General features: G+C 43.7%; 1 protein-coding gene, 1 long non-coding RNA gene and 1 pseudogene across 5 annotated transcripts in view; all 3 read left to right on the forward strand.

The window, feature by feature from the left end:
* The window catches only part of LOC309527330, a 4,284-nt gene extending 977 nt beyond the window's left edge, over window positions 1-3,307 (forward strand). Inside the window, exons 2-3 of the long non-coding RNA XR_014217190.1 lie at window positions 2,540-2,692; window positions 2,896-3,307. This is a non-coding gene — a long non-coding RNA (uncharacterized lncRNA). The remainder of the gene's footprint in view (window positions 1-2,539; window positions 2,693-2,895) is intronic.
* A 2,575-nt stretch (window positions 3,308-5,882) lies between these two features.
* LOC309527230 (phosducin-like protein pseudogene) lies at window positions 5,883-10,129 on the forward strand (annotated as a pseudogene). 2 transcript variants are annotated; one of them, XR_014224725.1, is made up of 2 exons: window positions 5,883-5,899; window positions 7,584-10,129. The product of XR_014224725.1 is annotated as a phosducin-like protein pseudogene (transcript). The 2 variants fall into 2 exon arrangements; XR_014224736.1 differs by lacking the exon at window positions 5,883-5,899 and adding an exon at window positions 5,909-6,313.
* Window positions 10,130-18,531: 8,402 nt separating this feature from the next.
* Window positions 18,532-51,061, forward strand: SEC23A (SEC23 homolog A, COPII coat complex component). Of its 2 annotated transcripts, none has more exons than XM_082213542.1 (20): window positions 18,532-18,690; window positions 25,351-25,587; window positions 27,361-27,418; window positions 27,733-27,819; window positions 28,723-28,959; window positions 29,259-29,338; window positions 30,016-30,160; window positions 30,526-30,684; window positions 31,669-31,784; window positions 32,768-32,891; window positions 34,030-34,110; window positions 35,277-35,366; window positions 36,174-36,280; window positions 42,819-42,972; window positions 43,851-43,928; window positions 45,879-46,040; window positions 46,315-46,401; window positions 47,128-47,283; window positions 48,356-48,421; window positions 49,923-51,061. In XM_082213542.1, the coding sequence occupies exons 2-20, from the start codon at window positions 25,367-25,369 to the stop codon at window positions 50,010-50,012; spliced, it is 2,298 nt and encodes a 765-aa protein (XP_082069668.1). In that variant the 5' UTR covers window positions 18,532-18,690; window positions 25,351-25,366; the 3' UTR covers window positions 50,013-51,061. The 2 variants fall into 2 exon arrangements, with proteins under 2 accessions (XP_082069668.1, XP_082069669.1); XM_082213543.1 differs by lacking the exon at window positions 18,532-18,690 and adding an exon at window positions 18,756-18,929.
* The last annotated feature ends 20,451 nt before the right edge of the window (window positions 51,062-71,512 follow it).

Here is a 71,512-nt window from a genome sequence, read left to right on the forward strand (position 1 = left end):
TACAGACCTTTGTCGGCAAGGTGATGTCTCTACTTCTCAAGATGCTGTCTAGGTTTGCCATCGCCTTTCTCCCAAGAAGCAGGCGTCTTTTAATTTTGTGGCTGCTGTCACCATCTGCAGTGATCATGGATCCCAAGAAAGTAAAATCTCTCACTGCCTCCATTTCTTCCCCTTCTATTTGCCAGGAGGTGATGGGATCAGTGGCCATGATCTTCATTTTTTTGATGTAGAGCTTCAGACCATATTTTGCGCTCTCCTCTTTCACCCTCATTAAAAGGTTCTTTAATTCCTCCTCACTTTCTGCCATCAAAGTTGTGTCGTCTGCATATCTGAGGTTGTTGATATTTCTTCCGGCGATCTTAATTCCGGCTTGGGATTCATCCAGCCCAGCCTTTCGCATGATGAATTCTGCATATAAGTTAAATAAGCAGGGAGACAATATACAGCCTTGCCGTACTCCTTTCCCAATTTTGAACCAATCAGTTGTTCCATATCCAGTTCTAACTGTAGTTTCTTGTCCCACATAGAGATTTCTCAGGAGACAGATGAGGTGATCAGGCACTCCCATTTCTTTAAGAACTTGCCATAGTTTGCCGTGGCCGACACAGTCAAAGGCTTTTGCATAGTCAATGAAGCAGAAGTAGATGTCTTTCTGGAACTCTCTAGCTTTCTCCATAATCCAGCGCATGTTTGCCATTTGGTTTCTGGTTCCTCTGCCTCTTCTAAATCCAGCTTGCACTTCTGGGAGTTCTCGGTCCACATACTGCTTGAGCCTTCCTTGTAGAATTTTAAGTGTAACCTTGCTAGCGTGTGAAATGAGTGCAATTGTGCGGTAGTTGGAGTATTCTTTGGCACTGCCCTTCTTTGGGATTGGGATGTAGACTGATCTTCTCCAATCTTCTGGCCACTGCTGAGTTTTCCAAACGTGCTGGCATATTGAGTGTAGCACCTTAACAGCATCATCTTTTAAAATTTTAAATAGTTCAGCTGGAATACCATCACTTCCACTGGCCTTGTTATTTGCAGTGCTTTCTAAGGCCCATTTGACTTCACTCTCCAGGATGTCTGGCTCAAGGTCAGCAACCACACTACCTGGGGTATACGAGACATCTATATCTTTCTGGTATGATTCCTCTGTGTATTCTTGCCACCTCTTCTTGATGTCTTCTGCTTCTGTTAGGTCCTTTCCACTTTTGTCCTTTATTATGGTAATCTTTGTACAAAATGTTCCTTTCATATCTCCAATTTTCTTGAACAGATCTCTGGTTCTTCCCATTCTATTGCTTTCCTCTATTTCTTTGCATTGCTCGTTTAAGAAGGTCTTCTTGTCTCTCCTTGCTATTCTTTGGAAATCTGCATTCAATTTCCTGTATCTTTCACTATCTCCCTCGCATTTTGCTTGCCTTCTCTCCCTCGCTATTTGTAAGGCCTCATTGGACAGCCACTTTGCTTTCTTGCATTTCCTTTTCATTGGGATGGTTTTCGTTGCTGCCTCCTGTATAATGTTGCAAGCCTCCATCCATAGTTCTTCAGGCACTCTGTCCACCAAATCTAAATCCTTAAACCTGTTCCTCACTTCCACTGTGTATTCATAAGGGATTTGATTTAGATTGTATCTTACCGGCCCAGTGGTTTTTCCTACTTTCTTCAGTTTAAGCTTGAATTTTGCTATAAGAAGCTGATGATCTGAGCCACAGTCAGCTCCAGGTCTTGTTTTTGCTGACTGTATAGAGCTTCTCCATCTTTAGCTGCAGAGAATATAATCAATCTGATTTCGATGCTGCCCATCTGGTGATGTCCACGTGTGGAGTCGTCTCTTGTGTTGTTGGAAAAGCGTGTTTGTGATGACCAGCTTGTTCTCTTGACAGAACTCTGTTAGCCTTTGCCCTGCTTCGTTTTGATCTCCAAGGCCAAACTTGCCAGTTGTTCCTTTTATCTCTTAACTCCCTACTTTAGCATTCCAATCCCCTATAATGAGAAGAACATCCTTCTTTGGTGTCACTTCTATAAGGTGTTGTACATCTTCATAGAATTGGTCAATTTCAGTTTCTTCAGCACCAGTAGTTGGTGCATAAACTTGGATTACTGTGATGTTAAAAGGTCTGCCTTGGATTCGTATCGAGATCATTCTATCATTTTTGAGATTGCATCCTAGTATAGCTTTCGCCACTCTTTTGTTGACTATGAGGGCCACTCCATTTCTTTTATGGGTTTCTTGCCCACAGTAGTAGATATGATGGTCATCCAAACTGAATTCATCCATTCCCGTCCATTTTAGTTCACTGATGCCCAGGATGTCAATATTTATTCTTGCCATCTCATTTTTGACCACCTCCAACTTACCCAGGTTCATGGTTCTTACATTCCAGGTTCCTATGCAATATTTTTCTTTACAGCATTGGACTTTCCTTTCGCTTCCAGGCATATCTGCAACTGAGCGTCCTTTCGGCTTTGGCCCAGCCGCTTCATCAGCTCTGGATCTACTTGTACTTGCCCTCCGCTCTTCCCCAGTAGCATGCTGGACGCCTTCTGACCTGAGGGGTTTCCACTAACTGGTGTTAAAAAAAAACAGAAGGATGCACTGCCTGGAGCTGAGGAGCTTCTGCCTGATTTCTCCACTCCTTGGGAGCCTGCTGTGGAAAATGGGGTGAAGGAGGAATCAGTGTCGGGGGGGGGGCTGCCAGAAAAATTGGTGCAGCAGGAGGAATTGCAGGCATGTAATAACACATAGAAAAAACTCAGGGTGTGTGTGCACACTGCAGAAGAGCAGCAGGTTCCTGCTGATTTTCTTACTCCACTGCAAAGTGCTGCAGACAAGAGCACAATGGTGGTCACACAGAAATACCTAGCATGTTAAAGAGTGGAGCCAGAAAAACAGTGGTGCCAGAAAAACAGGTGCAGCAGGAGGAATGACTAGTGTGCAAAAAACAGAATTAATATGCCTTATTCATACTCTTTTTCTACATTGTATTCCACTTTCAAATTTGTCGCAATTCTGATTAAAATCAAACTTCTCAGGAAATTGGCCGCATTTTGGTCTGTAAAGTTGCCTGACGTTGAGTGCTACTTGCTAGGAATCAGGAGTGCCGAAGGGATCCTGTGCTCATGGCCTCCTTGTGGGATTCGTAAGAGACACGTCTGTCTGGTTGGTCCCTGGGAGAAGAACATTCCACCAAGTACAGTAGGTGTTGAGTCTCATCCCCATTTTCTTACGTTCTAACATGAACAGATAGGATATCCATAAGAAACACTGCAAAGTTGCTCTGGCTTTATAAGCTTTTCCGCAGACAGTGGCTTTGCAGTAGTATTATTAATAATAATAATATTTTATTATTTATACCCTGCCCATCTGGCTGGGTTTCCCCAGCCACTCTGGGCGGCTTCCAACAAAACACTAAAATACAATAACCTATTAAACATTAAAAGCTTCCCTGAACAGGGCTGCCTTCAGATGCCTTCTAAAGGTTTGGTAGTTATTTTTCTCTTTGACATCTGGTGGGAGGGCGTTCCGCAGGGCGGGTGCCACTACCAAGAAGGCCCTCTGCTTGGTTCCCTGTAACTTGGCTTCTCGTAGCGAGTGAACCCGCCAGAAGGCTCCCGGCGCTGGACCTCAGTGTCTGGGCAGAATGATGGCGGTGGAGACGCTCCTTCAGGTATACAGGACCGAGGCTGTTTAGGGCTTTTAAGCTCAGAACCAAGACTTTGAATTGTGCTCGGAAACGTACTGGGAGCCAGTGTAGGTCTTTCAAGACTGGTGTTATATGGTCTTGGCGGCCACTCCCAGTCACCAGTCTGGCTGCTGCATTCTGGATTAGTTGTAGTTTCCGGGTCACCTTCAAAGGTAGCCCCACATAGAGCGCATTGCAGTAGTCCAAGCGAGAAATAACCAGAGCATGCACTACTCTGGTGAAACAGTCTGTGGGCAGGTAGGGTCTCAGCCTGCGTACCAGATGGAGCTGGTAAACAGCTGCCCTGGACACAGAATTGACCTGTGCCTCCATGGACAGCTGTGAATCCAGAATGACTCCCAGGCTGCGCACCTGGTCCTTCAGGGGCACAGTTACCCCATTCAAGACCAGGGAATCCCCCACACCAACCCGCTCCCTGTCCCCCAAAAACAGTACTTCTGTCTTGTCAGGATTCAACCTCAATCTGTTAGCCGCCATCCATCCTCCAACCGCTTCCAGACACTCACACAGGACCTTCACCGCCTTCACTGGTTCTGATTTAAAGGAGAGGTAGAGCTGGGTGTCATCTGCATACTGATGAACACCCAGTCCAAACCCCCTGATGATCTCTCCCAGCGGCTTCATATAGATATTAAAAAGCATGGGAGAGAGGACAGAACCCTGAGGCACCCCACAAGTGAGAGCCTAGGGGTCTGAACACTCATCCCCCACCACCACTTTCTGGACACGGCACAGGAGAAAGGAGCGGAACCACTGTATGACAGTGCCCCCAGCTCCCAGCCCCTCAAGACGGTCCAGAAGGATATTATGGTCGATGGTGTCAAAGGCCGCTGAGAGATCCAGCAGAACTTGGAAACAGCTCTCACCTTTGTCCCTAGCCCGCCGGAGATCATTGACCAGTGCGACCAAGGCAGTTTCAGTCCCATGATGAGGCCTGAATCCTGACTGGAATGGATCCAAATGGTCCGCTTCTTCCAGGCGTGCCTGGAGTTGTTCAGCAACCACTTGCTCAGTCACCTTGCCCAAGAATGGAAGGTTTGAGACTGGGCAATAGTTGGCCATATTGGCAACATCTAAAGATGGTTTTTTAAGAAGCGGTTTAATAACTGCCTCTTTCAGCAGGTCTGGGAAGGCTCACTCACAGAGAAAAGCATTCACCACCCCGCGAAGCCCATCGCCCAGCCCGTCCCGGCTTGCTTTTATAAGCCAGGATGGGCAAGGATCAAGGAGACAGGTGGTTGGTTTCAGTTGTCCAAGCAGCCTGTGCACATCCTCGGAGGTAACAGATTGGAATTGATCCTACACAACTTGACTAGACAGGACTCTAGCACTCTCCCGCCCTGGCCCTGCTCCCACGGTGGAGTCTACCTCTTCTCGAATTTGAGCGACCTTTTCGCCAAAAGAATTTGCAAAATCATTGCAGGAGATCATGTGGCCCGTAGCACCACCCTACGAAGTTTGTGGAAATCTTGTATATATATTGAGTATTCTTCAGGTAATAGCTGAAGGGTTTTTTTCCCCCATCTTGCTTTAATTTCCACACTAGTTCTTCTCATGGCGTTCTCATTGCCCACCGCACCCCACGTTTCTTTTTAATGCTAAGGCATTCGGTCAGGTTCCTGCTTATCCTTTTCGCGGCAACTCTTCTGCCCCCGTTTTGCTCAGTAGCTTTTCCTTGGGAAAGTGCCTCCGATCGCCTTCTCTGTGGTATTTCTGTTAACTACAAGTTAACAGTTACAGTTAGGGACGCGGGTGGCGCTGTGGGCTAAAGCCTCAGCGCCTAGGGCTTGCCGATCGAAAGGTCGGCGGTTCGAATCCCCGCGGCGGGGTGCGCTCCCGCTGCTCGGTCCCAGTGCCTGCCAACCTAGCAGTTCGAAAGCACCCCCGGGGGCAAGTAGATAAATAGGTACCGCTTACCAGCGGGAAGGTAAACGGCGTTCCGTGTGCTGCGCTGGCTCGCCAGATGCAGCGTTGTCACGCTGGCCACGTGACCCGGAAGTGTCTCCGGACAGCGCTGGCCCCCGGCCAATAAATGTGAGATGGGCGCACAAACCCCAGAGTCTGTCAAGACTGGCCCGTTTGGGCAGGGGTACCTTTACCTTTACCTTACAAGTTAGGTTAACAAGTTTGTCCCGAGCTGGACTCCGTAGCTGAGGGGTGGGGAATGAGAGGAGCCCAGCAATAGAGGCGGACCATTTGGGCGGACAAATGTGAGTAATAACGCCTTAGGAATCACTGAAGTCTATTTCTTCAACGTCTGGGGTGGATTACCAGCCCTGGGCCTGACCCTTGGGCTGTAGAGCCAAAGCGTGTCTGGTCCTTGTCCTCATAAGAATTGCAGGCAAGGCGCCGAGGGCTGGACAGTACAAGGACTACAACCGAGGCGGCCGCTGGAACAGAGGCCTTTGGTTGGAGCGGGGCTTGGCTGGGAAGAGCGGGAGGAGGAGGAGGCGGAGCCAGTCCTGCATGCAGATGAGGCGGCGCCGTGGAGCATTATGGGGGAGCACGAAACGGGCTTCGCGGGCCTTCGGAGAGGTCGCGGCTCCATCAGTTTGGGCCGGCAGATGATGCCCGACTGCGAGCGAGGGAAGGAAAGTGAGGACAGGGCCCTCGGCCGGGTCTTGGTATGTTCGCTGTGCTTTGAAGGGGTGCTGGAGGACGGCGGCCCGGGTCCGGGCGAGAAGCAAATCATACTTACCTGGCAGGGGAGACACCTTGATCATGAAGGAGGTTTTCCCAGGGTGAGGCTCATCCATTGCACTGCGGGTGTGCTGACCCCTGCGATTTCCCCAAATGCGGGAAACTCGACTGCATAATTTGTGGTAGTGGGGGACTGCGTTCGCGCTTTCCCCTGATAATTTGTGTGCAAAAAACAGAAATAAAAGTTCTAGAAGTAATGTAGCTTCTTTACTTTCGGCAGCAGGGGCTTTTTGTGTACATTTTCTTTTGCTCTTTGGTTTGTTTTTCAGACTGGGAGAGAGAGTCCTATCTCATCCAGTGTATCTAAAATCGGAAGTGTATCTAAAATCGTTACTGTGTAATCCGATATAGAATAGATTGTGTTCATGCTTTCCACTAACTGGTGTTAAAAAACCCAGAAGGATGCACTGCCTGGAGCTGAGGAGCTTCTGCCTGATTTCTCCACTCCTTGGGAGCCTGCTGTGGAAAAGGGGATGAAGGAGGAATCAGTGGGGGGGGGGGCGGTGCCAGAAAAACGGGTGCAGCAGGAGGAATTGCAGGCATGTAATAACACACAGGAAAAACTCAGGGTGTGTGTGCACACTGCAGAAGAGCAGCAGGTTCCTGCTGATTTTCTTACTCCACTGCAAAGTGCTGCAGACAAGAGCACAATGGTGGTCACACAGCAATACCTAGCAGGTTAAAGAGTGGAGCAAGCCCTAGAAAATGCTCTGTCTCTCTAAATCAGGAACCTTTTTGGCTCCACACACCAGATCTTTATCAGGATCGGCCTTCTGGCACCCAATTTGACGTGTGAGCAGCACAGCCTACCTCAGTTAGCCTGACAGTTAGTTCCTTGCACCTCCAAACCAGACTGCTTGGATCCTAACAATGGCTCATGGCAAACTACTTTTGAAAGCATCATTTTCAAACTGGGGGGTACTAGGCTAGCAACAGCCCTTTGCCCTGGAATATGTAGTGGCTTTGATCCCTGTCTAGATCTGAAGTACTGTTCTCCTCTGTTCCCTAAGGAAATGTTTAGAGGTTTGTTTTGTTTTTTTCAACCCAAGATTTCAGCAATCAGTATTCTCCATGGATGCTCTTTTCTAACCATTTCCTTCCTCACAGATCCTGAGGCCTATGTATTCCCGTCACTCCAACACTTATACTTTGAGACTTTTTCTTCCACTAAACTGCCTCTCTGTTTTCTTCTAGCTTACATTCCTCCTTGTGCGAAACATACTCTAGATCTAGAAGTCTCTTCCAAGCCACATTCTGCAGAAAGAGTTACATAGGAACAACGGGAAAGAGTGGCAGGAGACCTGTCAGGGAATTTGTCTTACCCTCCTCGCCTACAAAGAATTAATTTCAAATCTTTCGAAGACTGTGTGGCACTAGCAATGTGGAAAGGGAACTTAACAGCATGCTGCGACCCTACTAACCAACAGATGGACACGTCAAAGAGGCCGAGCAGCGATGGCAGTTCGGTAAACACAGGCCCCAAAGGGGTGATCAACGACTGGAGGAGATTCAAGCAGCTGGAGACAGAGCAGCGGGAGGAACAGTGCCGGGAGATGAAGCGCCTCATCCAGAGGCTCTCGATGACATGCAGGTCCCACCTGGACGATGAGGAGGACAAGCGGAAGCAGCAGGAGCTCCAGAAAAAGCTGGATGGCAAGCTAACCCTGCAGGAGTACAGCGTGCTGCTTGAGGGCCCAGATGACGAGGAGTTCCTGCAGCAGTACCGCAAGCGGCGCATGGAGGAGATGCGGCTGCAGCTGCGCGGTGGGCAGCACTTCCAGCAGGTTGTCGAGATCCACAGTGGGGAGGCCTTCCTGGACACCGTTGACAAAGCGCCCAAGAATTCCCTGGTGATGGTCCACGTCTACGAGGATGATGTCCCCGGGGCCGACTCCCTCCACGGATGCATGGTCTGCCTGGCCACTGAGTACCCCGTGGTCAAGTTCTGCCGGGTGCGGAGCTCCCTGATCGGCGCCAGCTCCCGCTTCACCACCAGCGCCCTGCCGGCACTCCTGGTCTACAAGGGTGGGGAGCTGGTGGGCAACTTTGTCCGTGTCACTGACCAACTGGGTGAGGACTTCTTCGCCGGGGACCTGGAGGGCTTCCTGCAGGAGTGCGGCCTGCTCCCTGAGAAGGACCCGGTGCTCCTCACTTCTGTCCTCGATGCCTCCTCCTCCTCCTGCCTCAGCGAGGACAGTGACCTGGAGATCAACTGAGGGCATCCTAGGGGGAGCAGAGAGGCACCTGTGAAGGGGCGAGTAGAAAAGCCCACCCTTCACCTATGGAAGCCCAGAAGGCCCAGAAAAAGTTAAATATGGAGAATAAATGGTTGAGATATTCGGATTTATTGTTGGAAGATAATGAAGGATTTAAATTAAGACCATTTGAGCAAGTTAAAGATAAATTGGATTGGCTACATTATTACCAGATCAATGAACTGTTTAAGCTTGATAAGAAAAATGGTTTTGCATCGGGAAAAACCAAATTGGAAATGGAGTTGTTAGATACTAATGTCAAAAACTTATCGAAAATGTATAATTTACTGTTGGAGTGGCATACAAAAGATGAACAAGTCAAATCTGTGATGGTAGATTGGGCAAGAGATGTTGGGCACAATATAATGTTGGAAGATCGGGAAAGGTTGTTGAAGAAAGGGGTTAAGTTTACTGCATGTACTGTACTAAAAGAAAATATAATGAAAATGGTGTATAGATGGTACTTAACCCCAGTTTACTAACAAAGATTTATCATTTGAGTGATAATTTATGTTGGAAATGTAAAGAAAAGGAAGGCACCTTTTATCAAATGTGGTGGATGTGTCCCAAGGTGAAAGACTTCTGGGGAAAGATTTATAATGAGTTGAAAAAGATGTTGAAATATACATTTATAAAAAAACCAGAGGCCTTTCTACTTGGAATAATAGGTTTGGAACTGCCCATGAAAGACATTAGATTGTTTTTGTATGCCACAACTGCAGCAAGAATTCTGTTAGCCAAAAACTGGAAATTACAAGAAATACCAACAGTGGAGGAATGGCAGATAAAGATGATGGACTTTTTGGAGCTGGCTGACCTGACCGGAAGAATCCTCGAACAGAAAGAGGAGGAGTATCAAGAAGAATGGAAGAAATTTAAGGATTATTTAGCCAAATATTCTAAGATTATATAAGTAGAATTATTTGTGAGTACCATATTGGCTTAGGAGTTAAATATTTTAAATAGCATATTATGGATAGAAGTTAATATGATAAGAAAGAAAGAAGTTAATCGACCAAGTTAATCTTATTTGAAAATAGTATTGGAAAACTGCTACAATGATTTACATGGAAACTCAGCTAGGGGGATTCGAGGAAGTCACTCAATAATGGTACAAAAATTGGGATTATAATAGTTAGTATAATTGTTTGTATATTTGTTTGTTTTTTATATTGTAATGCTTTTCTTTTATGTTTGTTGTAAATTTGGAAAACCAATAAAAAACATTTGGAAAAAAAGAAAGAAAAGGCCACCCTTTACTAGCACCTAGAAGGCAATTACCCAGTTGCTACCCCCCCACCCCCCTTCCCAAATGGAGGAGCCACCTCAAGCCTCCTGCTGAAACCTGTCCAGCAGCCTGCCACCCCTTTGCTCTATGAAAAAATGAATGAAAAACAATCAGCGAAGCAAGTATTTAACAGACATCATAAAAAATGAATGTCAAACTTGCTGTATTTTAATAAATAATTATCAAATCAAGTACTATCTGCAGTCTAAATTGTTTTTTTTTTTAACACCAGTTAGTGGAAAGCATGAACATAATCCCCAGTATCACAAATTATGCAGTTGAGTTCTACCTTCTTGTATATCTCCTGTTTTGTATACTGTGGTGTAAACCACTGAGCCTTGGGCTTGCTGATTGGAAGGTTGGTGGTTCGAATCCCCGCAACTGGGTGAGCTCCCATTGTTCAGTCCCAGCTCCTGCCAACCTAGCAGTTCGAAAGCACGTCATAGGGGACTGTTAATTGTTTTTACAGTGGTACCTCGGGTTACAGACACTTCAGGTTACAGATGCTTCAGGTTACAGACTACACTAACCCAGAAATAGTACCTCGGGTTAAGAACTTTGCTTCAGAATGAGAACAGTAATCGCGTGGCGATGTCAAAATAAAAAAATTCCTTCCAGTAGCACCTTAAAGACCAACTAAGTTAGTTCTTGGTATGAGCTTTTGTGTGCACGCACACTTCTTCAGATACACTGAAACAGAAGTTGCCAGATCCTTCTATATAGTGAGAAGGTGGGGAGGGGTATTACTCAGAAGGGTGGTGGGAATGGGAGATTGGCAGATAGCTGAGATGAGCCTGTTGACAACTCTTAATGACTGTAATAGGTCTTACAGGAAAAGGCAAGGGGTGAGAAGGTGAGAAATGGCTCACCTTCGCGTGGCGATGGTTAGCTAAAGTGGTACCTCAGGTTAAGAACAGTTTCAGGTTAAGAACGGACCTCCAGAACAAATTAAGTTCTTAACCTCAGGTACCACTGTATTCTGATTTCATATGGCTAAATTTTGTAAGCTGCCTAAGGGGTCTTCTGTGGAAAGGCAGGATAGAATTCTTATAAACAAACCAATAAGGTTGCAATAAGGCTCCATATATTTATGAGTCCCTATGTGCCATTTTAAGTTTAATTCCTTCAATGTAGATTTGATTAGAGTCTCTATAGGTCACTCTAATATGATGTATGTGTCAACATGCACAGCTTAAATAGCAGCTTTTGTGTTACCACCTGCAGGAATGATGAAAACCCGCAGCAATTCTGAATGAAAAATAAAACATGATCTTAAAACGAAACAGGAAAAAAAATGCAAGTAGATAAATAGGTACCACCCCGGTGGGAAGGTAAATGGTGTTTCCGTGTGCTGCTCTGGTTTTGCCAGGAGTGGCTTAGTCATGCTGGCCACATGACCCGGAAAAACTGTCTGTGGACAAACACTGCAACCCCAGAGTTGTTCATGACTGGACTTAACTGTCAGGGCTCCTTAATCTTTACCTTTACATTGGATTGCACAGTAACGATTTTAAATACACCTCCCATATATTACACTGGAAGTGAGAGCTGGACCATAAAGAAGGTCGAAGAATTGATGCTTTTGTATTATGGTGCTGGAGGAGACTCTTGAGAGTCCCATGGACTGCAAGAAGATCAAACCTCTCCATTCTTAAGGAAATCATCCCTGAGTGCTCACTGGAAGGACAGATCGTGAAGCTGAGGCTCCAATACTTTGGCCACCTCATGAGAAGAGAAGACTCCCTGGAAAAGACCCTGATGTTGGGAAAGATGGAGGGCACAAGGAGAAGGGGGTGACAGAGGACGAGATGGTTGGACAGTGTTCTTTAAGCTTCCAGCATGAGTTTCACCAAACTGCTGGTGGCAGTGGAAGACTGGAGTGCCTGGCGTGCTCTGGTCCATGGGGTCACGAAGAGCCGACTAAATTACAACAATATTACACTAAAAACTTTTGGGTGATATAGGACATCAGTCAAATGCTGCAAATAGTAAATAAGCTACATCATTTCTGTTTTTTGCACATGAATTGTCAGGGGAAAGCGCGAACGCAGTCCCCCACTACCACAAATTATGCAGTCGAGTTTCCCGCATTTGGGGAAATCGCAGGGGTCAGCACACCCGCAGTGCAATGGATGAGCCTCGCCCTGGGAAAACCTCCTTCATGATCAAGGTGTCTCCCCTGCCAGGTAAGTATGCTTTCTCGTCAGACCGGACCCGGGCCGCCGTCCTCCCGCACCCCAACAAAGCACAGCGAGCACACCAAGACCCGCACGAGGGCCCCGTCCCCGCTTCCCTTCGCTCGCTCGCAGTCGGGCATGATCTACCGCGCAGACTGACGGATCTGCGACGTCTCCAAAGGCCCGCGAAGCCCGTTTCGTACTCCCCCACAGTGCTCTGCGGCGCCGCCTTATCTGCATGCAGGAGTGGCTCCGCCTCCTTCTCCTCCCCGCTCTTCCCAGCCAAGCCCCCCTCTGGCCAAAGGCTTCTGTTCCTTTGTACAGTACTTTGTACTGTCGAGCCCTCTGCGCCTTGCCTGCAATTATTATAAGCTGGAAAAATGCAACCTGTGCTGCTGATAGAAGTAGTCTGACTCATGCAACACGTTGGCTATTAATATACACAGAACAATAATTATACATACTTTATCAACCTTCTGAGAAAAATATAAAACATTAAATAAAGCCACATAGACTTGCGAACTGACAAGCCTAAGACGAACTTATAATGTCTGGTTTCAATAGCAAATCAGTTTTTTAAGCTTAAGCCAAGAAAGAGTATTCTCTCTAAGATTGAATATCAATATATGTACAGTGGTACCTTGGGTTACATACGCTTCAGGTTACAGACTCCGCTAACCCAGAAATAGTACCTCAGGTTAAGAACTTTGCTTCAGGATGAGAACAGAAATCATGTGGCAGCAGCAGGAGGCCCCATTAGCTAAAGTGGTGCTTCAGGTTAAGAACAGTTTCAGGTTAAGTACGGACCTCCGGAACGAATTAAGTACTTAACCCGAGGTACCACTGTATCAAGACTTTGAGATTAGACCACTGAAGAAGGCCGGAAAACTATCTTGGGAATGTGCTACCTGCAAGCCCCAGTAAAAGGGCCCCCCCATTGGGGGTGAACAGCGGCCTTTTGATTGCCAGGGTGAAACATGTGCAAAACGCTGGCACCCTGTCTCTACAACTCCACTAGCATCTCTCGGTATTTTGAATAACAACAAACTTACCTTTTGTTGGTATCTTCATGAACTTCTCTAAAAGACTGAGTTCAGCATTTGAAAAATCTATTGAAACCAGTGCATCTTAGGCTTGTCAGTTCACAAGTCTATGTGGCTTTATTTAATGTTTTGTATTTTTCTCAGAAGGTTGATAAAGTATGTATAATTATTGTTCTGTGTATATTAATTGCCAACATGTTGCATGAGCTGCACTACTACAATTATTATAAGGGCAAGGACCAGACATGCTTTGGCTCCAAAGCCTAAGAGACAGGCCAGGGCTGGTTATCCACCCCCAGGTGTTGAAGAAATAGATTTCAGTGATTCCTAAGGCGTTATTGGGATGTAGGTGGCGCTGTGGGTTGAACCACAGAGCCTAGGGCTTGCCGATCAGAAGGTTGGCGGTTCGAATCCCCGCGACAGGGTGAGCTCCCGTTGCTAGCAGTTCGAAAGCACGTCAAAGTGCAAGTAGTTAAATAGGTACCGCTCCGGCATGAAGGCAAATGGCGTTTCCGTATGCTGTTCTGGTTCGCCAGAAGCGGCTTAGTCATGCTGGCCACATGACCTGGAAGCTGTATGCTGGCTCCCTCGGCCAATAAAGCAAGATGAGCACCGCAACCCCAGAGCCGGCCATGACTGGACCTAATGGTAAGGGGTCCCTTTAACTTTCAGGCGTTATTACTTACATTTGTGTGTCCAATTGGTCCGCCTCTATTGCTGTGCTTCTCTCATTCCCCACCCCTTAGCTACGGAGTCCAGCTCGGGACAAACTTTGTTCAGCTAACTTGCAGTTAACAGAAATACCACAGAGAAGGCGATTGGAGGCACTTTCCCAAGGAAAAGCTAGTGAGCAAAATGGAGGCAGAAGAGTTGCCGCGAAAAGGATAAGCAGGAACCTGACTGAGTGCCTTGGCATTAAAAAGAAACCTGGGGTGTGGTTGGCAATGAGAACGCCATGAGAACTAGTGTGGAAATTAAAGGGAGATGGAAAAGAAACGCCCTTCAGCTATTACCTGAAGAATACTCAATATATATACAAGATTTCCACGAAATTGTCTGCGGAAAAGCTTATAAAGCCAGGACAACTTTGCAGTGTTTCTTGTGGACATGCAATCTGTTCATGTTAGAACTGAACGGGGATGAGACCCAATCAATACTTGGTGCAACACTCTTCTCCCGGTGACCAACCAGACAGACGTGTCTCTTCGGTACTTGTGATTCCTAGCAAGTAGCACTCATCATCAGGCAACTTTAGCGACCAAAGTGCGACCAGCTTCCTGAGATGTTCATTTTTTAAAATCAGAATCGCGATGAATTTGAACACAAGGTAGAAAAAGAATATGAATAAGGCACATTAATTCTGTTCTTTGTACACCACATATCAGGGGAAAGCGCGAACGCAGTCCCCCACTACCACAAATTATGCAGTCGAGTTTCCCGCATTTGGGGAAATCGCAGGGGTCAGCACACCCGCAGTGCAATGGATGAGCCTCACCCTGGGAAAACCTCCTTCATGATCAAGGTGTCTCCCCTGCCAGGTAAGTATGCTTTCTCATCAGACCGGACCCGAGCCGCTGTCCTCCCGCACCCCTTCAAAGCACAGTGAACACAACAAGCACCGCCCGGGGGCCCCGTCCTCGCTTTCTTTCCCTCGCTCGTAGTCGGGCATCATCTACCGGCCCAGACTGATGGAGCCGCGACGTCTCCGAAGACCCGCGAAGCCCGTTTCGTGCTCCCCCATAATGCTGCGCGGCGGCGCCTCATCTGCATGCGGGAGTGGCTCCGCCTCCGTCTCCTCCCGCTCTTCCCAGCCAAGCCGCGTACAGCCAGCGGCCGCTTTGGTTTAGTGCACCGCCGGGGAAGTTGTTTCAGACGGTTATTAGTTCCCTTCGTCGTCTTCGTGCTGCTGAGCACTCGGCCCCTTGCTTGCCAGGGTATCACCCAAGTGGTGTTTTCCTCTTTTATATTCTAACCCCGTCCGAATCTATACATTATCTCAAATGTGCTTTCAAAACATATGTGGAATCCAACCCGAAAAAGTCTGTCCTTAAAAGACATTCTTTGCACCCCAACAACAGAAATTTTGAATTCAGAAACACATTTTAAACAGTCACTAATGGTGGGCCATTTTTAGAGTTGTGGTAAATTTAGAGTTTTAAAGGTACCAAGGATGTTTGCCTCTTACCTCTGGGTACTGGAATACTTCTACAGTAATAACACTTCTTCTTGGGTTATTTATAAGGTTCTGGAAAAATAAACATGTTAGACAATGGTTGTGGGCATGGGCGTAGCCAAGGGGCAGCAGCGGGGGCAACTCCCACCCCGCAGATCATGGAAAACTTAATTAACTGACCAATCACATCAGCTCTGCCCCCTAACAAAAGTCCTGCCCTCCCTAATAAAGTCCTGCTCCCCCATAAAATCCTGGGTATGCCTGTGGTTGGGGGCCTGCAAACTCAAGTGAAAAAGTAAAGCACCAGAGGGAGTTAGGTTGGGATTGTACAGTACAGGGGTCAGCAACCTTTTCCAGCCATGGGCCGGTCCACCGTCCCTCAGACCATGTGGTGGGCCGGACTATATTTTTTGGGGGGAAATGAACGAATTCCTATGCCCCACAAATAACCCAGAGGTGCATTTTAAATAAAAGCACACATTCTACTCATGTAAAAACATCAGGCAGACCCCACAAATAACTCAGAGATGCATTTTAAATAAAAGGACGCATTCTACTCATGTAAAAACATGCTGATTCCAGGACCATCCGCGGGCCGGATTGAGAAGGCAATTGGGCCGCATCCGGCCCATGGGCCTTACGTTGCCTACCCCTGGTACAGTATATGGTGCTAGTCCCTTAATACTGGCACTATAGTATCAGTGGTGTCCTCAGATTATGACTTTTGGTCGCAACTTCAGGACCCCACCCAGCAGAATAAGTCGGAGGTCCTCAAAATTATGGAGAGCTGGCTTTCCAAATATACAATGTAATACAATTACCATATAAAGTGCCCCCCATAATACATTCAAATTGAGAGTCTAAATTCCAACTGCATGTGAACATATTGTTGTTGTTTTGTAATTTAGTTAAAGAATAAAAGGAGAATATCCTGGATGCCTAGTTCCAGGTTTGGGGCAAGCATTCTTGGGTGAGAGAACCCCAGTAGAGATTTAAAATCACAAAACATGCAGTTAAGTAAAGTGTGTAAATTTAGGCTGCTAGACTTCTAAAATATCCCGTTCTAAGTTTCTTCCAAAGTTCTGTTCTTCCATTAGGATAGAGGCCACATGTTTCAAATATCAGATTCATGTGCTTTCCCATACAGCAGCAGTAAAAAACAGGCAGTACAACTTAGTTTCAACAATGGTAAGAGTTTCTAAATTATTTGTATAGGAACAAAAATATGGCTTATTAAAGCTAAGCGATCTGGGCTTCGAGTAACAAGCACAGACATCCTTACTGGTCAAGTTCACATTATGGAAAAAGAATGAGAGAGAACAAAGAGTTTCGTAACCCTTCCTCCCAAGGTGAGAGGATGTGACCTAGCTAAGCCTGGCAGGACAGCTTACTCTGTGGTCTTAACACCTTAATGGATTAGAGTTAAGCATATTGGTTATATGAGACTGGATTTACCCCCCCCACACACACATTTGATTATACGTAGTAACAGCCCCACTTGCAGTACACAGCCATTGAATATCTTTGAGCACCCCCATGGTATGGAGATGTAGTGATGGAAAAAGTTACACCAGTTACATTGCAGTCCCTCGGTTCAATGTGCTGCAGTGAGATGTGCTATTTTGCCAGAGGTTGCAATAACAGTGGGCTCCACTTGCAATGGATTCAGCATGCTCCCCTTTAAAAACTCAGTGCCTCTGCATGGAACTATCAATTATAGTGACCAGGATTATAAAATGTTTATTATGACTAGCGTAGTGCTTTGCCATTTATGTGATACTGTGTTTGACAGGAGCTAAAAAGAAATACGCTGCCCATAATGTTTCAGCAAAACGCCTTCCTCAGGGACAAACATTACCAAAGTCTTCTGTTTCAAAAGGTGCTTCTTCCTCAGAGGTTTATTTAGGCTGCCTCTGACAAGCTACTGTTTTCAACAAATTATTTATTTGACTCCAATAAAAATGGTTCTGTATATGAAGTTACCTGGCAGGGGAGATACCATGATAACCAGGAAGGTGGTTTTCACAGGGTGAGGCTCATCCATTGCACTGAAAAGGCAGGGAACTCAAATTACCCCACCATGCAATTTGTGTTTTCCATGGGAAAGTGGCTATATTCATAAAATGTTGCTGTCTCCTTTTCTGACAGAGGCCCAGGTCACCTAAAATGGAATATGTTCTGGGAGAGAAATCAGATCCAGGCGCTGCTTTCCCAGTCATGGCAGTTTCATGACAAGAAATGCTGCACCTGTTGAACATATCAGTACCGTATACGGAACAGCTGTCAGGAAAGGGGGAGGCAGCGCTATGTTCAAGACCCCGGTACAAGTCAGGCACAGGGCTGACTTTTCCTTCTTCTTTTTCTGAGGACCAGTAACAGGCCTGTCCAGTTCTTTTCTGCATTGGGAAATGAAGGAACCTTTCCAATATAGTAAAACGTGCTTATTGTGAAACACTCTCTCTACAGGTGCTCCTTTAACCTAGCAGCAGCAGGAAGGTTTTAAGCGCCGGTCATCTTGGTCGTATTCGCTTTTTATTTACAGAACACTTTGTATGCCACCGTTTCATCGACAGAAAAATCAATGCAGTTCGATATACAGGTATATATATATATATATATATATATATACACACAGTGGTACCTTGGGTTAAGTACTTAATTCGTTCCGAAGGTCCGTTCTTAACCTGAAACTGTTCTTAACCTGAAGCACCACTTTAGCTAATGGGGAGCACAATTTCTGTACTCATCCTGAGGCAAAGTTCTTAACCCGAGGTAATATTCTCGGTTAGCGGAGTCTGTAACCTGAAGTGTCCGTAACCTGAAGCGTATGTAACCCGAGGTACCACTGTATACACACTATATACACACACACACACATATATATATATCCCCACACACCACACATTTTCAGATCGCCAGCAAACTACTGGGGGGGGGCGAGGAGGAAGGTTTTTATTCATTGTCTGTGTGAGCCTGACGGCGCAGAAAAGTTTCCAGCAAACGTTGAAATACAGAAGACCCCTGGCGAGGAATCGGGTCGATGAAAAGGCTCGGACCAAGGCGCCTGGCCAAAGCCTGCTTCCACAGCCGCCGCCCCCTGAGCCGTAGGCGGGGCTCCATGTTCTCCGCCGCGCTTTCATTCGCCGCCCTGCGGTGGAGGCGGGAACAAAAAAAAGCGTCCCGAGACCCCGCCTCTCTCCGGGCTGCGCCTCGCATTGCGCGCTCCTTGCCCCTTTTGACGTGGCACCGGCTTCCCCCCTCAGCCATGTTGGTTGCGTCGGCACCGCTCAGGCTGCTGGGTTCCCGTGTGAGGAGAGGTTGAAGCGAGCGGCGGAGGCGGCTGCTCTACTGGCTGAGCGACGCAGGTGGGTTGAGGCGAAGGGCTGGGCGAAGGGAAGGGCTGCGCCACTTTCCGAGGAGGAGGAGGGGAGGCCGAAGTGGCACAAGAGTCAAGTCCCGGCGGAGAGCCGCTCGCCGACTCGGCGCTGGGAGCGCGCGCAGCGGGAGAGACGCTGCTTCTGACCCCCGGGCGCTTTGGTGCCTGTCGGGGGACACCCCCCAAAAGACCCCCCCCCAAGCCTCTCCCGTTTACTTGTAGGCTGAGGTAAGTCGTAGCGAGGGGTCAGCGACAGGGTGCTTGTTTTCTCCGGTACCTCCCCTCCCCAAAGCTAGAATTGTGATTATAATGTGATTATAAATTTTATAAAGTGATTATAAAATACATATTTTTATATATAACTGCCCCCCTTTCCCTCTTCCGTTCGCTCCCAGCCCAGGACGAGCGTCCCTCATACTCCCTCGCCCTCTTCTATAGGTGAGGGGCTGTACTGTGGACAAAGTGTGTGTGAGACTGGGAGTGGGTAGGCGGTTGTGGCACACACGGTGGCTGGAGCATTTGGGATCCAAAACCTTATTCTGCCCCTTCAACGACCCCGCCTCCCTCCCCGGTTTGGGCAGCGTTGGGTATAAAGGATATTGGGATTTCACAACTGTACTTTACTGAGGAGAGGAGTCAGCGGCCTGAACTAGTACCTGATGCCCAAGAAACGCTGTAAGTAGCCCCTTTCCTGTGGGGTTAGGAGACTGAGAGATAGCGCTGCTCTGCATCATCTGGAAAAGCTGGAAATAAAAGAGGGGATGCGTAAGAAATGTGCACAAAGATGTAAAGATGAAGGGGAAAGTAGGGATCATAAAGAGGGAGCAGGAATTGTGCTACATGACAGTGTATTTCTGTCCCTAAATCCAACTGTTTTAAAGACAAAAATAACCCCCACATCAAACTGATGAAATAGGTAAACATTTGCTAATACATTGTTGCTTTGGTTCTCCGCTCAATGGTTTTTCTTTTAGAATGTCAGGAATGAATGGAGTTCCTCTTCATGCAGCTGACAAATTGCCTCTGGCCCAGAAATGTTAATGCCACAAAACATTTGTTAATGCTTAAGGTGCCATAGGATTCTGTTGTCTGAGCAATGTGTACCCTGTGTTTCCACACTGCAGAACTGGCAGTATTTGGCACAAATAATGCAAATCAACTATTAGTAGTAGAGTGAACTGATCTTAGGAAAAAAGTCACGCAGTTTCTTTCTATAATACAAGAAGCCTCCATTGATAATCCCCCAGGGTTTTCAGAAAAACAAGCTCTCTCTCCCAAGAGCTTTATTTGTAATCATATGTTTTCCTGGATTTAATATATATGTTGCAATAGCATTTGAGATTATCTTCCAAGGGAGGGCTGAATATATGTAGTGCTGTACATTCACTTTTGAAAGTGATTCACTTCACAGGTAATGATATCATCTGCCATATGCCATAAACAGACATGCAACATGATACTAAACATACATCCAGTGCAGCCCATTTCAGCCTTCTGACAGCTTCTATTGGTTTGTTTAGAAACTTTAATTTAAAAGTTTTATAAATGTGGGGTATTTATTCTATATTCCACCTTTCTCCCAGTGAAGATCCCAAGGCAGCTTACAACACAAATTCGAAACACAAATTAAAAATAAATATTAAAGTCAGCCAAGCAAGTAGCCCTATATAAGCAGCACTGAAAATGCTTAAAACCATTTAAAAGGACGTTAATTTTACAAGTTATATTTTAGGGAGCTAATAATCTCAGTTGAACAAAGAGTATTTAAAATCATGTTGGTGCATAAGCGTACTTAGGGCTACAATATTAAGCTCATTTACTAAGGAGTGGGTCCCAATGATCTCACTGGGATCTACTTCTGTTTACACTTGTTTAGGGGTCTTATGCTGGATCTATAACTTGTTTTTAGATATGCTGCATTTACTAGATGTTTGTATAGGTTTGTGGTACTTTTATGATGAGCATCACAGTTCTGGACAAACTTACTTGAAAGTAAATTCCACTTAAATTGGTACAACTTACAAGAAAATAGGTTGTGTTGTGCCTAGTGTTTTAGGCTGTAATTCGTGTTTGGAAGGCAAAAATAAAGGAAGAAGATGGGATAAATTTCTTTGCCCAGATCAGGTTTTATGAGCCAAACTGTATGCATAAGCTTCGTAACGTCAGCTATGATGTGGTATTGAGAGGTAAGCATATTTTCATCCATTGGTCTTTAACTGGTGGATTAGAACCCACAAACGTGTAAAAGGGGTTGTACTGGTGACATTGCTATCATTCCCTCCCCCCATATTTTAAGAAAATAAAATAAAGGAAAATGGAGAAGGGAGAGGGGAAGATACTTAACACCAGTATAATAAACACATTAAGTTTGTGTCTTGTAGACAGGGGTTAAAGGTGAGTTTCAGATCTGAAAAGTCTGAAGATGTCTGTTCTAATCAACACGTTGTGTGTACCTTGGTCTTTGTAGAATGTGTAAGCATGTAATAAAACAATGTACAGTGGCTTTAAAAAAAGTGGAAGCATTTCATCCTAAGGTCTTTATCTCATGGATAGTTAATGGATGGTATTCAGTTAAATAATTGTGTGAGAGGAATGACTTCAGCTTACGCAATGGGACTCCCCCGCCCCTCTCCTCCCTCGCACACCTCCTAAATCTGTCCTGAGAGTCCCCCTAAATCTGTTATTGGGGGCAGCATGGAGCAGAGAAGGGAAGAGTTATTCTGCTCACACAGTTCTTTAGTTTGCTTGTGCTTGACACAAGCTTGTTTACATGGAGCTCAGTGAAGCACCCAACCAAATGCTTATAATTCTGAGTTGCCATTGAGAATATTCTTATAGCTGGCTATATGCATATCTTTGGAAGTGCAGAGTTCAACTGTAAATTTGTATGTAGGGCAGGTATTGCTTTAGTTCCTTCATCATGATATTGATTGCAAATTTTGGTGGCAAAGAGCCAAGTACACATTGTATGCAAATACTCAAAATCACTCTTCTGACACTCTTTTTCATTAAATAAATTTTTGTTTGGAGGAAAGTGTGAAGAGTATACAAGTGGTGAGGAGGGGCACAGAGAATGCCAAACTGTTTTCCTTCTCACTGTTTATCATATTAAAATTCCCCTCCCCTCGAAGAGGTGTTCCCCCTTGGGATTTTTCTTTCTGTAATGGGAAAAGCTACTTTGGGTCTGCTGTGGGTATGAGGCAGACCAGGGAAGACCTAAGCACCACCTCTTGCTTGATTTATTGCTCTCTGATTTTTCCACGTTTTGCTAAGTTATTCAGCTTCTTCCCTCCATGGATCTTTTGATAACACAGTGTTGTGCTTTTTTGCATGGTTGCATGGGCTTCGGCTGGGGTAATTCTGTCAATGAGAGCAATAAAATAAGAGCTATTCGTTAAAAGCAGAGTTTCAGGGAGCTGGCTGCTTATAACTGCAGGTCAGATGGCTGCATTGGTGAGCTCTGCAACTTCAGCAGAGATTCTGCTCTCTCCTTGCTCCCCCCCAACTTGCAGCATCACTTTGTGCTGCTTGGCAAGCTGCTGTTGAAACCTGCAAGTTTCAAAAGTTTATTGATGCAGACTTGTTCAGTACAGCTGGATAATACAGCTGTTAGAAACACCTAAATTGAAGCTTGAGATTCCCCCCCAGTGTACTGAAGCTACAGCTGCTGCAATAAGTGGAAGGTATTTTGTGGGTAATATCATTTTATGATTGTGGAATTCATTCTGGAGTAGGATCCTGAGAACAATCATTATTGACCATGGTTCAAACTTCTTTCAGAAAACCAGAGTTAATACTAATTATGGTTTGTCCAGGTCAAGACATAATGAGCTACTGTGGTTAGTTGAAAGTGGAGACTAAGGTTTCCACTCTTGCGGCTGCACTGGAAGAGGAGAAGGGAGCCCATGGTGCACTGTTGCATGCCAGTGCAGCCAGTATGATACAAATGCATTGTGCAATATAGATGTGCCCAGGGTAGGTTTCTGTGGTATTATCTTCCCATCTATGTCACTCCCTCAATAGTCCACTTGCAACATTGATACTTGCCTATAGTGCTTTTATTTATTTATTGCTTGATCTGTAGAACCTGCACAGCAGCTTACAATAAAGTTAGTAAAAGGTAAAGGTAAAGGTACCCCTGCCCGAACGGGCCAGTCTTGACAGACTCTGGGGTTTGTGCGCCCATCTCACTCAAGAGGCCGGGGGCCAGCGCTGTCCGGAGACACTTCCGGGTCACGTGGCCAGCGTGACAAAGCTGCATCTGGCGAGCCAGCGCAGCACACGGAACACCGTTTACCTTCCCGCTGGTAAGCGGTACCTATTTATCTACTTGCACCCGGGGGTGCTTTCGAACTGATAGGTTGGCAGGCGCTGGGACCGAGCAGCGGGAGTGCACTCCGCCGCGGGGATTCGAACCGCCGACCTTTCGATCGGCAAGCCCTAGGCACTGAGGCTTTTACCCACAGCGCCACCCGCGTCCCTACAATAAAGTTACACACCTACGGTTTTATTGTAGGTGTACAATAAAGTTACACACCTACAATAAAACCATACATGTACAATAGAAAGTATTTTGGCATTCAGCTTTGGAATTCTAACAAATAAAACTTTTGGCTTTACATATACAAAGCCACATCAAACTGTGGACAGGAGTTTGGTATTAAAATAACAAATATAAATCAGGCTGTTTATAAAATTCCTTACTCACTTTTCACTATAAGGTCTCAGGGCAGGTTACAACGATATAATATTTCCCCCCTCAAAAAGTAAAACAATTAAAAGTGGAATAGAAAAATATAAATTCAACAAAAGAGGTGGGTCTCGCAAAACAAAATACCATACCTTAACTGTCAAAGGCCAGGGTAAGGAGTTGTATCTCCAGCATAAAGTGCAAGCTGCACAATGAAGATACTACCTAGGCACACCTCTCTGGGGAGGGGTTTTCACAATTTAGGGGCTGCTGCAGACCCAGGATACATGTGTTTGGCATGGAGTGTTTGGCATGGAGAGTACAGATAAATAGAATAATTCCTAGATTATGAGCGGAAAGGTTGGAGGAATTTTACTGAAGACATGGCTGTTGCTGAGCTTGGTAGCTCTTGGATATGTTCACTATTTTCTCTCCCCCCCCCCCCCGTTCTGTATTGCTCTTCTAGTGTGTAAGTCTGGTTGGTCATATTTAAAACGACCAAAGGTTTGTTGGTGTGATAATACAGAACTGTTGTATTATACTGCATACTTTCATTGCAGTTCAATTTGTCCAATGTGAGTGGTGTGCCATGGTGACTGTACTGCTGAGCTGCTGCCATATCTGATGTGTTTACCAAGCTTTGAATAATACAGCAATCTGTAGCAACCACATATGGTGGTGTGTATTGCATAGTACCAGTCTGAACTTGCTAGTTAAAGAACTTAAGAGGTGAATGAACCCTTCCCCCGTGCACACTGTTTTGAAATGAATGGGAGTGTGGTAATCCTTGTGATATTCTTTTGGATAACACTTCTCAAATCAAAGTTACTGTATTTTTTGCCCCATAAGACGCACCGGCCCATAAGACGCACCTAGTTTTTTTGGGGGGAAATAAAGGAAAAAAAATTTATTCCCCCCCAGGTGCGCTGCGCTACACCAGGAGCTTGGGGCGTGCAGAGCTCAGCGCGCCCCAAGCTTCTAGGTGCACGCAAGCAGTCCGCTAGCCTTGGGAGAGCCACGGGGCTCTCCCAGGGCTAGCGGATCGCTGCGCTACACCAGGAGCTTGGGGCATGCTGAGCTCAGCGCGCCCCAAGCTTCTAGGTGCACGCAAGCAGTCCGCTAGCCTTGGGAGAGCCGCGGGGCTCTCCCAGGGCTAGCGGACCCCTGCGCTACACCAGAAGCTTGGGGCGTGCTGAGCTCAGCGCGCCCCAAGCTTCTGCGTGCGCGCAAGCAGTCCGCTAGCCTTGGGAGAGCCGCGGGGCTCTCCCAGGGCTAGCGGATCGCTGCGCTACACCAGGAGCTTGGGGCGTGCTGAGCTCAGCGCGCCCCAAGCTTCTAGGTGCACGCAAGCAGTCCGCTAGCCTTGGGAGAGCCACGGGGCTCTCCCAGGGCTAGCGGATCGCTGCGCTACACCAGGAGCTTGGGGCATGCTGAGCTCAGCGCGCCCCAAGCTTCTAGGTGCACGCAAGCAGTCCGCTAGCCTTGGGAGAGCCGCGGGGCTCTCCCAGGGCTAGCGGACCCCTGCGCTACACCAGAAGCTTGGGGCGTGCTGAGCTCAGCGCGCCCCAAGCTTCTGCGTGCGCGCAAGCAGTCCGCTAGCCTTGGGAGAGCCGCGGGGCTCTCCCAGGGCTAGCGGATCGCTGCGCTACACCAGAAGCTTGGGGCGTGCTGAGCTCAGCGCGCCCCAAGCTTCTGCGTGCGCGCAAGCAGTCCGCTAGCCTTGGGAGAGCCACGCGGCTGTAGAATGTAGAATGTCCACTATCCAAATGCAACGGAGGCTCCTAGTTGTTTTTTGTTTTCCCGCATGTAGCTCTGTGAAAAATGTATGTGTTTCGAGATGGCTAGTAATGCAGGTAACTTGGAGGTGCTCCGTAATGCCCATTCAGATGAAACAAGGCTTGGTTTCTAATTCATTCTCCAAAGCTTGCATGTATCCATTAATGTGTGCTTCTGTTTCAGAAATAAGAACGCAGTGATGGCAACCTTCCTTGAGTTCATTCAGCAGAATGAAGACAGGGATGGCGTTCGATTCAGCTGGAATGTATGGCCTTCCAGTCGTCTTGAGGCTACAAGGATGGTGGTTCCTGTGGCCTCTCTGTTTACACCATTGAAAGAGCGGCCTGACTTGCCTCCCATTCAGTATGAGCCGGTCCTGTGCAGCAGAACTACCTGCCGAGCTGTTCTAAATCCATTATGGTAATTTCAGATAAAGAGTTTTAAACTTTGCATGGATATTAGTACTTTATTATTGTTACAAAAGCTATTTTATATGTTATTTATGTTCGGGAGTTTGAAAGACAAATTTATTTTCTGACCTTCACTATAAAAAAATGTTACAAATAGTATCTTGGACATTTAAAAAAAAACACCCTCACAAATCAATACAAAATTATGCACAGCACATAAAAGATATTATCTGAAGTGCAGCTCATTATGGGTGATATCCAGCTTCAGTCATGCTTGGAGTAGACCTTCTGAAATCAATTGAGTTAAGTAACTTAATTGATTTCAATGAGTTTGTTTGGAGTATGATTTGGATACTTTCCAAAGTGCATTTCTGAAGTTGACAGTATCTGTGAGCATGCCTTATCTACAGAATTTTTCTTGCTCCATAAAGTTATCCATGACAGCAGTTAGGAAAAAATGGCCAAAAAGTCTAAATAGTAAAAAACAGTTCTTATTTTGTAGTATTTTTTTCAAGGGTCTTAATACCTTATTCCCACTAAATCTTTTTTAAAGCAAGTCCTGTTGATTGTAACAGGACTTTAAAAACATACTTATAATGTATGGTTCTTTACTGAAGCTGTTTTCTTGTGGATAAATTAACTGAAATCATACTGCCTCATGTGCACACAGAGCTTCTATGTGATGCTTCATGCGTGCACTTGCCATGTACAAATTGCAATATTTTTTTTAATGTGCTGTGCTGCATACCATTAACAGAAAAGATATCCCTGAAATTTCCACATTTGGTGACATGCCAAAAACAATACCAAAATAAAGGTAACACTGGTGCCACTTTGCTTCTGCAATATTATCAGCCACTCACTACTTAACTAACTTGCAGTCACACGACTAACCAGATTATTTAATATAATTGTTCTGCCTTTTGTTATGGTGCATGGCAAGACACAACTCTAATTTTATTTATTTCCCTGAATATTTATACTTTCCCCAGCGAGTGTAAAGTAATTTGCAATAATTGTAAGGAAACACACTAAAATGATAAATTTAACAGTAATCGAATAAAAAGCAGTACCAAACACAACTTATGGTATCAGGAAGGAGTTAAGATAAAGCACAAATATTTTAATGGGTTAGAGAAGAAAAGTTTTGATAACTAGCTTTGATCAGAATAAACGATGAGACTAAAGTTTGTGGGTTGACCATTGACCAACGGTCTCAGTGACCTGACAATAAAGCTTCTGTTGGAAGAATGGGGAAAGATGCAGTTTTAAGCTATCCTTCCCCTGCCTCTCCAGCCCCCACTACATCAGGAACAGATTTAAGGTGTGTGTTGGGGGAGGGGAATGGCCAAAAATTGCTTCCCTTCACATTCTTTTCTGCTGCTCCAGACAAGTGTACACGGAGCAATGGATCCAAACTACAAGAAAGAAGATTCCACCTAAACATTAGGAAGAACTTCCTGACAGTAAGAGCTGTTCGACAGTGGAATTTGCTGCCAAGGAGTGTGGTGGAGTCTCCTACTTTGGAGGTCTTTAAGCAGAGGCTTGACAACCATATGTTAGGAGTGCTCTGATGGTGTTTCCTGCTTGGCAGGGGGTTGGACTCGATGGCCCTTGTGGTCTCTTCCAACTCTATGATTCTATGATTCTATGATTCTTGCTGAGCGACAGTGTTAGATACTATGCTGTATTACCTGTGCCCATGTTTAAGCATGAAACTGCAAAGTATCTGACTTGCATTCATAATTTGTCTATTAAAACACTTTAAAATTTATTTTTGTAGCCAAGTGGATTACCGAGCAAAACTATGGGCTTGCAATTTTTGTTACCAGAGAAATCAGGTAAGAGAACTTTCAGGTGAATGCATTTTAAGATTGAGATATGAGTGGTAGTAATATTAACATGTAAAGGGTGGGGGTGGGGTGGAATAGACTAGTATAGGTAAACCCTTTCCAGTTTGTTGCTCAGCAGATATTTTGGACTTCAACTCTGAACAGCCCCACGTATTGTGGCCATATGTCAGGGATGTTGAGAGTTATATTCTAAAGCAATTGGAGGGTGCCAGGTTAGGAAAGGCTGACTGGTATAGAAATTTATGCTTCAAAGTGTTTTTTGTTTGGATTTTTCATTTGATTGGATCCCTTTTCTTCTGCAGTTTCCTCCTACATATGCAGGCATATCTGAGATGAACCAGCCTGCAGAACTCTTACCTCAGTTTTCTAGCATTGAATATGTAGTACAGGTAAATACCTTGATTAAAATCTTTGGGATTCTTGGGTCAGAAAAGTTGCCACTGTGATGGTCTCCAATATGTGGAGTTTGGACAAGGTCTCCGCTATATAGTGGCAAATAAAACGTTTTAGATGTGTTGTAAAGTGCAATAAACAAATGTGACACTAGATGGCATAGTGAGTTGGATGTATTTTTAAAAACATTTTTTTAAAAAAGCGTTTTCACAGCATTTTTAATACGTGTGTAGATTCCACCTCAGAGTCAGCTGTAGTCATACTTTCCTGATCAATTAGTGTAGCCTAAAACCTATGTAACTCAGAAGTAGGAGGAGCATGGGTAGTTCAGGGGTGACATCCTAAATATGTTTCAGCCACCATGGAGCCAGTAGCACAAGTGCTCTTCAGCTTATACATTTGTTTCAACTGAACTGAGTGCTAAGCAATACAGTCGTACCTTGGTTCTGGAACGCCTTGCGACTCAAACGTTTTGGCTCCTGAATGCCGCAAACCCGGAAGTGAGTGTTCCAGTTTGCGACTTCTGCAGGTAGCTCCTATAGCCAATCTGAAACCGTTCCTTGGTTTTCAACCATTTTTGGAAGTCGAACGGACTTCTGGAACGGATTCCATTCGAGAACCAAGGTACGACTGTATAGCAAAACAGATTTAAATAACACTGGAATCTAATACACGTATGTCTGCCCAAGTCAGTGCATGCCACTTTGCATAGTGTTAGAGAGATTCATGTGTTTTTATTTAGGACTGTAAAACGGATACAACCATGTTGAAGCTGGTTTTGCATGAGTATTCCCAAGAAAGCATTTGATCAGGTATAGTTTGGGGATAGTTACAACAAGGCTGTTCCTGACTTTTTGAAGTAATGTTAATGCTGCAATCTTGTTCACTTTTTCTTAAAGCGCGGACCTCAGATGCCTTTGATATTTCTTTATGTTGTTGACACGTGTATGGAAGATGACGACTTGCAAGCTTTGAAGGAATCCATGCAAATGTCGTTAAGTCTCCTACCTCCAACTGCTTTGGTTGGACTTATTACTTTTGGGAGAATGGTGCAAGTTCATGAGCTTGGCTGTGAGGGGATTTACAAAAGTTATGTTTTCAGAGGCACAAAGGATCTGACTGCAAAACAGCTTCAGGTAAATATAAAATTAATATTAAAATGGTATTTCCAGTTTTGGAGCTGCTCTGTCTTTGAAGATGGAAGTAAAAAAATCTGTACCTTACTGAACAGTTAAGGAATTAAGCAAACATTTTCAATGTGTAAAATGAAAAAATCAACATTATAAAGATGTTTCTAAACTTTTTTAAAAAAGAGATTTTTTAATTAAAAAGACTCGGTGTAAACGAATAAGAAATATTCCTTAATTTTCTTTAAAATGTTGTTGCTGTTTATATGCTGAATATGTAACTATATTCAACTTAAATATACTCACAGGAAATGTTAGGACTTACAAAAATGAATGTTGCACAAGTGGGTCGTGGCCCTCAAGCTCAGCAGCCACCACCATCAAACAGGTATTTGTTTTTATTAAGAAGAAAAATGTACCAAATTGTTTTACAGTAAGCCCTGCTTTGTAATTTTGCAGTATGAGTCATTGGAGAAAAGATGGGTTATAAGCATAATAATAAATAGATGAATAAAAAATGTTAAAATGCCAGATATTGAAGTCAATCCCTGTTCCCGACTCTCTTTCTTCCAAGCAAGTGTACTCAAGATGCAAACCTTAGCTTGTGCCAAATCCTATTCATTTATTTATTTACTCATTTATATGCATGCCACCCAGTAACAGGCTTTCTGGGTGACTCACAATGAAAGTAAGTCAGTTGCCAACTTAAGTCATACTTGGGGTAGAAGCACTGAAATCAATGGGCTTAAGTTTGTTATGAATAATAATAATAATAATAATAATAATAATAATAATAATAATGGGTAGCTTCCAACATAATATAAAAACACAGGGAGACATCAAGCATGAACTAACTTGTCTATTGATTTTGGTAGGTCTATTCCAAGTATTACTTAGTTGGATACCACCCATGTAACATTAAATTTATAACAAAATTTAATTTGTATTTTAAACACTATAATTGTAGGTCAATACTTTGCAAATATATAAATGGTCTAGAATCGTTTGAAAGCTTGTGCAATCAAGGGAAACTTCTTTTTAACTTAATGTTTTTCTTGTCTCCAGGTTCTTACAGCCGGTCCAGAAAATTGACATGAATCTCACTGATCTTTTGGATGAACTGCAACGTGATCCTTGGCCTGTTCCCCAAGGGAAAAGACCTTTGCGGTCTTCTGGAGTGGCACTTTCCATAGCTGTAGGACTGCTAGAGGTAACAAGTTCTCATTTATGCGCATCTGAAAGTTTGCTGCCCTTATCTGGGTTACCTGAATGAGTTAAAGCAATGAGAATTTGATTTGAAATTGGGAAAATGCTGAAGGTTGTTCCCTCCAATTGCAAACAGACTTTCCTGAAGTTTTTCCGGTTCAGCTGTTTCTTTTTGCAGTTACAGAAAAGTGAGGTACTATAGTGCAAATACTAAATATACTTAGTTAAATAGGTCTCAGCATTAACCTTGTGTCATATTCACAGTTCAACCTATTTTAGAACTCAATCAGCAGTTCCGAATATCATCGCAATATGTCTTTGAAACACATCTTTTTGCTTTCTGTCTTAAAAACTTTTATTATCCCACAGTGTACTTTTCCTAACACTGGTGCCCGTATAATGATGTTTATTGGCGGACCGGCTACACAGGGACCTGGGATGGTTGTAGGAGATGAACTTAAGGTGCCTATAAGGTCTTGGCATGACATTGAAAAAGACAATGCCAAATATGTAAAAAAGGGTACTAAGGTAAGAACACAAAAGTTTTAAATTCTGTAATTATTTGGAATATATGTAAAGTAATGTGAGATCCGTAGATAATTTATTCAGTGACTGCATATTTTTTTAAATTAAAACCCCTCCAAAACAAACTGGTATATTTCCATTAACCTTGGAGGTATATTTTGTGTGCTTGCCTTGACAAAGGGTGACATAAGCATAATGGAACATATAGGACTGTGGAAGAAATAGCATGTAATTGTAGTGGTTAAGAGCGGTGGACTCATAATCTGGTGAACCGGGTTTGATTCCCCGCTCCTCCACATGCAGCTGCTGGGTGACCTTGGGCTAGTCACACTTCTTTGGAGTCTCTCAGCCCCACTCACCTCACAGAGTGTTTGTTGTGGGGGAGGAGAGGAAAGGAGAATGTTATCCCGCTTTATCACTACCCGAAGGAGTCTCAAAGCGGCTATCAAATCCAAACTCCTCTTCTTCTTCTTCTCCACCCGTCCAATACTTGATGTAGCATCCCTTGAAACTGCTGTGTGATTATATGTCTTCCTTCCCTTCAAAACCACAGTGTAGTGACAGCCATCATGCCAATGGAATAAAGTTTAATCCAGATAAGATTGGTGATGGATGGGAACTGAACTAGGAAAAAGTGTTACATTCTAGATGAGGTCACAACATTCCCCCTAAAATATCAGATATAGGGCTTGGGGCTGCTCCTTGATGCAGTTTGGCTTCATCTTGTTCAAACTGCATCTGTTGTCCAGAATGCCCCCCCAGCCCTAAAATAAAGGTAGCTATTTTGGCTTATATAAAATCAGAATAATTATGAATTAAAACATATTTCTGTTTTAAATACTGATCTAGTCTTGTATAGCATCTGAGAAGAATATAATTTGGCAAGTACACTTCAACTTCAGAAGAATATTTGAAGCTTTAATGTAAAATGTGGAAAGTTTGACCTGCATTGTTTAGTAAAAGTTATGTTTACATTTGTGTCTCTAGCATTTTGAAGCTTTGGCAAATCACGCTGCTACAACTGGTCACGTTATTGACATTTACGCATGTGCACTAGATCAGACTGGTCTTCTGGAGATGAAGTGCTGCCCTAACTACACTGGGTATGTGTTACATTTTACAGTAATGGAAAAGAGGCTATGTGCAGAAACAGTGTTTTTGTGTAATTAAGAGAAAAGCTATATATTGGAAGTCAAGTGGACTTGCATATGTTTGCATGATTGTGTCTGTGTGAGCAAAGTTGTCACTACAATTAATCTTTTTCAATCATGAAAATATAGATTAAAATGAGTTTTCACGTTAGAAAGCAATAATCTTTGACTAGTACTCTTAATTGCAATATATTCCTTTCTCCTGTTTAAATATTTTGTATCACACAACTATTAATACTGAGCATAATACTATTCTGGGGAATAATCTTAAAGGAAGATTTTTCTCTCTACTGAGAAAGTTAAATGCCTGCTGCACAGAAGCACCATTGTAGGATGATAGTGTTGGAAAGTATCATCAAATCAAATCTAACCTCCTGTCCTTTGTCAAGCACCAATGTTTTCTTTCTTCTCTTTCCCTAACATCCATAATCTACACCATGGTGTGCTGCAAGCATGAAAGGCACACCCCGCAAAGTCAATGGGTGATATCCAATTAAGTCTTACTTGAAGCAGACCTATTCAAATTCTGCCAGCTCTTCTCGGGAGCTACATCGATATGTTTAAAATGGTCTGATTGTGAAATAAATTGTTTAGGGAGAGCCACTGGGCCCTCAGTGCTGCTTTCCATGTTTTATTACTACATTATGCCTCTTCAGGGATGAGCTGTGGGTGGGGTGGGGAAGCTGATGCATATAAACTAATACTGCAGTGCTTCCATGAGTGCCTTGTGGTGGTCGCTTTTATACATGGCATATAGATCTGCAATATCACAATGAAATATGGGATGGCAGGAGTGGAGCAGAAATCTTCACAGGTTAACTTGTGGTAGCAGCCTAGCGTGTGATGACTTAGATCAGTTCCAGATTCCATTATAACTGCTCTTTCGCATTTTTCATATATTGTTTGACTTAATTATTCATTTTTTCCCCATGTAGGGGTTACATGGTAATGGGAGACTCTTTCAATACATCCCTGTTCAAACAAACCTTTCAGCGTGTGTTTACCAAAGATGCACAGGGGCAATTCAAGATGGGATTTGGAGGTACCTTAGAAATCAAAGTAAGATTTGGAATTTTACTATAATTATTTTTAAAGGTCTTGTGTTGTTATTCCATCGCATTTGTTTACAACTAATGAAACTATTGTACTAAGGTATTATTATTGCTAGTAACAATTATTCAGTCAGTGTTTTACTTTAAACCTTTAGCGTTGGGGTCGTAGTATTTTATTTTACTGTGAAAATAAACACTGGAATTTAGTATGGCTGTGATTCAGCATTCATTGATTGGCAAAACTGTTATGAATTCCTACCCTTGACTTACAAGATATGCAACTGGGTATCTTTCCTGTACCTTTGCAGACACAGCTCACTCTAACATCTTGTAATCATGATATTTAGATTCCACTCACAATACATACTGAATCGTCAACAGAAATATTTCTCTGTTGCATAAAGGTGCAATTCCTATAACATTTCTTCTTGCCAGTATGGAACGTGGGCAGCAGGGCATGAGATCCAGGGGATGGTATGGTGATTTGTCCATATCCTGCTGGTCATATGAATATGCTGCTGATGAAAAAATATATATCTGGGAAGGGGCTGTTGCTTAGTGGTACTGCACATGGTGTGCACATGGAAGGTCCTTGACCCAGTATCTGGTATCTTCACAAAGGATGTTGCCGTGAAAAGTCATACTAGACAATACTGAGCTGGATGGCGTTTTTATAAATGAACTCCATATGTTCACCTGTATGGAACTATGGGACTCTAAGGAACTTTGAGGGTACTCTGGGTCAGGTGCCTGTTCTGAGATATGATTCGTCATCTCTGCCACCAATGCTTGTTCTAGATTGGATCTGTAAAGGAGATGTTAAGTTAAAGTGTATAGGCTTCTACAAACTAGAGGAATGAAGTCTCATAAGTCTTTTTAGTGCAAGGAGTACTTTTAGTTGATCCAGGCTGCAGTTCTCTACATACTTACCCACAGTGCAGTCTCATAGAAACCATTTTTACTAAAAGAAAAGCTGTCTAGTTTCTGCTCCATTCTGAATCAAATGACTCTTCAGACCTCTGTTAGCACTGCTGTTTTCCAGTAAAGGAGATTTATAAGCTCAGACTGCCAAGAGGAAAGATTATCCTACATTCTGCAGGAACAATCATTTGTTCTTATTTTATTTTGCTCTTTAATCTGTGTAGACTTCAAGAGAAATAAAGATATCTGGAGCTATTGGACCTTGTGTATCTCTCAATTCTAAAGGGCCCTGCGTATCAGAAAATGTAAGTTGATTAACCTATAAATCACTTATACAATCTGTGCCTTTTTCACTTTTCACACATAAAACGCTATGGACATTATGTAGTAAAATCTTGTGTAAAATCCTATTAGCATGTTGTCATTTTCAAAGGCATGATTTTACAAAAGTTTTGACTTTCTGTTCTTCAGGCTGGGTGAGCAGTGAGTTGTTTGACTGTCAGATGGTTTAAAATAGTTGATAGCGTTTTAATCCAACCCTTATACCTGTTACATAAAAATGCAGTAGATCCAGCTTTTTCTGATGTGACTAAGCATTAGTGGGAATCATATTGCAATTACACTATACCACTCTGTATGTGAGTAATTCAATGTCACACTAAGGTGATTGTTCTGACAGGGAAAGCATTTTGGCTTGCCTGTAGGAACAATCCCCCTCCTCACCCCCCTACATGCCATTCTAGGGGTTCTCCCAATTCCCCTAGAGACAATTTCGTGTTTACGCAGGGTGATGTGAAGGAAAAGCCCTATTGTACAAGGAGAAGTCTTTGTGCAGGGCTTCCACTGACAGGACTCATTAGCAGAATCCTTCCATGTGTGTGTGTGTGTGTGTGTGTGTGTGTGTGTGTGTGTGTTTATTTCACTAGCCACACAGTTTCCAAAGTAGTGAATATATTGTTGAGGAGTAGAAAGCTCTAGGTAGCGATAAGCACCTTACATATAGGCTTATTTATTCATGTATTGTACCTCTTGTGGTGCCTCCTGGGTTCAACAGTGCTCACTATGTATGTGTGTATATATATACACACACACAAATAAACTTCACTATTTAGCCTACTAATCCTGTTGTTCTTTGGATGTGTACCATTAATGTCTTGCTTAGTGCCAGTATAGTGGCTCATTGTTTCGTTTGGCTTTCTCCACTAGCATAAGGTGGCATTATTTCCTTCACGCAGCCAAAGTATACTCGAGTCTGTGGAAATTCATGTTACAGTAAAATGTTAACAACATGTTAAGTGTTATCTTAGTAGAGGGGAGAAGTGAAGCATTTATAACAAAGATATAATTTTGCTGTATCTAAGTAACTGGGATAGGAACCATTGAAAACAGCAGTACGTTTTCCCAAATCCTACAATTTGCTGTGTATAGCAAATGTAACTTTTGCTGAAAATTATTTGTAATATTTTTGCAGGAGATAGGAACAGGAGGTACATGTCAGTGGAAGATTTGTGGACTTAATCCTACCACAACCCTAGGATTGTATTTTGAGGTGGTTAATCAGGTAAGATAATTTTTTTAGAGTACATGTGCATATTTAAATATTTTTACTGATTGTGTAGGAGGTAGGTGGTTGAAAAAGCACAATTCCCACTTCCTCCTCCCCATTTTAATTGGAGCTTTGGGGAAGTAGCTGATGTGGTCTACAAAAGTAGTTTCTTTCAAGAATTATGTGATAGGGCCTCCTTGTGTGTTTCATCACTTGGGGAGGGGGGAAAGCAAATTATAGTTTCCCCCATTTTAATTAGGAACATTTTTTGAGACTTGCTGTAGCTTGTAATACCATAAGGCGCTAAGCAACAAACCAGGAAGTCCCTGGTTTAGTTCTCACCTGTGTAATGAACTTGGTGGGCAGCCTTAGTAGTTTGCCTGCCTTCAGCCCACATCTACAATACGAGAGTAGTAATACTTGTCTACCTTATAGGGCTGTTTGTAAGAAATGCTGAGGTTGTGAAGCACTTGGTAGCTATATACATATTACATTGTATTATCTTGTCTCATCTACCGTGCTCCTGTCTTGCCTTCCGATTTGTACATCTCCTATAGTATTTTCTCTGCTTAAAGTACTCTGTTTTGGAAGCTGCTCCAGTGTTGAATTAAATTGTAGCTAAATATAGGCAGTAAGCTTACTGACTTAATTTTTTCATATTTGTACATCATATTGTACTTATTAAAGTAGCTTCTGTCAAATCACCTCTAATTATAGAATTGACAGTGGCAGTGATGGGATTCTTAATGTGGTGATCATGCTGCACAACTTTCCTGTGATTCTGTTCAATTTAATCTCTTCACCATTTACCTTTCGAAACAGCACAATGCTCCAATTCCTCAGGGTGGGCGAGGTGCAATCCAGTTTGTGACTCAGTACCAGCATTCGAGTGGACAGAGACGAATCAGAGTGACCACTGTTGCCAGAAAGTAAGCCTTAAGTTCTGATGTGCTATTCTAGAAATTTGTGTGGTATACACACTGTTTAACAAACAGTATTTTGCTTAAAAGGTAGACCTTATGTATCTAAGGTCTGACATTGTATGTAATGCTGACTTTACACCAGTGGAAAGCATAGCAGAACACCTGATTTTTGTTAATCTGCCAATATTTATTTATTCAGAAGAATCCCAGGGCAGCAGACACATAAACAAGAAACAATGAAAACATCTTAAATCCAGTACAGATGAGGTCTGGGAAAGAATTCTCCACTTAAAAGCCTTTTTGGAAAGGGAAGCTTTTCAGTAGGTGCTTGTCAGGGGATGATTAGCTGCTTGTGCTTAAAATTGTGCCCCTTCAGAGTTTGTGCGACCCCACAAACCTCTGTGTGTGACAGAGCTCCTCAGACATGTCTGCTCTAGTCACTAGTAGAGTCTGACAGTGGCTGTCTGCGGAAGCGCTTCCAGCAAAGAAGTTCCTTAACGGAAACGCGTCTCCTGGACTCACGACGTGGCAGCTTCCGGCGAAGCATGGGTCTCCCTGCAGTCGCTTCTGACACCTCCCCGCTATTTTCGCTCGAAGTGTCTCTCACCCCTTTCTCTCCCCTGCTGCTTCCTGCCTGGGCTGCTGCGTCTCTCTCAGCATTACTGAGCTCCTCCTCCAGAGACCCCGCGCTCCCCCTGCTGGTCCCTGCTTGGGCTGTTGACTCTCTCCCAGTCTCTGGGAGCCTTACCACTTCCCTTTCCTCCGATGTCAGCTCCCTGACATCCACCTCCCCTCCAGGGCCCCCCTCTCCCCCGCCCCTACTCTCTCCTCTGGGCGGTGATGAGCTGAAACCCCTAAAAGAATCCTCTTCATCTTCAGACGTCTCGAACAATTCCCTCCATCGGTCTTCGTTCCGACTCGCTGAATCCTCCTCCACCTCGGAATCAGCGAACCCCTCCAACTCTTCTTCTTCGTCGGTGGTGGCGAAGTATTCCCTCCGGAACCTCGCCACTGGCTGGGGTTTTCTAGGGAATCTCTGATGAAAAGTTTCAATCAAAACCTCGTCATCTACATCCTCTGCCCTGACCCAGGTGTTTTCCGACTCCGGCTCCCCTTCCCACATTACCAAATACTCTACTTGCTCTCCCCTCCACCTGGAATCGAGAATCTCCGCTACATGGTAGCTGTGTTCTTTTTCCTCCATAGCTGGTCCCCTATTGACCCTCCCCTCTCTGTCCCCTATATACGGTGACAGCAATGATCTGTGGAACACTGGGTGCAACTTCATGTGGTTCGGTAACCGGAGTCTGAAAGCCACTGGGTTGACCTGTTGCGTGACTTCAAATGGGCCCAGTCTTTTGGGTCTTAACTTCTTACAACCTCCTTTAAATGGTAACCCTTGGGTGGACAGCCACACCTGGTCCCCCACCCTAATGCTTTCCCCTTCCCTTCTGGTTTTGTCTGCCTGCCTCTTATATTCCTCCTTCGCCCTGTTTAAATTAAGTTGGAGCTGGCGATGGATCGCTTCCATTTCTTCAACGAACTGTTCTGCGGCAGGAACGCTCCAGTTCTCCCCCTCCCCCCCTGGGAAGGCTCGGGGATGACACCCGTGATTGGCCAAAAAAGGGCTCATCCCCGTGGACACGTTCTCTGCATTGTTATAGGCAAATTCTGCCAACGCCAGCTTCTCCACCCAATCATTCTCTCTGTCATTCACATAACACCTCAAATATTGCTGGAGGACACCATTAGCTCTTTCCGCCTGCCCATTGGTTTCTGGATGACGGGCAGTGGAAAAATTCACCTCTACATGCAATAAGCTCATGAGCTTCCTCCAGAACCTGGAAGTAAATTGTTTCCCTCGGTCCGAAACCACCCTCAAGGGGGCACCATGCAACCTAAACACATTTTCCACAAACAATTTAGCGGTTTCTTCTGCTGTGACCGCATGTGAGCAGGCTATAAAGTGGGCCATCTTGGTTAACAGGTCTACCACAACCATGATGGCTGTCTTCCCTTTGGACCTGGGCAGATCAGTCATGAAATCTATTGCCACTGCCTCCCATGGTCTTTCCGGCGTGGGTAGTGGTTCTAATAAACCTGCCGGTGCCCGCCTCTCCCCCTTGGCTCGTTGACATCGGTCACACCCTCTCACATATTCACGCACATCTTCCCTGACCTTGGGCCACCAGAATTCCCTGGTAACCAGCCACATGGTTTTGTGTTGCCCAAAATGCCCTGCTGTGGGGCTATCGTGCAGTTGCTTGAGTACCTTTTCCCTCAATTCCCCTTCAGGTATGTATAACGCTCCCTTGTAGTACAACGCCCCGTTTCTCTCCTCAAAACCCCCGGGTTTGTCTCCCTCCCTCCTGAGACCCCTGAGTTTGTCCTGGGCGTATTCATCCTGCACCGTTCCCTCTACCAGTTCCCTTTGCCCCACCAATACCGCCCCACACACCCAGCGGTCCTCGGGAATGACATGGGTCTCTTCGGGTGCACCCTCTCCCTCCAAATATTCAGGTTTGCGTGAGAGAGCGTCCGCCCTAACGTTCTCCGGGCCTGGTACGTAACAAATCTCAAAGTTAAATTTGGAGAACTCCTGGGCCCATCTCAACTGCCGTTGGTTGAGCACTCGCGCAGTTCTCCAATACTCTAGATTCTTATGGTCCGTGCACACTTGCACCTTCTGTTGTGCACCAATTAGTAGGTGCCTCCATCTCCGGAAGGCCTCATAAATCGCAAGAAGTTCCCGGTCGTACACCGTGTAGTTTCTCTCAGATTTGTTCAGCTTTCGCGAAAAGAAGGCACACGGTCGCCACTCTGACCCCTCCTTCCCCGGCTGCAGAAGAAGCACCGCCCCTATGGCTCTGTCAGAAGCGTCTGTTTCGACCCTCAGCTTTTTTTGTAAATCCACATGTAGAAGTTGTTCGTCAGAGGCGAAGGCCCTTTTCAGTTCCTCAAACGCTCGCTCCGCCTCCCCCGTCCAAACAAACTTCTTTTTGCTGCTGAGACAGTCCGTGATGGGCGCCGTCAGGTGGGCGAAGTTTCGGATGAACTTACGATAAAAGTTTCCAAACCCTAGGAACCTCTGCACATCCTTCTTGGTCTTGGGTGTTTTCCATTCCAGCACCGCTTGAACCTTGCCGGGGTCCATGGCCAACCCCTTGTCTGACAAGCGGTACCCCAGGAATTCCACCTCCTTGGTATGAAACTGACACTTCTCCAGTTTCACCCACAGTCTGTTGGCTTGCAGCCTGCTCAACACTTCTCTGACGTCTCTCACATGTTGCTCCTCATTCTCCGAATACACCAACACGTCATCTAAGAAGGCCACGCAATTCTTGTAGAGCAAAGGCCCAAGTACATGGTTCATAAAGGCTTGAAAACACGCGGAGCCTGTTTGTAATCCAAAAGGCATAACGAGGTATTCAAATGCCCCCAAAGGGGTGAACATGGTGGTCTTCCATTCATCCCCTTTCCTTATACGTATCAGGTTGTACGCCCCCCTTAGGTCCAGCTTTGTAAAAATCTTTCCTTTTCGCACCCTGGTCAAAATATCATCAATCCTGGGCATAGGAAAAGCCGCCGGCTCTGTCACTGCATTTAGGGCCCGAAAGTCACATACCAGCCTCGGCTTGTCCGTGTTTTTTTTATCCACAAAAAACACTGGGCTACCCCCCGCTGCCTTGGACTCTCTGATGAAGCCTCTCTTCAGGTTCTTGTCAATGAACGCTCGCAACTCCTGCATCTCCCTGTCTGACATGGCATACACCTTGCCTACAGGGAGCTGTGCTCCAGGGAGTAAATTGATCTGACAATCAAAGGGCCTATGCGGGGGTAGTTGGTCAGCTTCCTTCTCGCTGAACACGTCGCTGAGATCAGCATACTGTGGTGGCACCTTCCCCTTCTCCATTACTTCCGTCCCTGCTAGGGTGGCTTGGGCCCCTGCTGACCCCTTTTCCCCCCTGCAGTGTTCTAAGCAATGTGCGGAACCGAAGGAAACCACTCTTTGATGCCAGCCCACCAGCGGATCATGTAGGGCTAGCCAGCTCATTCCCAAAATAATGGGAGCGCCTCCCAAGGTGGCCACATTAAACGCTATCAGTTCTGTGTGCCTTGCCACCCTCATTATCATTGGGACGGTCTGCAAGCTGACGCCTCCTCCCAACAGTTCCCTGCCATCGATCGTGGTCACCTGCAGGGGGTTGCTTAAAGGGATAGTCTGTATCTGGTGCTCAGCAGCAAACTCCTTGCTCATGAAATTGCAGGAGCTGCCTGAGTCCAACAGCGCCTTTATTTTTAGGGGGTGTCCATTTTGCAGCTCTAGCGACACTTCAATCACTAGAGCAGGTCGAGGAGCTTCTGGCACTGGCACTTGGGGAAGGGGCACTTTCACTGCTCTTTGGCCTGGCTGCAGTGCCCTGCTGGCAACCAGGCGTTGGCTTTTACCTGCTCCGTTTCTCCCTGCTCTCCCCCCTCAACAGCTCCCACCATCCCTTGCCATTCCTTCCTCTGGGGGCAGACTCTGGCAAAGTGGCCTGGCTGTTGGCAGAGATAGCATTTCCGGGCTCCCTTTCCCTCCTTCTTCGCCCCCTCACTGGGCTTTGAAACTGCGCGCGCGCGGGCTGTTCCGATTTCCATCGGCTCTGCCGGCGGGAAAGCTGGCTCAGGAATGTCTGGAATGCGTAACTCCTTCCAACGTTCCCCTCTCCCTTCCCGCCTCTCCAAGGCTCTTGCCTCCTGGCGCGCTCCAATGGTCAGCGCAGATTTGGTCAGCTGATCCATAGACACCGCCCTGGGGCTCCTGGCCAGCTCGTCTTTCACCGCTGAAGAAAGACCTTCTTCAAATAGCATCTGAATGGGTGCTGCCGATAAATCCCACCCCAATCTGTGAATCAGCATGGTAAATTCAGTCCAGTACTCACGGACAGATCTGCTTCCCTGCTTGCAAGCCATTAGCTGTCTGCGCACCACCCCTTCCTCAATATCGCTGGAAAACATGATATCCATTGCACGAAAGAATTTCATAGTGTCCTTTAGGATATCGTTGTGCGTTGCCATCAGGGGTCGAACCCAGTCTCGCGCCCCCTTCTCAAGATGCCCAATTACGAAAGCAACTCGCGATTCCTCATCAGGGAACTCATCAAACTGCACATTCAGGGCATATTGCATCTCAGTCCTAAAGGCATGGTAATCCTTGGGGTCCCCCCCAAACTTCTGCACCAATCCTGGTACCTTTCTGGGGAACTGAGTGGTTCTCCCCTTTTTGTCAGCATCCTGAGCCCTTCTCTCCTCGAGCCTCGCCGTCTGCAGCGCAAGTTGGACCTCCAGAGCTTGATACCTTTCTTCCAAGCTTGGACCAGCTCCAACCCCTGCGTCTCCGGTTCCGACTGGGTTGCTCATGATGCTTTCTCCTGCACAGGCAGCGTACAGAGACTGTCAGACTGCTGTCAGGGGATGATTAGCTGCTTGTGCTTAAAATTGTGCCCCTTCAGAGTTTGTGCGACCCCACAAACCTCTGTGTGTGACAGAGCTCCTCAGACATGTCTGCTCTAGTCACTAGTAGAGTCTGACAGTGGCTGTCTGCGGAAGCGCTTCCAGCAAAGAAGTTCCTTAACGGAAACGCGTCTCCTGGACTCACGACGTGGCAGCTTCCGGCGAAGCATGGGTCTCCCTGCAGTCGCTTCTGACACCTCCCCGCTATTTTCGCTCGAAGTGTCTCTCACCCCTTTCTCTCCCCTGCTGCTTCCTGCCTGGGCTGCTGCGTCTCTCTCAGCATTACTGAGCTCCTCCTCCAGAGACCCTGCGCTCCCCCTGCTGGTCCCTGCTTGGGCTGTTGACTCTCTCCCAGTCTCTGGGAGCCTTACCACTTCCCTTTCCTCCGATGTCAGTTCCCTGACAGTGCTGAAAAGGCAAACGAGACTGTGCTTGCCTATTATTTAATAGGAGGGAATTCCAAAGAGTAGGTGCCACAACACTAAAGGCCCCATTTCTATATGGAGAAGTACCTCCTGATGAGATAGTATCTGCAGGAAGCCCTCACTGCAGAATGCGCAGTGATTGAGTATATGAAGGGTGAGATATTATTTTAGGTAGCTGGATCCCAAGTTATATAGGGGTTTATATGGCAGAACCAGCACCTTGAACTTAGCCTGATTGCAGATTGGCAGCCAGTGTCATTGCAGTTTCCTACACCTCCACAAATGCATGATCACATTAGCAACCATGGAGGTGGGTTGAGTGTGATTATGATTCAGAGCATGGTGTGCAGAGAGCTATATGATGCCTTTCCTTCAGGGGATCATGAATTGCTGATGATTCTGCAAGGCCTGCTTCTGGCATAATGTCTAAATTGGCTCTAAAGGAATTGTTGTATTTGCTACATAGTGAGCTTCCTGCATATTTTATGTTTCTCTTAATTGCATAAGGGAGCTTTGTTTTGATTTGGAGGAGCAACATGGATTGGAGCTGTTCGTTATTAAACTGATACGTTTTTGCTTCTCTCTGATGACCTGTGTGGTAAACAAATGCTATTCTTTTGCAGTTGGGCTGATGCTCAGACACAGATTCAAAACATCGCTGCTTCTTTTGACCAGGAGGCGGCTGCCATTCTTATGGCCAGGCTGGCAGTGTACAGGGCTGAGACAGAGGAAGGACCCGATGTTCTTAGGTGGTTGGACAGACAGCTCATTAGACTGGTAAGGCATTACAAATGTTTGAAAATATTGATTCCTCCTCCCATCTGGGATTGTATTTAGGGAGAGAATAGGACCAGGCCTGGGTCTTGTATCTGCCTTCTCTGCCCCCAGTGCAAATAGCAGATGTAGAGGTCCTGATCCAGAATGGGCTACTGCTCCTATTATTTACTTTAAAAAACCAACAAACATTTGTGCAACTGATGATTGTGTGAATGATGCCTAAGATGGCAATCTGATACATAGTTACATTTTGAGAAATGTATATTTTGAATAGTTTTATGTGCTTCTGGTGCTAGATGTAAATTTGGCTGGCTTATATACAGTGTATAAAGTTGCAAAGGAACTTGTTGAAAGATATTATAAGAATGATAAAGAAGGCTTTTCACAGTGGATCTACTTTGTACTATAAAGTGCTAACATAAATAAGCCAAAGGTTTTGCTTGTCTTGCATTTCAAAGCTTCATTCCACAATTTTTAAAGTCATGTTTTTTCTCAATAGGTATACTGTTCAAGTAAAACTTAATTGTCTGGAAGCCTCAGTTGTATTCCTCCCTCTTTTGAGAGCTGAAAAATAATATACAAACATTGAGCTTGTTGCTAACTGTTAAAGTTGATGTGAATGTTTCCACAAAATCTGTGGGTCTTAAACATTTGGTATTGAATGAAGCATTTTGGTTAGATTTCATTCTGTGATTTATGTATGGTAACTATGTACTTGACACTCTTGAACAGAATTTTAGAAGCCTCCCCATGCTACTTCGGTGAAGTTAGGTTGTTTTGTAATGTAGTGAAAGTAGAAGTATATACTTCTGAAAATGTCATGATAGTATTTGAAGTGTCAAACTGAAAACTTAAAAGACTTTTTAAAATTTATCCAGTGTCAGAAATTTGGAGAATATCACAAGGATGATCCAAGTTCCTTCAGATTTTCAGAAACCTTTTCCCTTTACCCACAGGTGAGTATGAATGAATTGAAATAGAGAACATTCTATATCCAGTATGATGCTTATATTCACTTTATTGTAAGATGTCAAAGTGTCCTTGATTAGATTGCAGTTTTTAAAAAAGTTATGCTTCATGCTAGCATTTTGGGATTTGTGAAGCAGTACAACATAAAGCTGAATAGTATTTCTCATTCTAAGCCTTTTGACTTTGACTGTTCTGAATTTCTTAGACTTTTAAATCCCTACTTTTAAAAAATACTGTATCATTCTATTTTTGGTATCAAATGTGCCACAAGACTGCCATAAATCTAAACACTTGAGAGCATTTATATAAATATAAACCATGCTATAAATATAAACATCTAAGCGTGATATTAAGTATAACATGATTTTTCATGTTTAAAAATTATGCCTTCATTGAGAATTTTCCTTTTTCAGTAAAATGACATAACTGCAAAAAGATCACCAAGGGCAATTTGGGTCCACAATGAAAAAGTATACAACACCTACAAGAACAGTGTGTGCAGTTTTTAAACATAAAACAGCATATTATACCACTAGCATACATACAAGTATAACAGTGCAGTAATCATAAGTTGTAAATTACATGCAATGTCAACAATTTTCACAGGACTTGCAGCCCTAAACACCTCATTTCACAACTGTATTAGACCAGTGTTTTTCAACCACTGTTCCACGGCACACTAGTGTGCCGCGAGATGTTGCCTGGTGTGCCATGGGAAAAATTCGAAAGATTTTTTTTATAAAAAAATTTTCGCCCAGTAGGTGGGCGCTGGACTGTGTCCTGGGTATGGGGTGGGGTGGGGTTTTTGACCCCACCCTCGGCCAGCAGGGGCGCCGATTGGCGCTCCTCAGGGGGACACCCTCCACTTTTCTGATGTCCGGGCTGTGATTGGTCCAGACTACAGCCTGGACCTATCACAGTAGGACATCATCTTCCAACTTCCTTCCCGCCCGAGCACAGTGTGCACAGCAGCGGAGAGAAGAAGACGTCGCGACTCGAGTCACCAGGAGGACTGGAGAAGTTGTCATTTTATTTCTCTTCAGTCTCTACTGAATGCCTTGACTGGGTTAGGGACCCTTATAGCTCAGCATCAGTTGGTGGAAAGGACATGACTTTACAGGAGCAGGAGGAACTAACTGAACTGAGACAAAATCGTGGTTTCAAGCTAAGATTTGCTGATCTACCTTTGGACAGTTTTTGGTTGGATACTGCCAAGGAGTTCCCCCTTCTGGCAAACAAAGCTATTTTGACATTGCTCCCATTTTCCACTACGTATCTGTGTGAGATGAGCTTTTCAAGCATGATTGCTATAAAAACTAAATACAGAGAGAGACTGAGAGCTGTTGACGAAGAGCTACGTGTGTGTCTTTCTTCGATTCCAGCCAGAATATCAGCTTTGTGTTCAGCCAAACAGGCCCAGTATTTTATAATTTTTCATATTTCTGTTTACTTACTATTTCATAATAAAGTAATTATAAAATACTTTCTTTGTGTTTATTTGATTCCTATTCAAGAGAATTACTTTATATATAGTCAATATAGGCACAGAGTTAAATTTTTTAACATTTTCTAATGGTGGTGTGCCTCGTGATTTTTTTCATGAAACAAGTGTGCCTTTGCCCAAGAAAGGTTGAAAAACACTGTATTAGACTACTGTCCAATGAGCAGACAAATTGAAGTATATTTTTTTCTGTGATTTTCTATCATTTTGTTGGCCACATAGGTAACACCTGGTCTTTTCCTTGCTATCAGCATTGTTACCCTACCAATTTGGAGGTTGTCTTTCTTTATGTCCCAGTAAAGCTAGATGATGTCACTAAACTCAGTGACATAAACCAGTATGAAATCTTTTTGGAAAGAAACATTGCTACTGTTGATGCAGCTGGGTTTGTGGACAAGAAACATTGGGGGAATTTCTGGTTTGTTTTATTTTGCAGTTTATGTTCCATTTAAGAAGATCTCCTTTTTTGCAAGTCTTCAATAACAGTCCTGATGAAAGTTCCTACTATCGCCATCATTTCATGCGGCAAGATCTGACTCAGTCCCTTATAATGGTTCAGCCAATTCTATATGCCTATTCTTTCAATGGACCCCCAGAGGTATGTTGGCATGTATGACCTAGTGTGTATGAATAGCTGAAAAAAGAAAACTTGAAAATGAAGAAGACTCATTAGTGCATTGTTGGGAAAATAATTTCAAACTAAATTAACGCTTTAAATTAAATGTAAAGCAGTTTTGCCCAGGAAAATTTTGGGAGCAATTGCTTCCTCATGTTATGTGGCTTGCTAAATGTAACAGAGAAAGCTGAATTTTAAGAAATGGATTTCTCTGTTTTGTATATGTAGTTAAGACACTTTTCTCCTTTTATATTAGCCTGTTCTTTTAGATAGCAGCAGTATTCTGCCTGACCGCATTCTTCTCATGGACACCTTTTTCCAGATCCTTATTTATCATGGAGAGGTAAGATCAAGTCACTTTGACTTCCATATCCTACTATTTGGGCATACTTATTAAAACTAGTGGCTGTCACCCACACATGGCAATAGCTCTGTACTGGAGGCCATTTCTTAGGCTTTGTCCAGTTTTAGGAGCTGCTTGTCATGTGGAGTTGCTTCTGGGAAGAGGACACAGAAACCTTACTGTTACATTGCAGAGGCCATCACAGAGCCTTTTGGGTAGAGCTCTGTCACGTGTCCATATTGGTAGCTTCTCAAGGCCATCATGGTACTTGAATTTTCTATGAAAGTGCTTATGTGCAAAAATCCTTATAAGTTGAGGCCTTGAAAGCTAATACGTTCGCTACCTGCTGTATTTACGGAAGTTGCTATTGTCAGTAAACATACATTCTCGCATTTCAGTTAACAAATAATACTAAGTAGGCAATTCTATGACTACTTACTACTGCATACTTCCACTGAGGATGATGGCACTAGGTGTCATGTATGATTGCTGTGACAGAGCTGCTGCTTGAAAAATGAGAAACTATTGAGCATTTGTTATTCAGAACATAATGGAATATCACAGTTATTATTTGCTCTTGGTAAAAATGTAATTACAATAGTGTAATTCTGGTAAAACATTAATTAACTGACCTGTTCCCCAAGATTTCTTCCTGCTTCCTGCTCAAACTAGATTATATAAAACTTGTTTGGATGAATAAAACAATGTGTGTTTAATGCTCTATAGACCATAGCTCAGTGGCGCAAGTCAGGCTACCAGGACATGCCAGAGTACGAAAACTTCCGCCATTTGCTCCAGGCTCCATCAGATGATGCACAGGAAATTCTTCATTCCAGATTTCCAATGCCACGATACATAGATACAGAGCATGGAGGCAGTCAGGTAAAGCTCTGTTGCTTCAGTTTATGGCAGAGGTTTTCAATCTTTTGGGGTCCACAGCTCCCTTGACCAACTACATTCTTTCTGCAGCACCCCTGTGGGGCTCAGGAGCCCAGTTATGTCACCTCTTGCCTGTAGAGCTGGCAGCCTCTCACCCTTTTTCAAACCCTTGTGGAGCGTTCCCCCAGCCTCCTCTCCTCTCGCCTCTCCTTTGGAAAACTGCAGCTGCTGCCCCTGGTCTCTGAGCTGCCTCCCCACCCCAAAGAGAGATGCCTCCTCCCACTGTCCCACAGGGGCCTGGGAAGCACCCCCTGGCCAGCCCCAGAGGCAACATTTGCCTAGGGAGTTTTTAGCCACAGATGCTGCAACAAACAGCTGTGGAAGCCTGTGGGAGACAGAAACATGAGAGGGCACAAGAGGAAGAGAGGGACAGAGGCCAGTGTTGCCTGCGGCACCCCTGACCATCATTCAGGGCACCCAGGATGCCACGGCACACTGGTTGAAAACCACTGGTTTACGGAATCATTTTGCTAAATGCAAGACAGGCCAAATCAATATTGGACTTGCATTAATAAACTTTCGAGTTTCATGTAGTTGAAAGAGGTATGAATTATGACTCAACTTCTAGCATACCAGCCATGAGATGGCTCATGTGCTGGGCTGAAGATTTAAGCTGCTCTTAGATGCTCATGACTCAAACCCACCCCTCATTTTCTGGTGGGATTTAGACAGGACAAGCAGCAACCCCCTTACTATCGTTTGCATAGGCTCCCAGAACATAGCTCACCTTCATTCAGTCTTCTCAGGCCAAACTATATGTGGTAGGGCTGTGTACATTTATTCCTTGTAGCTGCTCCCTTAGCACTTTTTAATATTTCATACTTAACAAAAGCTAAATGCTTTAAAAAAGAGAGATATGATTCTCTGAATGCAGACTATATAACAGGCAACTCAGGGCAGCCTGCAAATGGCAGGTCACATGATGGTCATTCTTGTTGGAGTGTAAATAAAGTCCATTCTTGTTGGACTGTAAACTTTATTTAGAATAACTTTATTCTCCTTTTTTTTTTAAAAGGCTCGTTTTCTGCTTTCTAAAGTGAATCCCTCTCAGACCCACAATAATATGTATGCCTGGGGTCAGGTAAGTTTCAGGTGGATTAACCAAAAGGCTAAGATAAAAGAAATAATGTTTCCTGCTTTAACTCTCATAAAACAATTTGATAGTTAATCAGATAGGGAGTGATTACCAATATTAAAACTTGAATGTCAAAAACAATACAGTATTTTTAGAAGTTGCAATTCCGATTAAGGAAATGCTATGTTGCTTTTGTGTTGCCCTTAAAAATAAGTGTTTCTTGCAGCCTAGAAACAATGTGTTTCTCTCCTTCTGGGAGTTTTGATAGGATACAAAATATATACAAAATTGGGTAGAGGTGAAGATTGTTCTCAGTAGAAAATGTACTAAAGCCAGTTTTGTTGATGAAACCGAATAGCGGAGACAGCCTAAAAGCTTATATTGTATGAAATTCATTACCATTGGATCTTAAAGAACGGTTAGCAGATTCATGGAGGGTCTAGGACTATGGCTGTAGTTCACATGCTTAATATGCAAAAGGTTGCAGGAAAATACTTCTGAAACCCTGGAGAATCCCTATTACTCATCATAGACAATGTAGACTATACAGTGCAAACAATATTGAGGAAGGTGGGCCAATTACAGTCGTACCTTGGTTTTTGAACAAAATGCATTCTGGGAGTCCATTTGACTCCCCAAACCATTCAAAAACTAAGGCATGGCTTCTGATTGGCTGCAGGAGCGTCCTGCAGCCTATCAGAAGCCGTGGAAGCCGCACTGGACGTTCAGCTTCTGAAAATCGTTCGAAAAATGGAGCACTCACTTCCGGTTTTCAGTTGATTGAGAGCTGAAACAGGAGTTCCAGGGCATTCAGCAACCAAGGTACAACTGTATCTGAGTTGCTATGTGGCAGATTCCTACGTTCCAGCTAAACTAATAACACCAGGTTCAGAAGTTGTTTTTCAGTGGGATAAGGAAGGGTTAACTGGGTTGGGTAATGATCACAAGGAAGGTAGGAGAGCAAATTGGAGTGAATCCCCTCAGTTTTTTCTCTCCTGCCTTGGTGAAACAGCTCGTTCCTCCGACTCTGTTCCTGTCAGTTAACTGTTTTTTCTTTCTTTCAATATTTTCCATTTCTTTGCTGCAGTTCCTCTGTGTGCATGTTTACTGTGCTTTGCTTCTCTTGTCAACTTTTCCCTACTTTGTAAAAAATAAATAAAATCCTCTCTTTCTCTTCTTGCTTTTTCTGCTCCTCTTGTGCCTTGAAGCTTCTCTGCGTTCTTTCTTATTTCTTTGTTCCTTTCTGCTGCCTGTCTTCTCTATATTTGCTGAGGGGACAGATGCCAGTTAGGAGAAGCCATTGATCACCCATTTTTCCTCCTTGCGACTGCCGTTGCCCCTATTGGAACAGCTGTTAATTGTCTAGTAAAGGGAAATGTGGAGGTATATTGTTTACTTAATTACAGTGATTAGACTTACTGATTTTCAAAGTACATGTTCTCATGGAATATTTTGGCTTTGCTTAATGAATTTGACATATTTTCTAACGCTTTCCCTTTTCTTATAGGAATCTGGAGCACCCATTCTCACAGACGATGTCAGTTTGCAGGTTTTCATGGATCATTTGAAGAAACTTGCTGTATCAAGTGCTGCCTAAGTGTGGAGTGCAACAGATGTTGATTAGCTGAATCAACATTTCAGCTTTATTTTCCATTTGATGTACTTGTAAAACAAATGCTCTGATGGGTTGCAAGCTGCCTAACTACATCTTAAAGTAGTGTAGTTTTCAGAAAAAGAGCATATCAAAGGCCTAAGTACAAACTACAGTTTGGAAAAGTAAACCAAACTGGGATATAATTCGGGGGGGGGGGGGCTTTTTTGGTTTCCATGATACTGTAATTTGTCTTAGTCCATTGATTATAACTTTGTACTATCTTTTATATTTGAACAGTCGAAATTATTATTCTGGCTTGCACTGCAGAAACACTAAATGTTGTAAAAAAAAAGTCTATTGTCAGCAATGGGCTTTCATGATTTGCCTTCTGGCATATTCATGTTTATTCTTCTTGGCTAGAAAAAGACAAAGAAACGGACTATAAAATGCTATAAATTCAATTTCTTGAAATCGAAAAATATTTATTTTCTGCAATCAGCTGTATGTTGATGGTTTAGTAAGTGTTCATTTTTGTTTGGTTTTTTGTTAGAAAATCTTTTCTATATTTTCTAAGTGAAGTTTAACAAGCAAAAATTGAACAAATTTGTCAATTGTTATCCAAAGTTTACAATTTGACAATCATTTGGATAATCTCTGGCAAAGCCTGTAATTACTACACTTAATTAAAACACTATCAAATCTGGGTGTTTTCAAAACAGAGGAGAAAAATTGATGTCCTACACCTGTCTACAGTGTCTACACAGGGAAAAACGCATAGTATAGTACCATAAACAAAAACATATTGCTGCCTATTTCCATAAGTAAAGTGTGCTTATTTTATTATAGCCATATAATGTTATGACATTGTGTGGTGCTTGTTTTTTTGTTCTGCTTCTGTTTTGTTATAAATTATGCAGTTTATGATTCTTGTTGAAGCAGTATTACACAGTACACACCATAATTGTAATAAATCTGGTAATACTCAGTTTTAGCTTTGTTTCCTTGAGAACAAATATATTTGCTTTTTAATAATAAAGTTTTTATGTATAGAACAGATGGTTGCATTTGTAAGCCTATGTCTATATGCAATAGCTGAATTTGATCATAATCATTTAATAAATAAAAAATGTGTTCTTATATGTAAACAATCTTATACCGTTTCCCGCTAGCAGAACTCACAACCACATTTGGCAGGTTGTTGCTGACTAGTGTACATTTGAGCAAAAGGACCTGAAATGAGCTCAAACTACATACTCCCAAATGTTTTCATCTAGCCCTTGAGATGGGTCTCAGCACTAAATTGCAAGAAAAAACAAGTTACCTAGCCTCATTGACTCTGAGAACAGTATGTCTATTCTTGTCACCAACACACTGGCCTTTTTCTCAAAGGATTTGCCTAACTTGAACTGCCTTTGAGCCACAGATTCCCTTCCTATATCTAAACGTCGTCCATTTTAACTCTCTCACCCTCATGTGATCCTAGCTCTATCACTGTTATTATGGATGTAACACTTAAAGATATTCTAGGTAGCTGTGATACTAGCCAGGAGGGAATGTGAACTTTGCTTCCCCTTGGCTGATCAATACCTATGTGTATTCTATTCGCGCAGATTGGTCTTATTGCCTGACACCAGTGTCCTATCCTAAAGTGAAATACCTAATACATGGGAAATAATTTTACTATCTCTTTTGGTCCAGCGTGACTGGAAGGCATAGTGACACAGGTTTAGGGCTGGATGAATTCTAAACTCATTTGAAGGGACGTTGCAGGAGAAAGAGAGAGATGGGAAGCAGAGACACTGCATTGGCTTTACTGAAAGTCCAGCAGTTCCATCAGGTTCCTTTGTCCCTCACCCATCATCTGGCAGCTGCTTTTCTCTTTACTGGGGAAGATAAAACCAACTGGGGAAAATTTGTTGGCATCCGTCTGTCTCAAGAGACAATGGAGTGCACCTCTGGGGTGGTGGGTGGGGGTGTGAAGTCAAACTGCTGCATTAGCAGCACCCAAGTGACCTTCCCAGGGCTCAAGCCTGGGCATTGTTTATGGAGGTCTTTGGCTAACCAGACAGCAATACTCCCCTCTCGGCCTCACTGGTGCGGTCCAAAGGAAAGCAGAGCATTACTTTTGACGCTTGCTTGGCTGCAGAAGTTGCCAGGAGGAGACGTACAACATGCCATCCAACCATCTTAGGGACTCCACTCCAGATTTGTGTAGGGTGTACTCCTTAGCTTTTTCTTCTCCTGAAGAAATCCCTCAAGGAAGTGGAGGTTTAGGACCAGAGTTTTCCTTCTCCTAGATGGGCTACCTTCCCAGGCTGACAAGCCCCTATCTGCCCCTCACCTCTCTACAGCACATGCAGAAACCGCCTTCTTGGCCAATGGACCCACTACTGGCTCATCTGCTCAACCCACTGGGACCTGTCTTAGCATCCAGGGGAAGTCCCTAAGTCAATGAGAGTTTGAGACCTATCGGCTACCCTTATCTGGCTTAGCCGGCTAGCCAAGCCGTTCTTGGGATGTGGACACAGTCACATGCTGACAGCTTCTAGGAGCCACAAGGGGGAGCTGCTTGTAGGGGGGACAAAAGGTGGGCAAACTACCCCTGAAGGAGCATGACATGTCCCCTACTAGAGGTGCTACCTCTCTCACAACACCCCATACAACCCTGGGGAAAAGATACAGGCACCAATCTCTTTCTAGTGGAAGTAAAAACAGTATGACAGGCTTGGGGGAACAGATTAGGAACTCTCTTCCTGTGTTGCACTTCCCCTTCAAATGGCAGTATCAGTGACGGTATTATATCAAAAACAACACGAAACAGTCTGAAAGGAATCGTGGAACTGCATTTAGCATGCGACTCTCTTTCTGAGCAGGTTTTTGGAAACCTCAAGAGGGCAGTAGCAGCTTATGCTACAATTTCCCTTCAGATCCAAATGGTATCCATGACCGGTAATTCTCTCGGAGCTGGTAAAGTCAGCTCTGATTATAGTGTAATCTATTATTTCTAGGCTCTGTATCTGGCATCTTAATGTTAAAATGTAATTGTCCTTTCCTGCTTTGTGTACTTGGCAAGTCAAAATGACACTTCGAGCGGCTGCATATGAAAGGGCGTTGGTTTTTTTTTTAAAGTAAGTTGTCATCTTTGAGTAGACTTCCCAGAAATAATTCTACAATCCACTGGTATTGAAGGGAATCATAAAGCATCATTTTTAAAAAGATTGCATTGCACGAAAGATAATCAATGCATGTGTTCTGAGTGTCAAATGCTGTAATGAATCAGCAAACATAGATATGGATTTTCTGCTTTATTTCTGCCTTTCATACAGGTGCTTTGCTTGTGTAAGATGCCCTTTAGATTAAAGGCTTTCTGGATCTGCCTAGCCTCTGGACCTGGATACAAACTGCTTTCGTCTCCCTGATGGGGGATTCTTGCCTGGGAAACTGAAATGGTTCCTAAACTCTTTTACCCACGTGAAAATTGTTCAGGGTCTTGGCAGACTGCTTAAAAAAAAATTCTTTCTCTTGTAGCAGCTGTAATGTGCTGTGCTAGGCGCTGTAGGATTTTTAATTGTATTTTTACAAACATGCTACAGATCACATGAAGAAAACCTGCAAATCACTGGTGCTCCGTGACCCAAAGTTGGGAACCCCTATACTAGTGGAATCTACTAATAGATCTTTGGGTGATTTGTGTGATTGGCTTCTCATTCCCAATTGTTTAACAGAATCGAAAACAAAATGGGGCTTTTGTTTTCTGTGCTTAAAGAACAGTTACCAGGCAGCCAATCCCATAATCTTAGACACACCAACACTCTTTCCTCCCCGCAGGATGCCAGTTGGGACTAGGGAATGAAAGACCTATGGATCACATGCATATTTGTGGATTATTCACACACATTCTTCAGGGGCATGACATTTCATTAAGGAGAAATGGCTAACATTCTTGCACTCAAGGGAGTATAAGAAAGAAACCAAGAACCAGCTCTAAGTATTTATTTGATATAACCCCCCCTTTTTAAAATAAAGCCTAGAAATAGGGAGTGGGAAAGTTCAACCAATGTTTTCCTCATATGTTCCCCTTATACTATCTATTGCGATTGGGTCAGGAGGGCAGAAAGCGATCAAAAACAAACAAATACATGTGTACGGTGCTGCTCCTATCATAATTAAAGTCATGGTCAATGTTTTCGGGGGACCCTCGTTCAACCTCTTGCTGTTTAGAAAACTGTCTATATTTAGTATCTTAATAAATCAAATTTTAATAAATACCAAATAAACCCATATCCATCTGAACATCTGTGGATTTATTTGGTGTCGCATAGCATATGAATTGCATTCAAAATTCTTTAATACCAGGAGGTGACTTTCTAGAATGGGAAGTTGATATATTATAACCTTTATTTGACTTGACACAGTATTTCTAGAAACGTTAATCAAATCAAGAGCAGTGGTATCAGAAAATGCTAATTTATTAGGAAATTTAAAAAAGTTTACAACATTAATAATGTCCTGAACTTTACTTGAGGAATTTGTTCAGGTAGATTTGGCTTGGGTTTGGGGGCTTGGACGAACCCACAGAGCAGTGCACAAGAGGGAGGAGAGAGGGGACTATTTCATTTAGCAAGCTGAAACAACATATATCGTAGTGCAACACTAGGGTTGCCATATTTCAAAGAGTAAAAACCAGGACACCCTAAAAGTTGCTGAGCTCCAGTTGTTGAGCTTAACAAAGTTGTTAAGATCCAGGAATCCAAGACGATGCACCACCTTTTGGAAATTCTCTCCCGGACATCAATTCTACCTTTGAAATCCCTGTAATGTCTGGGAAAATCCGGACGTATGACAGCCTTATAAACGCTGAATTCCACCCTATCTTTTCTGCAGTCTACGTTAGTTCCCTTCTTGTTTCCTAGGTAAACAACATTTCCAGAGCCTAGGGTGCCACACTATTTTAAGGTTACATGGAACTAGGTGTTAGGCACAACACCCAGGATGTAGATTGCCTTGCCTGCGTGTAGCAACAATGCCATGCTCATGAAAGCTGTGAAGGAGTTGTACTTTGCTGTCCTGAACTGAGTGTATGGTCCTTATTTGCATAGACTCTTGCAGGGGAGGCATTTTTTCCCTTTCTCTTCATTTGTGGGATTATAAGGTTAACTTGCCAACAAAGGTCCGTATAGTTAAAGCTATGTTTTTCCCAGTAGTGATGAATGGAAGTGAGAGCTGGACCATAAAGAAGGCTGATTGCCGAAGAATTGATGCTTTTGAATTATGGTGCTGGAGGAGACTCTTGAGAGTCCCATGGACTGCAAGAAGATCAAACCTGTCCATTCTGAAGGAAATCAGCCCTGAGTGCTCACTGGAAGGACAGATCCTGAAGCTGAGACTCCAATACTTTGGCCACCTCATGAGAAGAGAAGACTCCCTGGAAAAGACCCTGATGTTGGGAAAGATGGAGGGCACAAGGAGAAGGGGACGACAGAGGATGAAATGGTTGGACAGTGTTCTCGAAGCTACCAGCATGAGTTTGACCAAACTGCGGGAGGCAGTGGAAGGGAGGAGTGCCTGACGTGCTCTGGTCCATGGGGTCACGAAGAGTCGGACACGACTAAACGACTAAACAACAACAACAAGGTTAACTTGGAAACCTTGAGGCTCAGCTATGAAGGCAGTGAAAACTTCATTGCAGATAAGGAGTTTGGCATGTTTCTGGCTTTATTGCAGAGATTAATGCACATCAATTGTATGGAAAAACATTTTAGAAGCCGGAGTGTGTTTTTTTTAATGTGTGGGTCTCCATAGTGGTTATTTGGGAGGGATACAAATATTATTTGATATGCTGTGCTTATTATTTGGCCAACAAGTATGCGCTTGAGATGGTGGAAGAAGTTATGAACATTTTGCTAGTTCTGTATCGCACTAAAATTGGAACAAGCTATTATAGTACTTTACGAAGAGCAGCAAACTGAAATAAAACAATGGCATGGAACAAATCAAACCTATGGCAATGGAGGAAAAAAAGTTAAATCTGATCAAGGCAAAACCAGCCTTAATTATATTAAGCCTTAATTTGCATCTCATTTCCCAGGAAGATCATTCGCAGTGGCACCAGAGCAGTTGGGGTTTCATAATCTAGTAATCATATGTACAGATAACAGGGCTACAAATTAGAATAAGAAATCACAGGCTGGAGAAGATGGGAACATTGAAACAATAACACCGAGAAAGTATTGCAGCAGGAGCCTGCCTCAAGGCAAGATAATTAGGAACAGATTTGAAGCTTATTTACATTGGTGAAAAGTTGAACTGAGAGCGATCATTCTGAAACCCACAGAGCCATACTGCATGCAGAACACATGACACCAGTGAAGTTATTCATGATGTTTCTTCAGAGTTCCACTTGTCACCCTCTTTCAATTCTCAAGTGATTGAAGAAATACGAAGCAAACTAGTGCGACCAAGGTCATGGGAAGGAATGCTGGGATTTTTGTTCAGATCCAAAGGTTCATCAGAGCAAACTGTATTTTATGGGGATTTGTTTAATTTAAAAAGTAGGACACATCTACTTAATACACCTCCAGCCATTTTAGTGGAAGAAGATATACCATCATGGTGTAGTTGTAAGTTGGCAACCACCTAATAGGAAACATGCACTGAGGTAGAGCCACAAATGAACTATGGAGTGGAAAATGGAACTTCTGAATGAAGTTAATTTGCATATATTATGCCCCATGGGGGACCTTAAGGTCCATAAATAGCAACACCCTACAGGTCCCGGGCCCTAAGGAAGTTAGATTAGCCTCAACCAGAGCCAGGGCCTTTTCAACTCTGGCTCCGGCCTGGTGGAACGCTCTGTCTCATGAGACCAGGGGCCTGCGGGATCTGATTTCTTTCTGCAGGGCCTGTAAGACAGAGTTGTTCCGCCCAGCCTTTGGCTTAGAATCAATTTGATTCCCTCCCCACCTTTCTTTTTTTCCTTTCTCCTCCTGTGATGAGGCTGCATTTTAATGTTTTAATTGTTTTAATGTTGTATTTTAATCTTGTTTTTTAAGTTGTATTTCAATCTTGGCTGGGGAGGGCGGGGTATAAATAAATTATTATTATTATTATTATTATTATTATTATTATTATTATTATTATTTAAGAGAGGGGACAGCAAAACTTCATCTTTTGCAAGTGCTGCACAACCTCCTCTGTTGAAATGAAATTGCAGGTGGGCAGCGTGTGAGCATCAGAGCTCTTGGAAATCATTGTCAAGGTGCATATAGGTTTCTTAAAATTTTCAGTACGTAGTACATCTGATATAAAGAATCAGAGCAAAAAATTATGTGCTTGCATACTGAAGCTTTACAGAGCAACTCTAACTACAAGACGCTGGTGTAACTGAAGCTGGCGCAAGTTATCCCTATTCCAAATGCTTTTCAGGAGTCACTGTGAGGGTCTACTGCCAACTGAAATGGCAGGTGAGAGTGGGCTCAGGTTTTGAGGATTGGGCCCTAGGTCCCATGACCAAGCAGACCATGGTTGGGAATAGGGAATTAACTCTGGCATATCTCCAGGTCAGCTGGGGTGAGGGATTTTTTTATGCTGGTGTTGCTCTAGGTGAATGCCCAAGACCTGCTGAATCCAAATCTTGATCCTAGTGGATCTTGAAGTTGGATTGCACTAGAGCTGGCCTAATCAATGCAGTGGAAATGAAGGTGGTTTTTTCCACCTCCGGTTTAAAAAAACCAAGAGCGGGTATATTGTTTAAGCATAAGTGAAATGGTTGGAGGAGACGGGTTTGGTGTGCAGAAGATTACAGCCAAAGATGCTGAGGCTCAGGGTGGCAATTATTTATAGAGTTGCAATACAATCAAGGGGTCACAAAATACTTGACTTCTGTGTTTAGTAATGCTGTAAAACCATCTCCAGCGCAATAATATGACACATAATTTTAGTTCACTGACTGAACGTATTTTTGCAACATCATAAAATCCTTTGATCTTTTCAGCCTGTTAATTTTACCACATACAGTATTGGAGAAAGTCCCATTACTTTCTCTGAGAAGTTGTTCCTTAGTCACACTATCATAGCATCCTGTTCCTTCAATAATATCTTCATGTATTTTTTTCTCATTGCTTAAATTTTTTTTTAATGTGCCTTGTTAACATGTTCAAAATGTTCATAAATCAAGATTTGTGGTTTTTTTTTAAAAGTAAAAGATAAAACCAGTAGTCTGCTTATACCCTCTCAGCCTGGTAAGTCCACTGAAATCAATGAACTCAGATGTACCTAACTGCACAGGAAGAGACTGTATGCAATATTTTTTCTATATTTCTGTGTTTTTGAGCATTTCTTTAGCGTTTGGGAGCTGGATCCAGGTTAATATAGTTAAACCCCATTGATTTCAATGAGAAATAAGCACAACCAAGTTAAGTCTGCAGTATTGCATTTTCCCATCACGTCTGTGAAGAAGTCAGTGTAAAAATAATGAGACAGTTTATATTCTGAAGCTGTCTTTATGAGAAACCATGTTAAGTTTCTTTTGTCAGTAGGAGCAACTTTACCTTGCAAAAAGCACGGAGGTTATAAGGCTTTTATGGGTATGTTCGTAGCAAAAGGAAGAACAAAGAAACAATGGGGTCACTCAGAGGAGAAGATGGTGAAATGCAAACAGGGGACACAGAAAGGGCTGAACTACTCAATGCCTTCTTTGCCTCAGTCTTCTCCGATAAAGAAAACAATGCCCGACCTGAAGAATTTGGAGCAAATGATTCAGCAAAGGAAACACAGCCCAGAATAACTAAGGAGATAGTACAAGAATATTTGGCTAGTTTAGATGTATTCAAGTCTCCAGGGCCAGATGAACTGCATCCAAGAGTATTAAAAGAACTGGCAGATGTGATCTCAGAACCACTGGCAGTCATCTTTGAGAATTCCTGGAGAACAGGCGAAGTCCCGGCAGACTGGAGGAGGGCAAATGTTGTCCCTATTTTCTAAAAGGGGAAAAGAGAGGACCCAAATAATTACCGCCCAGTCAGTCTGACATCAATAGCAGGGAAGATTCTGGAGCAGATCATTAAGCAAACAGTCTGTGAGCACCTAGAAAGGAATGCTGTGATCACCAATAGTCAGCATGGATTTCTGAAAAATAAGTCATGTCAGACTAACCTGATCTCGTTTTTTGACAGAATTACAAGCCTGGTAGATGAAGGGAACGCAGTGGATGTAGCCTACCTTGATTTCAGCAAGGCATTTGACAAGGTGCCCCATGATATTCTTGTAAAGAAGCTGGTAAAATGCGGTCTTGACTATGCTACCACTCAGTGGATTTGTAACTGGCTGACTGACCGAACCCAAAGGGTGCTCATCAATGGTTCCTCTTCATCCTGGAGAAGAGTGACTAGTGGGGTGCCACAGGGTTCTGTCTTGGGCCCGGTCTTATTCAACATCTTTATCAACGACTTGGATGATGGACTCAAGGGCATCCTGATCAAATTTGCAGATGACACCAAACTGGGAGGGGTGGCTAACACCCCAGAGGACAGGATCACACTTCAAAACGACCTTGACAGATTAGAGAACTGGGCAAAAATAAACAAGATGAATTTTAACAGGGAGAAATGTAAAGTATTGCACTTGGGCAAAAAAAATGAGAGGCCCAAATACAAGATGGGTGACACCTGGCTTGAGAGCAGTACATGTGAAAAGGATCTAGGAGTCTTGGTTGACCACAAACTTGACATGAGCCAACAGTGTGACGCGGCAGCTAAAAAAGCCAATGCAATTCTGGGCTGCATCAATAGGAGTATAGCATCTAGATCAAGGGAAGTAATAGTGCCACTGTATTCTGCTCTGGTCAGACCACACCTGGAGTACTGTGTCCAGTTCTGGGCACCACAATTCAAGAAGGACACTGACAAACTGGAACGTGTCCAGAGGAGGGCAACCAAAATGGTCAAAGGCCTGGAAACGATGCCTTATGAGGAACGGCTAAGGGAGCTGGGCATGTTTAGCCTGGAGAAGAGGAGGTTAAGGGGTGATATGATAGCCATGTTCAAATATATAAAAGGATGTCACATAGAGGAGGGAGAAAGGTTGTTTTCTGCTGCTCCGGAGAAGCGGACACGGAGCAATGGATCCAAACTACAAGAAAGAAGATTCCACCTAAACATTAGGAAGAACTTCCTGACAGTAAGAGCTGTTCGACAGTGGAATTTGCTGCCAAGGAGTGTGGTGGAGTCTCCTACTTTGGAGGTCTTTAAGCAGAGGCTTGACAACCATATGTCAGGAGTGCTCTGATGGTGTTTCCTGCTTGGCAGGCAGGGGGTTGGACTCGATGGCCCTTGTGGTCTCTTCCAACTCTATCATTCTATGATTCTATGATTCTATGATTCTATATCTCACCTGGGGATACAATGTAAGTCCAACGGAACTGCACTGTAATATTCACCTCTTTGCCACATAAGTGCCTCTATTCATTTCAATTTTGGCCCTTAAGCAGTTGTAGAAATTCAGCATATTCAAAGATTGGATATTTTTGGAATGCTTCCACTAAGGAAGTGGCTGTGGATTGAATTGGGTCCGGTGCTAAAACTACTGTAAGTGTTGGTTGGGAATTTATTCCGTGCTACAGCTTCAGCGCTAAGCTGATAATGCATGAGGGCAGAGAAGCTTTCCTGAACAAGGCCCAGTTATCATTTTGTGGGACCTGGGCCAAACATGGAACTTTGCCCCTTCTCCCACACACTCCCACGGGTGGCCCAAGACATTTGCAGCACATGGCAAACCCACTCCCATCTTGCTACAACATCATAGTAACATACCCTCCAACATTTCTCGATGAAAATAGGGATGCCCCATTCCATAATAATACTTTTACTATTTATACTCCACACATCTTACTGTGTTGCCCCAGCCACTCTGGGCAGCTTCCAACATATATAAAAACATAATAAAACATTAAACATTGAACAAAACTTCCCTATACAGGATTGCCTTCAGACGGTCAGGGGTCGGATAGGTCCATACTCTTCAACATTTCTCCAGTGAAAATAGGGACACCCTAAGGAAAAGTGAGGGATGCGGGTGGTGCTGTGGGTTAAACCACAGAGCCTAGGACTTGCTGATCAGAAGGTTGGCGGTTCGAATCCCCACAACGGGGTGAGCTCCCGTTGCTCAGTCCCTGCTCCTGCCAACCTAGCAGTTCTAAAGCATGTCAGAGTACAAGTAGATAAATAGGTACCACTCCGGCAGGAAGGTAAATGGCATTTCCGTGCGCTGCTCTGGTTTGCCAGAAGTGGTTTAGTCATGCTGGCCACATGACCCGGAAACTGTACGCCGGCTCCCTCGGCCAATAAAGCGAGATGAGCGCTGCAACCCCAGAGTCGGTCACGACTGGACCTAATGGTTAGGGGTCCCTTTACTCTTTATCTTTAAAGATAAAGTGGGACATTCTAGGATCAAATCAGAAACTGGGATGGCTTCTTTAAATCAGGGACATCCCTGGAAAACAGGGATACTTGGAGGGTCTGCAGTAACCCAAGTTTGGTTACTAGGGATGGATGGATGGATGGATGGATGGATGGATGGATGGATGGATGGATCGATCAATCAATCAATCAATCAATCAATCAATCAATCAATCAATCAATCTTTTTCATTCCCATATCAGTTTTGTTACCCTCCAAGTGATCTGTGTTTTGCCCAGCAGAGTTTTTAAAGTGAAAGGGAAAAAAACACCTTAAAAAACCACCCACTTTTACAAAAAGAGTATAGTACTTACAAGGTGGTCTGAGGGCTGCCTTTTTCTTTAAGCACCCTAAGCTGCTTAGAAGAGCTTCATGGCTATGCAGTTTTTACAAAGCCCTTTTGAAATGCATTCAGAAAGTGGCCGCGCATCATAATGTGAAACCTCTGCCAGGGAAATTGTATGGGGAAAAGATGGCTGCTGTGTTGTCTTCAGCTGCTCATGTCTTCCGCCTTTCAGCTTGGACATTTCTTTCCCCCAAACAGTTAGTCTATGTGAAGATACTCCCTAAATTACTTTGGGTTATTTCAAAGCAAGTGTTGCATCCCCACCACACCAATGCCAGTGATTTTTAGATGTGTTTCTTTTTAAATGTAAAAGCTGGGATTCCAATCATTGTTGCTTAGGTGACCCAATTCTTCAAGAGACTGTAAGATATTTAACGATGCATTGGATGATCACAGTCAGCAAGACGTTTATAAATCCACTAATGCAAGGCTTTCTCTCCATAAGGCCAAAATGTTGATTAGGCACTAGTAACGTGAGCAGTTTGTTTTTGTAAATCAAATGCCTTTCTATTCTAGACTTTGTCCATGAAGGCAGTTGCCTCTTTCGTCATGGAACAGAGAGACAGAGTCCTTTTGCCACTGGGATTACATTGTTGGTTCCTCCTTTTTGGAGTAAACTGCAGAATATTTACAAAACGCCTCCAGCTTCCTGAGGTATGAATAAATACCAAGTAATTTATTCTCGCTTAATAACAGAATTGAACTAGCTACAAATCTACAGGGTTGAAGCTGCCTGCCTTTATGTCAGCTTATCAGCATCGGGCAGCTTGCTTTTTACACAAATGCCATCTTGCTGGCCCATTAGAGGAAATTGCTGCCCAACCTCCGCCTGCTTTTTCTTCTTCTTTTTTTTTACTAGTTAGTAAATGAAGAGCCGGGCTTTTGTCTTTTCTCTCTCTTTTCTTTAGGAGTGTTAATCATGGCATATTGGCAGTGCTGTCTTTAGCATATGCACCACCGGGGTGCAAAGATCTGCCCAGCGCCCCCAAATTTAGTTTAGCCCCCAAATTAACTTTTATTATGCTTATGTCAGACACAACGCTTACGCCTTATCTCTTGTTTGCGAAAGAAGGGAGGAAAAAGAAAAAAAAACTTTTTTATTTGCTCATTTATTTATAACACACTTGCCTCATGAGAAGAGAATACTCCCTGGAAAAGACCCTGATGTTGGGAAAGATGGAGGGCACAAGGAGAAGGGGGCGACAGAGGACGAGATGGTTGGACAGTGTTCTCGAAGATACAAACATGAGTTTGACCAAACTGCAGGAGGCAGTGGAAGACAGGAGGGCCTGGTGTGCTCTGCTCCATGGGGTCACGAAGAGTCGGACACGACTAAATGACTAAACGACAACAACAATACTTAAGTATACAACACCACCACATTTAAACTTATAAGTATTGTTTAGGCACCTACTTAGGACAAACATCAGTCGTGTCAAGGGTGCTGCTGACCCCGCTGCCGCATAGCAGCGCAACTCAATACAATACAATACGTAACATAATATTTAGATGTAAGAGTTTTGCGTGCATGGCGCCGTTGAGAATGACAAGCACCATCATTGAGTCAAGCACCGCCATTTTGAATGACAATCGCCGCCGCTGGGACAGCACATCTTTGGTAAATGAGCACACAAAGTCGACAGTCCTTTAGTGAAACAGTAGGTATACATTTTGGTAATACCTAGGTATATATGTATTTTGTTTTTCTAGCTTGATCAAAATTATTTATTATTTCATAACAGGTATAGTTAAGAGCTTAAGCGGCTTCAGTGCCAGGCTCAGGGTGCCCTCCAGAATTCGGTGCCTGGGTGCCCCACACCCCTTGCACCCCTGGGTAAAGACGGCCCTGCATACTGGTATCCAGGCTATGGTTACCTGCCTTTCCTGCTACTTCTCTTGGTTCATTCTACAACAAATGGGAAAACAGCTATTAATAGCACTGTGTTCGAGGTTTGTGCAATCAGTTTTGTGAAGCTCTGACATCCTTCTCTCACTCTAGTTTTCCAGTGGAGATCTTTGGCTCCTGATGAAGCACAGGACCTTGAAACGAACTGGGGGAAAAGGGCTTCCGATTTGTCTTTGGTTCCCAGGCTCTGTGGTGGTGGTGGTGGTGGTGAGTCATAAGGGAAAAACAACCTTTCATACATAAGTTTTCTTTTTCATTTGATAAATTAAAATTGTTCGTAGTGGCAGGTTTTGGCGGATATTGTCTTCAGAATATGCTCTTCCTCTTCAGCGTATTAGTTGCTTGTTATTTAAAAGGTCTTCAGGAGGCTTTTATTCACAAACATAAAAATGAATACATTATACCATTAAAATTCACACAAAACACCCATCTGTCCATCTAACTATCTGCTACACTGGGATAGCTCTGTTGGTAGAGCTCTTAATCTCAGGATAGTGGGTTCAAGTCCCATGTTGGGCAAAATATTCCTGCATTGTAGGGGGCTGGACTAGATGGCCCTTGTGGTCTCTTCCAACTCTACGATTCTATGTCTATGATTTATCTATCCATACAACGCCTCTCCCCAGTAACAGCCACAGGAAGCTTTGGAAGCACACTAATAGCAGAACAAAAGCAGCTCAGTCCATCAAAAGCCTACAGAGAAAAAGGTAAGTCTTTACCTGGTGCTGAAATACTGACAGCAAAGGTGCCAGGCAGACCTCGCCGGGGAGATTCCACTTATGGGGATCCACAAGGCTCTCCCCCTTGTCATCACCCTCTGAGCCTCCCTCAGATAAGGGACCTGGGGAAGGGCCTCAAATGAAGATCTAAGGACCCAAGAAGAGAGTTCTAGAAGATACTGGGGTCCTGAACCATCAAGAACTCCCAGGCTTATTCAGCGTTCCCTCTGTGCCAGATCTTATAAGTCCTGAGGGGCAAGGATCTAAAACACAAGTGGTTGCGCAAACCTGGCCAAGTATTTTGTCCATACCCATAAGGATACAATAACTGAAACTCATCTGTTGACTTTGGACAAGAAAGCACTCTGGACATCTCCCCAGGATCATCACCACCAATGATGGGAGTCCAACCCTGCCATTTTTAATTTGAACCAGACATTGAACCTTCCAAGGGAAAAAGAGACCAAGGGCACCCTTCTAAGTGCTCATTGACTCCCATGTTTCAAAGCTCAGCAAATGTGGATTTGAGAATGTGTCTGTCACGATAATGTCCACTCTCAGACCCATCTGAAGGGTAATATGTTAGTGAGAGATGGGTTAGGTAACTCCGTTCTGAAGCCAGTTTGCACTGCAATGGGAGTCAGGAAAGCTTTTCACTAGCTCCACCCGGTGAGAATTCTGCAGTTCCACCTTCTGGGTTTGTCAGGTGCTATTTTTCCAGTTTTCTCAGAATCTCAGGAAGGCATTGCCTGTGTGAGAATATGAGCAGTACCCTAGAACACTGAGCTTACTCTGTGAGAATTTATGTCTGAATGTCTGGCAAGGATTTTCATGGTATTTTATACTATCCCTGTGCTCTGGTTTTCATTCTGATCTTCTCTGCACCCAGTTGTGCTCCTACTTCCTTCACTTTAGTCCTGTCTCCACAATAATCGGTTGCACATGAAGATAACAAGAGGTTGATGAGAACAGTCTAAATAGGAGCTTATCAATTTTGCTTCCCGAGAGTGTTTTTGTCTTCTTTTGTCTGGGTATCTACATCTTTCTCACTCCCAGAGGAGAAACTTTCGGAGAAGTCAAGAGGGGAAAAGGTTAACAAGCTTTTCGCCCTCCCTCACCAGCAACAAAATGTCTGGAGCCAGTCCTGTGTCACAGTCAAAACATGGTGTTATTTATCTGCAGTATTTTCTTTTCACGGTGGCTCAGTCAAAGACTTTCAAAGTTATCAAAACAATACAGAAGCACATTTTCTTATTATTCAAGACAGGAGATTAATGTTGGGAACTGGGTGGGTGGGGCACAATTCTACCCTTACAATTGTAATGCCAAGAAAAATGTTGCATGGATTTATTTACATTAGCAACTTGGGGGGCTGGAGGGAGAATCTGCTATGCATGCCAACTATCTGCTGAGATGTAAGTAGAGTGGTACCTTGGGTTAATTACTTAATTCGTTCTGGAGGTCCGTTCTTAACCTGAAACTGTTCTTAACCTGAAGCACCACTTTAGCTAATGGAGCCTCCTGCTGCCGCCGCGCTGCTGAAGCACGATTTCTGTTCTCATCTTGAAGCAAAGTTCTTAACCCGAGGTACTATTTCTGGGTTAGCGGAGTCTGTAACCTGAAGCGTATGTAACCCGAGGTACCACTGTAGCTTAAATGTGACTGTGTAGCATTGCCTCTGCAAGCTGACAGGCTAAGAACCATCCAACAATGCAAATGGAAAGCATTTCCCCTTATTTTTCAACTTCGAATCAATTTTCTGAATGCATGTCTTTGATCTCAAATTAATCACTGAGCATTTATCCAGCTGCCCCTTGTTCTTCAATTGCTGCTCTGGAAAATACCTTAAGGAGGAGCATACAGGCATGTGATTAAAAAATAAAACTGAGGGCCGAACTTGAAGGCTGTGATAGTATGGGAGCTCAATAATGGTTTTGTAGGGTTAGCTCCTTGCCTTCTCATACAGATTGGCAGGGAATGATACATGGGCACCTGCACTGTGGTATGGCAGAAGAGGGGGCGTGCTGGAGGTTTTAGTCCAGCTATACCTGCTGCTGGGATGCATTCAAGGAAACAGGGGCAATTTGCAAGCCCCCAGCTGGCTCCAGCCCACCGGCCGGTAAGCCGGGTGATCTCCAGTCCTTGGATCAGCGTCAGCGACCCCAGCTTCAGAAGCTGGAGCACGCTCTAATCAGCAGAGTGAACGCTACGCAACAGAAGTGGTAGGAGACGGCTGTGTGAGCATTTTTAGAAGCAGTTTATTCAGCATACAGCAGGACAAAGAAAAAACATGTCTTCTCTTCTCCCTTTCATGTCCCAAAGCAAGCAGCATAAGCAATAGCTATACACAAAACGGAAGTTCCCAGCAAGCTGTGCTGGAGTGTAAACAGACATGCGACATACAACAATCCACACATCTGTTCTTAAGATGGAACGGAATATTCTAACACCTGCTCCCCTGGCCAATGGATGCCAAGCAATCTGTTAACCCTCTATAGCAGAGTGTGTTAATCAGAATCCTTATCTTGCCCTACATCCCCCTACTTTCAGTCAAGATAGTGTTGGAAGTTCAACAGCAGGCATCATTGTTTGTAACTCAAGGGTTAATTCTGTTAATGTCAACTAGCCAACTGGTAGAAATGCTGCTTAGCAACTGAGCAGTATACCTGTTTGCTGAGATATCACATGTCCTGATTGGCTCTGTAGTTCTGAGGAAGTTTTTTTCCTCTGTATGTTTGGTTGTATGTCTTCCTGCTATGTATAAGGCCTGACATAAGAAAGGTAAAACCACTCTGTTCCTTTCTCCTCAAATTATACATGGTGCTTTATCAATACTTTTCTCTCTCTGTGTGTTATCGGTGACTTTGCTAGCAGACAAAACATAATTGAGGCAGTTGACTCTAAGTTGTAACAATGCAGCCAGTCACTAATGACTGAAGTATGCATCATGCAGACTGAGGTGGTAGCTGCTTGAAGTTGGGGCAATAATAACACACCCTTCAACATTTCTCTGATGAAAATAGGAACATCCTAAGGAAAAGTGGGACATTCTGGGATCAAATCAGAAACTGGGAAGCTTCTGTAAATCCAGGACTGTCACTTGGACTTTCTCTTCATGCTAAGAAGTAATGTATACAACCACTGAGAACTTGGTGAGAAAATGGCCGTACATAATTCCGTGCAACTGTTCCGTGTGTGTATGTGTATGTGTATGTGTTTACATACTGTGAAGTTTTTAAAGGCCTTTCAGAATTTACACTGAAACTATAAGAAATACAAAGAGCTAAAATATAAACCAAAACTCAGATCCAGAGGGGAAAATTTTCTGCTCATTTAAGCCAGCAATTATTAATAGCATCACCTCTAATGTTGCTGTACAACTAAGGGATTTCTCAGTCAGAGCCAATCTGATTTGGGAAAGATTCTTATAATGTATTCAAGGCCAGATTTAATTCTCTTGTTATCTGCAGGAGTTTTGCCATACATCTTGAACAGGTTGATGATTCTGTGGTGGCTTATTTTGTTAACAGCAGATATCAGCCAGCCAATCAAGAATTCTACACTCGGCTATAGCCTTTTTTTAAAAAAGGACCCTACACTACAAATCCTTTGCATTTGTGATTGCCAGTGTAAATTAAGATGGGAAACCAGTTCTGAATTGAACAAATTGTACCAAAGAAGTTGAAAACATCATGAAACCATCAATAAACTGCAACATGGCACAAAAATATTGGGCACTATCCAGCCAAAACTAACCATATTTAAATACCAGTTGATTAAGGCTGGGTAAACACTTACGTGATTGCAGCACAGTGAAGTAGTGCTTCTCAATTCAGAACCATTCCTGCTTGACCTGAACATGCTGCTTTCTATCTAGATTTATTTTAGATCCCACACCCACAAGGGTGGCTGTGGACACGTGATACACATTGAAAACCTTCCCTTTGCTTAGTTTAACCACACCTTTTGCTAGATTTGCAGCCAGATGTCATTTTGGTATTATGAGATGGTTAAAAAGAGGATATCTGTCATATTCAAGGTGGCTACAATTTTCAGGATGGTTTCATGCACTGATTCCTTTTCACCAATAAACAAAAAATTAAAAAAATGTCCAGTAGCACCTTAGAGACCAACTAAGTTTGTTCTGGGTATAAGCTTTCGTGTGCATGCACACTTCTTCAGATACACCAGATACTTCAGATACTCTTTTGACCAAGAGCCTCACAGATGCCTCAATCAATCAAATCAAATCAAGCTGGCACTAACTTGTAAGAGACAGCATGCAGGCTTTCGCCTAGTAAATACAGGTTCCCATTCACATTTTGATGAACATGCCATTGTTTGTACCAACACAGGCTGGAACATCCTGCATTTGCTTTGCCCTAACTAAGCTAACCTGTTCCTGATTGCATCCTGCAATTTATTGTGAAAAACAATGTGTGCCCATTCTCTCTGTTGCTTTCACACACACCTGGGAGTGTGGTTTTTTGTGTGATGTTCTTTCAACAGAACTGATGAAACTAACCCACCAGTCCATTTCAAAGTAAAAAGAACAATAATGAACTGCCTCAGGCTAACTAAACTTTCCCGATCCATTAGCATTTAACATGCTGGTGCTCCTTGGCTGCTATAAAATGTTTTCATAAAGGTAAAGGTATCCCTGCCCGTACGAGCCAGTCGTGTCCGACTCTGGGGTTGTGTGCTCATCTCGCTTAAGAGGCCGGGAGCCAGCGCTGTCCGAAGACACTTCCGGGTCACGTGGCCAGCGTGATGAAGCTGCTCTGGCGAGCCAGCACCAGCGCAGCGCACGGAAACGCCGTTACCTTCCCGCTATAAAGTGGTACCTATTTATCTACTTGCACTTGGGGATGCTTTCGAACTGCTAGGTGGGCAGGAGCTGGGACCGAACGACGGGAGCTCACCCAGCCACGGGGATTCGAACCACCGACCATGCGATCGGCAAGTCCTAGGCACTGAGGTTTTACCCACAGCGCCACCCGCGTCCCTTAAAATGTTTTCATATCGTTGGCAATTGAAGAGAGGTTCACACTTTGTTTCCTAACTTTAAAAATAACAGTCTGGGACATAGCTTAGAAGGTCAAGGTACCTGTCTCAAATTTTGTAAGTGCCTTTCCAGTTGCTCTTTAAATTGTATGTTTATGATGCTGATCCTGAAAAAAATTGCACACACCACTGATGTTTCCTTCTAGAACTTCAGTGGAACTTTTCATGATGAGAAACGGATGTGGAACTTATTGCTGGACCAGAGCTAGAGATTCCAGTTCAGCTAACTATCTGCTAGAACTTGTTTGAAAGCTTTTTCAAAAGAAGAAAGGGTTTGACAGTAATGCAGCCTGCACCAGGGCTGGATGACCTAATTAAGGTCTGCAAAACGTTGCAATGACCACTTAAAAAAGGTAAAGGACCCCTGACAGTTAAGTCCTGTCACGAACGACTCTGGGGTTGCGGCGCTCATCTCGCTTTACTGGCCGAGGGAGCCAACGTTTGTCCGCAGACAGTTTTTCTGGGTCATGTGACCAGCATGACTAAGCCGCTTCTGATGAAACCGCACGGAAACGCTGCTTACCTTCCCGCCGGAGCAGTACCTATTTATCTATCTATTTATCTACTTGCACTTGACGTGCTTTCAAACTGCTAGGTGGGCAGGAGCAGGGACCAAGCAACGGGAGCTCATCCACCAGCACCTTAAATCAGAGATGGGGAACATGTGTCCCTCCAGGTGTTTTTGGACTCCCAACAACTCCCATCAGCCCCAGCCAGTATAGCTAGTGATGATGGGAACGGTTGTTACTTGGAATTATTGACCACCATGCGTTCCCTGCACATCACCTGAAAAGACTCCACGTTAAAAGTTCTAAGTCATTGGAAGGAAATATGATTTCTGCACCTCTTCCCATTAATCTTACATCTTAATATAGAATGTTATCACCATCTTGGTCCTAGAAAATGAGAGATACAGTTGACGTAACATCTTTAATTAACCTTTCCTGCATTATGCCTCATTAATCTTGTATCAAGGCACACATTCTTAAAGGGCACTGTCAGAAAAGTACCTAATTATAAAGCTTGAAGATATGCTCCTTCAAATGGTATTTCTCTAAACTTAAAAATGATACAGAAACAACACTTCCTCCACCCAAATAAACCTGTCATGTGAGCAGAGTTCATGTAGCGAGTATATAATGAAGAGCAGTCTGTGTGTTCTGACAGCATAGCACCTCACATGTCTTCTGTCAGCTGATATTCGAAAGGTGGTTAAAATGTAGACTTATTTTGTCAAGAGAGATTTTGAGCCAATTAATAACTGACATACTTTTTCTTGGACAAGAATGAATTGGCTGAGAAATGCTATGGGAACAGCAAAGATCTCAGAGAGCAATGGTGGAAGCTGGAACACCTGGTGGATTGGGGAGAGGGCTCTGAAGGACACCCTCCCTCAGTCTGCTGCTCCTTTGCCATTGCTATCTTCCAGAGTAGCAGAGCCAGGAGGCACATAGCACTGTGGTTTGGTACAATCAAGAGTGTCTGGTCCTCTAGGCCTGTTATTGTGAAAGCAATATCATTTACCCATAAATCCGAATTTATTATTATGAGCTGCTGTGAGATCCATAATTGCATCGAATATCAGTGTACAAATATTGTAAAGTACTTGTGGAAAGTATTACTGGTGGGTTGCAAAAGTAACCTGAATATATGGGAAATTATCTAGCAAATGAAAGACTTGCCATCTACTGTTTTTTTATATTCACAAAGGAATTTATATTTTAACATTGTGGGCTGTTTCAGATGAGCTACTGTGAGCCTTAGGCTTGCTCCTTCCCCCTTTCTTCCTCCTTTGTGCATGAAAGAAGGCAAGTGAAAGTGTTGACGATGGGATGTCAATTTAGATTTATGTCAGTTTTTCAGTCTTCAGTTTTCCACATTCCCACATCACTTTGTGATTCATCAGCATTTCAGAGAGATTTTCTCCAAATATACACATTTTCCTGTGCCATTTTGCCTAATATATACATTTCTGCAAAACAATTTCTACTAATATAATCAATGAGCAGGAAGTA

The sequence above is a fragment of the Podarcis vaucheri genome, assembly GCF_965113315.1.
Source record: "Podarcis vaucheri genome assembly, chromosome: 1".
In the NCBI taxonomy this organism is placed as follows: Eukaryota; Metazoa; Chordata; class Lepidosauria; order Squamata; family Lacertidae; genus Podarcis; species Podarcis vaucheri.

Coding starts and splice junctions, on each gene's coding strand:
- SEC23A (XM_082213542.1), top strand. CDS start 25,367: ATGGCAACCTTCCTTGAGTTCATTCAGCAGAATGAAGACAGGGATGGC. Junction 30,161..30,525: donor TAGCTGTAGGACTGCTAGAG/GTAACAAGTTCT, acceptor ATTATCCCACAG/TGTACTTTTCCTAACACTGG. Junction 32,892..34,029: donor GAGGTACCTTAGAAATCAAA/GTAAGATTTGGA, acceptor TAATCTGTGTAG/ACTTCAAGAGAAATAAAGAT.